Raw genomic sequence first — 72,089 nt, forward strand, 5'->3', positions numbered from 1 at the left:
TCTTAAACGGTCCAAAGATCCAAATAACAGATAATACAAGTAGAAAGCCGACACACAGGCTTGGGATACAAATAAGCCGAAACTACAACAAAAGAAGACAGTAGAGGGAAAGGCTCCGGGCCACCTATAAATGTGCAATCCTATAGTTCGTCAACAGATTCCAAACAGAGGTCCTTATGCAGAACATAAGGAAGTGGTGGAGGACCTTAAAAAGTCGGATCGTTTAAATTTGTTTGAGTCAATTCCAACAAAAACTACCTATAGTCTATTTTTATGTATGAGAGAGTAATAAAACAATAAATTATGTATGCAAATCCCTAAACTGTTGATACGGGTGACTCAATGAAAAACAGATATTTGTCAACAAGTTTACAGAAGTATATAGGAAAACAATTTTAAATTGAGTATGACCACCAGGTATAAAGGTTGGAGCAGAATAGAATACAATAGTTGTGAGGGTTACTAATCCCTAAATAAGGTTGCCAGTGTCGGAGTGATGGAGGTTAACAGGTACTAATGAATTTGCAAGAAATGTAAGATGTTTATTTTATTGGTTATATATAACCAATAAAAGTTTAATAAGTACCTACCTATTTGCAAAATAAAGTTTAATTCTTTAGATAAAATAAAACGTTTTATTTTATCTGAAATGAGTGCATTCCACGAAGTAAGGGTTTCAACAATCAAACATTTAATTCTTTAATTCCAGGAATCTACGACAGTAATTGACTAGATAATTACCTTCTAAACTTATTCCACAGAAAATGTGATAGTGGGTTTTTCCATTTTGTAGGAAGGTCCAAGTGGCGTATTCAAAATTCTTAACAGTTCACTAAAAGTAGGTACTTCAGTTGCAAGGTGCAGTTTATTGTGTATACTAGTGTTATGGACAATTTGGAAGTGCCGTGTAAACGCCGAAAAATTGGTCCTCTAACAGTTAATGAAAAAACATTAATATTTAATTGTTTTAAATCATTTACAGACAAACGTTTATGTGAAAGTGTTGATGAGACCGTTGAGTTAGTTAGCAGTACACTTGGTGTTGGGAAATCTACGATTTACAGAGTTATTAAAGAAGAGAAATGTGGTAGTTTTCAAATGCCACGTAATGCTCCAGGGAAACCAAAATTTCAAATAGAATATCATTTTAAAGAAGGACTTCGACGGAAAGTGCATGAATTCTTCTTTAGACAAGAATTTCCAACATTGGATAAAGTTCTTGTCTCAGTTCGAGATGATAAGGATTGCCCAGAAATGAGTCGAAGTACGTTATGGAAACTTTTAAAAGAAATAGGCTTCCGCTGGAAAAAGAATCCCAGAAAGTCTATTTTATTAGAAAGAAGCGATATTGTCATATGGAGAAGACATTTTCTAAGAACCATAAAGGAAATGAGAAACAAAAAAAGAAAAATATTTTATCTTGATGAAACATGGATCAACGAGGGTCATACACCAAATAAATTTTGGCAGGATGAAACTGTTACAAGTTAAAGGCACGCTTTTGTAAATAACTTATCTACTGGTTTAAACCCACCATCAGGAAAGGGACGCATGCTTATAATAGTACACATTGGCAGTTCAGACGGTTTTGTTAAAGGTGGTTTATTAACTTTTGAATCAACTCGTACCGGTGACTACCATGAAGACATGAACGCTGATGTCTTTCAAGAATGGTTCGAACAAATGATAGATCTTCTTCCTAAGAACTGTGTAATAGTAATGGATAATGCAAGTTATCACTCCAGACTTATAGAAGGACTGCCCACAACCAAGTGGTTAAAAAAAGACTTGCAGAATTGGCTGAGTTCAAAAAATATTACGTACCATCCCGGATCTATAAGAAAGGAACTTTATTCGTTGTGTGCCCTTCATAAAGAAAAATTTAAAAAATACGAAATTGATGAAATTGCCAAAAATCGTGGAATGACAGTACTTAGATCCCCACCATATCATTGTGAATTAAACCCGATTGAACTGGTATGGGCACAGATAAAGAGTGAAGTTTCAAGAAAAAATACCACTTTTAAAATTCATGATGTTAAAACAGTTGTTTTTGGAGGCCGTAAATAATGTAAAACCTGAAAACTGGGAAAAGGCAGTAAATCACACTATTAAAGAAGAGGAAAAAATGTGGAAGCTGGACAATATTACTGATAAAATGATTGAGCCAGTTATTATAAATCTTGGTTCTGAAAGTTCATCTTCTGAATCTGATTTGGATTTGTAACAAGTAGCTGTAAGTTTTATATTATTTTTATTCATCTATTTAACATACCTTAGACGGTTTTAAAAACTCTTTTTCTCTTTTGTAATTTTTAAAAATTAAAAAAAATGTGAATTTTTTAAAACCCTTTTTAATGTAGGCCAGTCAGTTCTAATATAGTGTGTGATAAAAGAGGTCACTTTTGTTTACATACACATAACACTTTATAACACTGAAATAATTCATTTATTTTTTACAATTATTCAAAGTAATTTTTCAATTAATCTTGAGCACGCCCATGGAGTGGTCGGAGCTACCAGTTAAAATTATGCTAATTACTCTCTCGTTCATAAAAATAAACTATAGTTGAGTATAACATAACCTGTGCTAAAAGCCATTTCGTAATTAATAAATCAAACATAAACATCATCATGAATGATGTCCCGAAATGTTCACTTAGGGTAATTTTTGAACTTGTTTTCTATAAATTCTCTTACTTTCTTGATAATTTAAATTAATCTTTGATTTTATTGATAATTACATGACGATTGCAATTATATCCAGCAACATAATATTGTATACTAAAGCGAAATAATCGATGCCACAAAGTTGATAACAAAATGTTAGTGTCTGACGTCGGAACTGTTAGATATGTCTATATCTGTATCAAAGCGGTATACTTTAATGTATGTTTACATCTTTATATAATATAAGCAACTTCTTAGCAATAAAAATATGCTCTTATCATAAACAGATAGAAGGCACCGTTTCCAAAAAAAAACTTTCCCGCCGTTTCTTTTATGTCTGTAGCTACACTACATCAATGCCGTATATGTAACAGAAATAAATTCTGAATAAATTATAAAATGTTATGTACTTACGTGGCTATCACTAGAATGAAATCAACAAAGATGAAAAACAACACTATGAATTGTTCTGAAGCTATTTTTTTGTGGCATTGTAATACAATTTACTATTTTTGTTGGGAATTAGCCACAATTTTATTTTAAAATAAGTTTATTTTGACTTCGATTTCCACTTTTTTTTTACTTTACTATTTTTGTTACTTGGTAAAACAATTCTTCTAATAATTTAATTTTGTCTGACTCATATTGATAATTCAAAACTATGAATGTCTATCTTACTAAACTTGTTGCATATACATACATTGCATAATTTACTCATAAAAAAGCGTTTTTTTTTTAATACAAATTTATTCTGAATTATCTTAGAATAGTTGTCTATTTATATGTAATAGGCCAAGTTGATTTTTAATAAAATTTATTATTAAAATTAAAATATAATTAAAACAATAAAAATATATCAATTCTTTGTTACGTGAATTACTAAAATAAAAAAAATCGTCAAATAAATTAAAATCTACAACACTATATAGGATTAGATAGATAGATTCAATAGGTGGCTTGACCTATTCCACTGCGACCTTTTCAGATCTATTGTGATCCTCTAACCCTAGATTACATTCTCTACCTGACTCTTTTTAAAAGGTCTATATATTTTATATCTATTTTAAAAGGTTATAATAACTTCGACACTGAACCTTCCATGTAGCTCCTTTCCGGTGACTTTTCTTGGAAAAATGCAAAGAACTCCACATTTGCCAGGCTGTCACACTGATACTAAATGTGTTCTTCTGTTTCTTCCTCTAGGTAACAGAATCTGCATAGATTGCAGACATTAGGTCTGCCGTAAATTTTGGCGAATATTCTACTAGGTCTGGCTATTAAATAACGAGACTGCGCGCGCAGAAGGTGTCCTAGAAGGGAAGAGTGGAAAACGAAGTTTCAGTACGAAAACACGTTTTTGTCGCTGTAGTAGTATTTTTTCTGTAGAGGTTAGAAAAGAACGTATTTTTTCTCGTGCCGATAACAATGTGTGACGAAAAACATAAGCAACGGATCAATGTGAAATTTCTCGTTAAATTAAAAAAAACTACGACTGGGTGCTATAATTTGTTGAAAGAGGCCTATGGTGAGAATTTTCTATCTCGTGCGCGTGTTTTCGAATGGTATAAACGGTTTTCTGAAGGCCGAGAGAGCTCCGAAGATGACCAACGTCCAGGTCGACCTGTCTCTGTTTCAAGTTTCAAGTCCGCAAACAGTGACCAAAATAAATGAAATTGTGTGCGGAGATCGTCGTATGAGCATTCGGATGATTGCTGAGACTGTAACAGATCCGTCAACAGATCTGCTCAGATTTTCTTGAGAGGTTACATGCAGAGCCTGAATTAATGGAAAACATCATCACTTGCGATGAAACCTGGATATTTAAATACGATGTTGAAACTAAGTGACAATCCATGCACTGGAGAACTCCTGCATCGCCAAGAATAAAAAAGCAAGATGTCGAAATCAAAATATAAAGCCATGCTAATCGTTTTTTTTTTGACATTAACGGCATCGTGATGACTGAATGGGTTCCAGAGGGTCAAACTTTAAACCAAACTTACTATTTGACAGTTTTCGCAACGCTGCGAGAGCGAATTCGTTAGAAACGGCCGGAGTTGTGGAAAAACAAGCCGTGGATCTTGCACCAGGTCAACGCACCTGCCCATAACGCGCTGTCTGTGAAGCGTTATTTAGCCGCTAGAGGCATTCCAGTGCTCGAACAACCGCCGTACTCTCCTGATTTAGGACCCTGTGGCTTTTTCCTGTTTCCGAAGATCAAGTCTACCTTAAAAGGAATCCGGTTCGATAGAAGAGGTGAAGCGAAAAATGGCGGAGCTCCTAAAAGCTCTAACAAAAGAAGACTTCCAGCATTGCTTTGAATAATGGAAAAAACGAATGGAACGGTGTGTGGCGAGGGAAGGGGAATATATTGAAGGAGAACATTCGATTGTAGAATAATTTTTAAATTAAAACTCTTTTTCATAAGCAGTCTCGTTATTTAATAGCCAGACCTCGTATAATGAACTGTTTCGCCTGTCTTTGTACTGGTGAATTCCTCCACCGTTCCAGAGATTTATGAGCTCCCATTTTCTTGTAGCCTTTCTTGTTACTATCTTTGCAACTCCTCAAAAGGGTTTCATCTACTAACTGACCTCTACAAAATTGAGTGCTTTAGGCACTGCCTGGCTATCTGTGAGTCAGATATATAATGTTTTGTATTTTTAGAACGATTTCCGAAGTGGAAATTGAAACGTCAAAAATAAACTTATATTGTGGCTTATTCCCAACGAAAATACTAATTACTATTCGAATTGTAGGTATAAATCTCGCTTTTTAAATAACCCCATTCGAAGAAGTCCAGGAGAGTCAAATCAGTGATCCTGTTCTCCACTGAATAAGCCACCGATTTAACTCTCCTGGACTTCTTCATATGGGGTTATTTAAAAAGCAAGATTTATACCGACCATTCCAGCTTCATTGGTAGAACTAAGATAACGAATAATGCTTGAATGTACTGTAGTGACTCCTAAAATGCTCTTATATATTTTTCATAATTTCGAACACCGACTTTATAATAATTGTATGGACTTTGGTAGATATCATTTTAACCATTTAAGCAAATAGTTATAGGTGATAAGTAAACTGTTTGGAATTATGAATTTATTATTAAATTCAAATTCAGTTCATTTTATTTACGTTACATTTAGTAAAGTTTCCTATTAACGTTCCACATTTCATTTTAATGTAGTTTTTGACATTACGGGAATTTGACACTAACAAAACATGTTATGTTTAATTTTTAAAAGGTGGAACACTTTCAATAAACTGATATTTTTTCACAAGAATAGAGTTAATATCAAAAAAATATCGTTATAACATAACCCCTTTAGAATAAAAATCGACCTGTTTTAGTATTTCCGCAAAAACCAATGAGTATTGCCTAATATCAGGGTGGACTCTTTTTTGAGTGGCAAACTCCGATGTTGAATAAGTATTTCAAATTGCTCTAGAAAACATGCAGCATGGAATTAAAGTAAATGAGGTTATAATTAAAAGTGAAACTGGAACAAACCATGAAGTGGAAATATCCAAGAGTGGCTAGTATACCTGTTGAATACAAAGCACGTGGTGTTCGTGTGTATTAAGGTATAATTAATACACACGAACACCGCGTGCTTTGTAAATGAGGTTATAATTTCTAAATACTGTAAACACCAAAAAATGTCTTATCTAAGACGTATAGTGAGCGAAAATCGTTATAGAATATTACAACTGATCCTTAAAGACAAAATAGAAGACCGTATGTGTAGGAAGAAAGCAAGTTTCTTGGTTAAAAAACATTCGTGAATGGACTGAGATATCAAATGCAGGACAATTATTCCATGTGACAGAAGATCGAGAAGCCTTCGCAATGGTGACCGCCAGCGTTGGATAAATCTGATATGCCAGGTGAAGAAGAAGGAGGTGTCATATTTAACAATCTTCACCGCTATTCTATCAGATAAGATAGAAGATCTGCAAGCGCTGATTACAACTATTAATCATACACCAAAGAATGCGACTTGAAAATGAACATCCTGAGCAAACACACCTCATAAAAGACGATCAAAAAATTGAAAGAGTTTAGAAATTTAAGTATCATGGCACTCTATCAAGCAAGAGAAATTGTGGTTAAGTGTTACATGTGGTAAATATTAATGTATAGTGCAGATACATATTAAGATTAGCTCCGATTCCACCTATCTACAGAGAAAATACCTTAGTGAACTTCGTACTAATTTGGCAGATAGGGTTTCAAAAGGTGAAGAAAATCTTACCATTAGGTACATTCGTGGCATACCAAAAATAGTAATCCAGAAAAAAAACTGAATTCCAGGGGTACCTCCCACATTGTGTCTAATGAACTAACAGTATATTATCAGAATGTTAGAGGAATTAGAACTAAGCTTGGTGCTCTTGAAGAAAGTGCTGCTACAACTGACTATGATGTGCTTATATTTACTGAGTCGTGGTTTTGTGATGGTATCAGTAGTGACGAATTGGGACTTTTAGATTTTAATAATATCGAAAGGACCGCTCTCCATTAACTAGTGTTAAAGAAATTGGAGGGGGTGTCCTTATTGCAGTTAAAAAATGTTACTCATCGAGGTCTATTCTATTACCACATGTTCACTTGGAGGAACTGTTTGTCGAAGTTTGCACTCTGAATCAATGCTATATACTTGGTACAGTTTATCTTCCGCCTAATTCAGCCTTAATCTGCTATGAGAATCATTGTATTAGTATAGAATCTGTCTGTAACAATTTTCCTGAACACAAGTTCATTCTAACAGGAGACTACAATCTGCCAAACAGCGAATGGTACCATGATGAAAGAGGTGTCTTTAGTAATAATAGTAACACTGCTACTGATACTTTAGTTGATACTTTTTTACTTTTGCATTTCATAACCTATTTCAGCTCAATCAAATCACAAATTGCAACGGAGTTTTACTTGACCTAGTTTTTGCAAATGATAAAGAAAATGTAACAGTTGAAATTGCTAACGATTACTTATTGCCTTGTGATCGTTATCATCCTGCGTTATCAATTTCTTTAGCTATAAAAGATAATATGCCCGAGCTTCAATATAATAGTTTTGCCTTCAATTTTAGGAGAGGAGACTATGTTGCTCTTAATATGTATCTTGCTAGTATCTCCTGGGAGAACGTTTTAGGTATTTGCAGAGATATTAACGAAGCCACGGAACTGTTCTACTCCATATTGCAGTTTGGTGTCAATTGTTCAATACCACGTACAAGATTAAAAAATCCCAAATTTCCTCGTTGGATGACTAATGACCTAAAATCATTAATATTTAGGAAAAAAATTGCTCACAAGATATATAAACAAACAAATTCTTGGGACGATTATCTACTTTTCTCTTCCTTGAGAACCAAATGCAAAGAACTAAGCAGGTCATGTCATGAAATTTATATAAGTCAAACTGAATCTAGAATTAGTTCAAACGTAAAGCACTTTTGGAATTTTGTTAACAGCAAACGCAAAAATAATGGTCTACCAAACACAATGTTTTTTGGAAACACAATGCTTAATAATGGCGCGGATATCGTTAATAGCTTTGCGCAATGCTTTCAAAATATTTACAGAGCAAATGATGATGATTTAATACAGTCCATCTTAGAGTATGAGAAAACAGTGAGTCTAAATTCTTATAATGTATCTATTGAAATCATATTTGAAAAATTAGCCAATTTAGATATATATAAGGGCTCTGGGCCAGATTGAATTCCACCCATACTATTAAAAAAATGTAGATGTACTTTAACCCATCCCTTATATTTTCTGTTTTCTCATTCACTTGATTCAGGTATTTGTCCAAGTTTGTGGAAATCTAGTTTTATTGTTCCTATTCATAAATCAGGTGACAGGAGTAACATAGCTAACTACAGACCAATAAGCATTCTTTCTTCTATTCCTAAAATACTAGAGAGTATAATATGTGACTCTAGTAAAACACCTTTATGCAATGTACTAATTGAAGAGCAACATGGTTTTCTTTCAGGTAGATCAACTTCGACAAATCTTTTACTTTTCACGCAATACATATCTGATGCTTTGGAAAGGAGACTACAGGTGGATGCTATTTATACAGATTTCTCCAAAGCATTTGACACTGTGAATCATAAATTGTTGTGTAACAAGCTTAAAACTATTGGATTTACAGGCAATCTGTATAACTGGTTATGTAGTTACCTAACTAGCAGAATACAACTTGTTAAAATTAAACACTTTCAATCTAGTGAGATCTCCGTAACATCTGGTGTTCCACAAGGAAGCCACTTAGGGCCTTTCCTTTTTAATATATTTGTTAATGACATTAAATCTCAAATTAACTCTAAATTTTTGCTATTTGCTGATGATTTAAAAATCTATAGAATTATCGAAGACGTCTCAGATTGTGAAAAACTCCAAATTGATATTAACAAAATTATGGCATGGTGCAATTGGAACCAAATGAGCATTAATGTTGGAAAATGTCACTTTATTAGTTTCTGTAGAAGAATTAACAACCTCTCTTATAATTACAAATTAGCTGAAGAACCACTGAAGGCTGTCTCAACTGTAAGAGATCTAGGTGTTCAATTAGATTCCAAACTAAAAATTTTTGCGCTCATTTTGATTATGTGAATAACCAGGCATTTAAAATGTTAGGCTTCATTATTAGAACCTCTAGATGTTTGCATAACATTAATTCCATCAGGCTGATTTACATTTCCCTAGTTAGATCTATTCTTGAGTATTGCTCAGTCGTTTGGTCACCCACTTATGAAGTCCATATAGCCAAGCTTGAAAAAGTCCAAAATAAATTCATTAGGTACTTAAGTTTTAAATTACACAAACCTTTAAGAGCGTAGGCGCAAAATTTCGGGCCAATGCTTTTTAAATGCATTCATTTTTTTCAAATCCTGAGAAAACTAACAAATATTTTTTAAAAACTTAAACACAGAATGAAAGATTACATTATTACCGAGGGCCGAAAGTCTCTAAGAATAAACAAAAAGTTTTTTTTAATCAGATATTTAAAATTAAAAATCACACTAAATTTTCTCTTTTTTTTCACCCCTGTAACTTATTAAAATAAACATTATAGAAGTTTTCAGGGACTTTCGGCCCTCGGTAATGATGTATTCTTTCATTCTGCGTTTAAATTTTTCAAAAATATTTATTAGTTTTCTCAGGATTCGAAAAAAATGATTGCATTTAAAATGCATTGGCCCGAAATTTTGCGCCTACGCTCTTAAGCGACCATTCCTACTCAGAAATTAGAAATACATTAAACCTTCCAAGGCTATCTTCCAGACGGATGTATGCTGATGTTTTGTTTCTTCATAAACTACTGAATTCAAAAATTAATTGCAATGATCTACTGTCTCTAATTGACTTTAATGTTCCCTCTAGAGTTACTAGAACATCTCATAATTTTGCAATTAAATTTCATCGCTCTAACTTTGGTAGGCATTCTCCACTGAGTAGAATCATTCTAAATGGAAATAGAATAGACTTTGATTTGTTGCTGTGCGCTTCGGAAAATGTCTATAGAATGTGTTTAAAAAAAAAATTTGTAATTTTATGTGATTTATATTTGCTATGTGCTTTATATAATTTTAATATTGGTTTTTTTTTTTTTCTATATAGCTGCATCGCCAATTCTTTTCATACATATTTACTATATCTTTATAATTATTGTATCACTAGATAATACTTGTAATACTTTGTGTATATATTAAATTGGGTGGTATCCCGTTAATAAATAAATAAATAAATACATGGTCATATGTCATTATTGGTCTTACACTGACGTTATAAATTCTTGATTTCATCTTAGTGTTAATGTGTCTGTTTCACCATATAGTGTTATTAAGCTTCTTGAACTTGATCTCTCACTTCTTTGCCCATGTCTCAATAGTTGGACAGTGTAATTCCAAGGTATTTTATTTCCATTACTTGTTCAATACTGGTACAATAAGTTTCTATTTTACATATGGTTGGTTTTTTGCTGATTACTATTGTTTTAGTTTTCTGAGATGAGATTGCCATATTAAATTCTTTTGCTCTTATGTTAAATTTATGGACCAGTTTTTGCAGACTATCTTCATCTTGGGCTATCAATATTACGTCGTCTGCTTAACTATTTTTTGTTCTTGTATTTTTACTTCTTGTTTCCCATTATGCCAGCCTTCCTTTGTTAACACTTTTGATGATTTCATCCATGATTAAATTGAAGAGCATAGGGCTCAATGGGTCACCCTGTCTTATTCCGCTGCCTATTTCTATAGGTAGGTAAGTTGTCCACTCCTATTTTGTTGTTTTGGTAGATGTTTTCAATAGTTTTTATATCATCATCATCATCTTGGTGCTACAGCCCTTAGAGGGCCTCGACCTTCTCAAGCTTTCTACGCCATTCTATTCTGTCCCTCGCTTGCATTTTCCAGTTGCCGACTCCGATCTTCTCGGCATCTTGTGTTACCCCGTCCATCCACCTTAGCTTTGGTCTACCCCGTCTTCTCATTCCTACGGGTTGCGCTGTTAGAATCTTTTTTATCATGTTTGACTCAGGGGCCCGGGCTACATGTCCTGCCCACTGCAGGCGGTTTCGCTTAATTATAGTGGTAATATCTTTACCACCAAACGTATGCTTGTAGATATTCTGCAGTTCAAAGTTATATCTACGCCTCCATACTCCGTTCTCACAGACCGCTCCGAATATCTTGCGTAGCACCTTTCTTTCAAAAATGGATAGAGCTGATTCATCTGTTTTCGTTAGCGTCCATGCCTCTGATCCATATGTGAGAACGGGGACTATCAGTGTTCTATACAGCCTTATACGAGTTTTTTGAGACAGACGTTTGTTAGCTAAGTACTTTGATAGACCATGATAACACCTGTTTGCAATTATTATTCGCCTTTTTATTTCCTCAGATGTGTTATTATTGGGCTTAACCGATATAGATATATGAACTCTTTGACTGCTTCGAAGTTTTGGTCATTGATGATTAAATTTGTGTCAACATTTCCAGCTCTTGTGTTTGTGTTAGTCGCCATGAATTTGGTTTTATTTTGATTTATCTGTAACCCCATTCGTTCTGCTGCTGCTACTAGCTCGGTTAGGATTTCCGCAGTTCTCGCCCTAGTTCTTGTTATAAAGTCCACGTCGTCTGCATATGCTAGAATTTGGACTGATCTATTAAATATTGTTCCCCTGCTATCTAAATTAGCGTCTCGTACAACTTTTTCTAAGGCGACATTAAAAAGCTGACACGCCAGCGCATCTCCCTGCCTTAACCCCCTATGTATTTGAAATGGGGTTGACGAGTCATATGAGTCCAAAAAAACATATGAGTTTTTTTGGAATTCCCAACTCATTCATAGCGTTGTAAAGACTTGGTCTTAAGACACTGTCATATGCCGCTTTAAAGTCGACAAAAATATTATACATATCTATGTTAAACGGAATATATAGTTTTTATAACATTTAGGAAAACTTCTCTATTATACAGAAGATTGATTACATCTTTAAGTCTACTCTGTCAAATGCTTTCTTTAAGTCAATCAGACACAGAAATGCTGGTCTATTATACTCTAATGATTTCTCAGTAATTTGCTTTATGACGAATATTGCATCTGTACACGATCTTCCACTACGAAAACCCTGTTGTTCATCTGCTAAACTTATCTTCTGATTCATTAGTTCTTGTAAAATTTTAGTTGTAAGTTTTAAGGTTAGTATTTAATAAGTTTCTCCTTTTTTGAATAGTAGAATTAGTTCGCTCGTTCTCCTTTCTTCCGGTATTTTATTGTGTTTTATAATTTTATTATTAATGTTGCTAATTGTACTGTCATTGATGCTCCACAATATTTCAGTAATTCGTTTGGTATCCCGTCCTTACCTGCTGCTTTTCTGTTCTTCAGCTTTTCAAGTATTTTACGAACTCCCTGTATATTTATACTAAGTTTTTTAATTTTTTTAATTTCTGGTGTTTCTGATTCTAGCGTCGTTTTTTCTTGCTTTATATAGAGCTTTTTAAGGTAGTCAATCCATTTATCCTTTTCTATGTGTTTTGGTTCTATTAGTCCTTTATCTCCGTTCTTTATCCTCTTATAAAGCGCCATATTTCCTTTTGCAGACCATAACAATGATGTTCCATAACAATGATGTTCCGTTTCTTTCGAAAACCATTCCCAGTGATCATTTTTTATTTTTTTTACAATTGCATGTGTTTCTTGAGGTCTTGTAATTATGATATGCCTCTTGTGTTTTGGTTGACATGTATTTCATGCAAAACCATGGAGTTCTTCGCCTTGAGGATTTATTTTTATTTATATTTCTTTCGGCAAGACTCTAAGATATTAGACTTAATTTTTACCCAGCTTTCTTTGACTCCATCACTTTCTGTGATATATGTGTTTCTGCTTTTTTCGGTTATTCTTTTTTGGAATAGGTGTCTTGTGGAGTCATCCTGTAAGCTTTCGACTTTTATCTTTGTGGTGTATTCTGCTGTTTTGTTATCATATATATATATATATATATATATATATATATATATATATATATATATATATATATATATATGTGTGTGTGTTTTCATTCGGATTTTGCAGAATACTAATTTATGATCGCTTCCTATTTCTGCTGATATTAGTGCTCTTACATCCAAGACTTGAGAGGGGTGTAACCCTCTATTCGACAGAATGTAGTCTATTATAGATCTTTGTCTTCTAGTGTTTTCAAAAGTATATTTGTATTGTTCTTTGTAAAGGAAAAATGTAATATTAATACGTGTTTCATTTATGCTGCAGAGATAAGTCAGAAGGTCCCCCTTTTTATTTCTGTAATTTTCATTATATCGCTGTTTTATTCCCTAATAACTATGTTATTTCCAACACGGGCGTTAAAATCACCCATAATGATTATAATATATTCATCATTTGGAGTCTCGTTTATTACAGTCTGAAGGTGTTATTAGAAGTTTTTCCTTGTGGTGGTATCTCTGTCCTCTGTTGTTTTCTGGTGCATAGATTCAGAGGTTTGACATCCAGTTTAACTTTTACACTTACTATTCTTTCAGAGATATATCGACATTCTTGTACTTAGTGTAAAAATTTACTGTGTACTAACAGGGCGACTCCTTCTTTCACTCTGGTTTTTGACCCTTTCCTTTTTTCTTAATCTCTTGTAGTTCACATATGTCTATATATGTTTCTACAAACTCTTTTGTAATTTCCTGCTCTTTTGTGTTTAGAGACTTTACGTTCCAGATGCGAAGTATATTTCGATAGAAGAGGTCCGGGAAGAAAATTACATTCCTGGCTTAACAACCTACGAAACTAGTGTGATGTGGAAGATGCTGGATCCATTTATCACCTGACTGAGGATGTTAAACCTTGAATAGTTGATTAAGACAGCAATTAATAAAGAAACGTCTACACGCGGCTAAGCGTATGGCACTACACGAGAAATGGAATTAAAACAAAATAATACTCATGTAACTGAATGATAGCATATGTAAAAAAAATTACAAGCAAGTTTAAGACGTCCAATATTAATATACCAAAAAGTTTTACACTTTTTTGTATATTAATGTATTTTTTTTAAACTATGGTTTTTAGCCAACCACTGGGAATGTTTCCTTTATAAGTTGGTATCCTATGTATTTTCCCTAAAAAATACTAATGGGTATTAAAATGATTTATAGACATGTGTTTTCTCTAATATCTGTATTGATTAAATTTATATCTTCCTTCAATATAAACATTTAAATAAATTAAGTCTTTCCAAACCATTTGAATGTAAAATGCCGAAGTCTGGTCATTAAAATTATACATAATTCATTTTGTAATATATGTAATATCAGGAGGTGTTACATTCCAGTAACTATATTTAAATATTTATATTTATATGTAGCACATATGATGCAGTAGGAAGTTCCTTGTAGGTTATTTCCTCTTCTACGAAAATAATTCTTGTGTCATCCTTGGAATTTTTCTAGCAAATTAAAGAGTAGGTAGCGCTAAAAATGACGGTGGTTTTACTAAACACCACGGATGACGTTATATCGTAAAAGCTCCTTGTTTATGGTTCGCACATTTTTGAATGGATAATTTATGATATTAAATTACACTAAAAAATTAAAAATCTTGTAAAAGATAATACCCAACATCAGAGTAAACTAAAAAGATGAAAGAAATATATTTAAGGATTGTTCGAAGACGAGAAGAAACAGCAAGAATATATATTTGTATTGTGTATATTTAACTGTTTTTTCTATATTTTTCTATATGTTTCTACATTCATTGTAATTTTGTAATTTTGTTTTTCATAATAGTTTTATCAACACTGACGAACTCAAAATTATTTTTTAAGCTGTCATTTGTTCATTTGCTAATTTTTCGTTTAGTTATTTACTGGCTAAAATACTAACTTTATCAAACTTTCCATACAAACTTTTTTCCCTTATTAAGAGCCATGTTACTTACATCGTTTAGAAATAGGTTATTAACTCATCTATAAATAAATAAATAACTCATATTTTCATAAATACATCTCTAGAATAAATATAAATAATTTCTTCAAACAAATAGACATTTGCGCTCTACAGGAAGCAAAAAAGAAAGGAAAAAGACACTCAAACTTAGGTGAATACATACTAATCTACAGTGGAGTTGAAAAAGAAAACAAGGCCAAAGAAGGTTCTTCTTCTTAGGGTGCCTGTCCGTTCCGAACGTTGACGATCATTCTGGCTATGATGACTTTGTTGGTTGCTATACGTAATATCTGTGTTGAGGTCTTTCTATACCATGTCTCAGAATCCAAGATGGGGACTCGGGACCTTTTTCCTTCAATTTTACCTAGCAAAATGCATTGGAGTAGCTCATATCTGCCTTGATTTCTCATTAGATGTCCCAAGTACTGCAGCTTACGTCCCTTCACGATGTTAACCAGATCGGCGGTTGTGTTCATCCTTCGCAGTACTTCTTCATTGCTCACTTTGTCTGTCCACTGTACCTTCAGGATTCTTCTGTATAACCATAGCTTAAAAGCCTGAAGTTTTGTTAGAGTTTACGCCTTCAATGTCCACGTTTCTACTCCGTACAGAAGCACTGAGTACACGTAACACTTAAGGAGCCTTATTTTTGTTTCTAGGGTGAGGCTCATGGCTCTTGAACACAGAGCTCATAGTCAAGAATGCACTTTTTGCCTTTCCGATGCGACATTTAATCTCTTGGGTATTGTCCCACGACTCATTGATTATAGTTCTTAAGTAGTTGTACTGTGAGACACGTTCAATTCTCATTTGGTTCACATACAAATTTGCTCCAGTTATGTTTTCCTTGCTGATGATCATAAGCTTGGTTTTGCTGGTGTTTATATCCAGTCCATATGTTCTACTTGTTTTTGTTATTTTGTTCATTAATTTTTGCAACCCTTCTATGGTATTGGAAAACACTTTCTATCATTTGCATACCGCAGGTTATTGAGGCCTCTTCAAAAATGTGCTCCGAGCACAGATTGAATATCAGTGGTGAAATTATGCACCCCTGTCTCACTCCCCTTAAGATTTTGACCTGATCTGTATATTCTACATCTATTCGGAGCACCGCTGATTGATTCCAATACAGGTTAGCTATTATTTTTAGGTCTCTTTGGTCAACCCCTGTCCTCTTTCATTATTTGTTCATGCCTGACTTTATCGAAGACATCTCTACATTTCTGAAACAATACCTGCACGCTAAAGAAAGCTTTCCTTGTACCAACAGCGTTAACAAATCCAAACTGATTGGACGCAATTTGTTCCTCGCATTTCCGGTAAATTCTTTTGTGGATGACTTTTAAAAACAGCTTCAGCAGATGGCTCATTAAGCTTATGGTCTTATAGTCTTCACAAACTTTTGCTCCTGTTTTTTTTTCTGTCTAAATATTTCAGTTATTATTTTTATTTGTTCTGCATCTAATAGCTTCAGCAGTTCTGCAGTAATTTCATCAAGTCTCGGTGCCTTTCCATTTTTCATTTGTCTGACATCTGCCGTGATTTCTTCTGGTAGGATTTCGGGACCTGAATTTTCTTCAACGGTGGGTTCTTATGTGGTTCTAAATTGCCTTTATTATCTGTTATTTTCCGCTGTCGCGTTTTCGGAACTTTCCAGCTATATCCTTCATCTTTCGATGGACATTGAAGTTATCATATCTACTCTAATACTCCTCTATTTCTTGACATTGTTCCGTTTTTTATTTCTCTTTGGCTTCTTTAGCCAAAGAAGGTGTCGCCTTACTAATACTAAAGAGTGTCAATATATGTCAGAAAGGATTATAACAGCTAAAATAAGAATGGAAAATGAAATCCTTAACATCATCGGGGTATACGGCCCAGAAAATAACAAGCCTCAAATAAAAATTGCAACACGTAGTAGATCAAGTCAGAGGGAAAATAGTAATATTGGGGGATTATAACGCTCGAATAGGCAATCAAGCAATACTCGGAATTAAGCAAAAATATAACGAGAATGTTAAAAACGAAAATGGAGAACTGATGATAAACTTCTGCACGAATAACGAACTTAGAAGTAACAACACATTATTTTTTGACCAGAAAGACCAACACAAATATACATTCAATGTATTCAACACCCGTGAACAAAGATCTGTGATAGATTACGTTATAACCAACAAAGATGCCTCAACTAAGCAGATGTAGGTAGCGACCATAGCCTAGTATTATGTAAAATCACTGAAATCATGAAATACTTCACACCACCAAGAGAGAGGCTCCAACACAAACAAAAATCAGAGTCTACGAAAGTTCGCGGAATACTTATACAGAAAAATAATAACAGAGAATATTGCTAGGAATGAAATATTAGAAAACTATAACATTGAGGACAGCTGTTAAAAACTCTAAAATATCATAATTAACGCAACAACAGAATCACTTGACGAGAGGAAAATGAGAAACACTAACATATCATAAAAGAAAACCCCATGGTTTTTGCCACGCCTAAGGATTGGCCAGTGATTTATTATTTTTTTCCCAATACTAAAATAAAGTTTAGGAACCATTCAATTTTAATAGGCAGAACGGTGATATCTGCCTTTACTTTCACACAATACTGCAACTGTAAGTTTCGTTAAGAAGACTGTTCTTGATGAGAGAGATTAATCAATTTAGATTTATTTTTACATTAAAATTGCAGTCTCTTGTGTGATATAATCTATTTTTATTTTTCAGAAAAGAAATATACAATACATTTTTATCTTTTGATCTCTTCCCTGGTTTGTGTTTAGCTGATAACGACACCTGCTGTCATTGTATTCTAGTAAAAAATAAAACAATTATAATTTCGCTATTGTCACAAAATATATACCTTTTATAAGAAGATTAATATAATATGCAAATAAGCCATAAATTTCCAGTGATAACAGCCACCCGGTTAAGAGGGACGATAATTCTATTGTGGAAAAATATGTAAATGCGAGAGAGCTAGTGTTACCAGTTATATCAATTTCTTAATGCCTGACAGCATAATATATTACCTGATCTATATATTTAAAAAAAGATATGTCTTACAACGTGATCCTAATAATTGTTTCCTTAATATGGAATTGTGAATGGCTATTTCAAAGTCTGCTACAATAATTTCTGGGTTCAGATTTAATCCCATTCTTAGGCATTTAATTTGCAAAAGTTTAAAAAGATTGTCGTAACCACATTACTTCTTATTTAGTAGTAAACAAAAAGCAAGTGGAATATATGCAGTGTGAACAGATGCAAGAAATGATCTGGACAGTAGCTGAATGTACCATCGATATATATAATTTGCTACTTTTGCAAAGAAGGGTAATATTATTTGTTAAACACGAAAATACGATAATTTCTTCAATTTCGTCGGTAATGAAAACAAAATGTCTCATCTTTTATTGTCTTTATAGACACAATAGCGTCTGTTCTACTTTTTGGTAAAACCGGTAGTTTTTCTTCTGTTCTTATAAATAGTGTTACGAATATAGTGAATGTCTTTGACTTTTAAAATAGTTAACTGGTCAGGATTTTCTCTTAAAACGGAATGTATTATCTTGGACGACTTCTCACAAATGTCATCGGTTGCTTTACGTTTAACACCAATACTCACTATTTTTCCTTTTTGTCTTTTCGGTTTTTTTTTTAATTTTTTTCATGAGTATGTTCTAGTACACTGCGTATAATCAATTTTTCGGCACCCACAGTATAAATTTTAGCTTTACAGGAGCGAATCTCATATCTCCAACACACTTCATCACTTTTTAATTCTTTCATCATCACCATCAACCTGTATGCGTCCAGTGCTGGTCATAGGTCTTCCTCAGCTCTTTTCATCTGTCTCTGTCTTGTGCGGCTTACATCCAGTTATTGCTAACACGCTTCAGGTCGTCAGTCCATCTAGTTGGTGGGCATCCTCTGCTCCGTATTGCTTCTTGTCTTGGTCTCCACTCGACAATACGTTTTGTCCATCGGGTGTCTGATAATCTGACGACGTGTCCTGTTAAATTCCATGTTAGCGACGCGATTTTTTCGATTGAGTCTGTTGTTTTGTTCTACGACATATTTTTTCATTTGGGATTCGGTCCCTCAGAGAGACACCCCACATCTAGCGCTCCATAGCCCTCTGAGTCACGCGAATCTTATTCACTACCTTTTTTGTGAGTGTTAATGTTTCCGCCCCATAAGTAAGTACAGGTAACACACATTGGTCAAAGATTTTCCTTTTGAGGCATATGGGTAGATCCGATTTAAATACATAGTTTAATTTACCAAACGCTGCCCAGGCTAATCCTATGCGACGTCACATGTCTGGTTATTTCTGCCCAACCGAATGTTATGTCCTAAGTACTTATACGATATATCGGTACAATATCCCTTTCATCAACTGCAATATTTCGATTTAGCACCAGATTACATCTTTAGTCCGACCTCCAAGGAAGCAAGTCCATTTAAGCAAACTGGTCGTGTAGAGATTTTATTATCGCTAAAAATTACACCTCCTTATATGTTTATATTATTGAAAATTCGATCTATCACATAATTCTCTCTGCTGAAATTAGACGAAACGTCGTAAAAGTATCGGTAAATCACTAAATTTAAATAATATATTAAATTTCACCTCTTTATTTTATCACATGATTCACAGCATCTGGTTTTTCTGAACTTTTCTGTAGTTATCATTATCAACGAGTGCTTCATAAGTTTACAAACATCTTTCATTTTGATTTAATGGTTTATTATATTTATAGAGCAAGAGATACTTTCATTCGTGTCCATATTATCTCGATATGGCGATAGCGGTATAACTTAAGTCACAGTGTTATGGGGATATCGCGACAAAGAGCACTTTTATCCAACAACTTATGATAGCGATTTTTTTAGTAACAATATTTTTAAATAAATGATATCCTGTGAAAGGGAAATAAAAATTTCTTTTTCGGCGTGTCACCTCCAAACGATAATCTTTATCGGTTAACCAGTTTCTAATATCTCCAAGAAGCAATGAATTTTTTTAGTGTTCTGGGGTTCGGGAATAAGCTACAATTTTACTTAAAAATTAGTTTATTTAAAAATGTGGAACGGTTTAACATTTTTCGTGCTCGCTTCAGTGGTACATATACTAGAATTTTATTGGAACGTTACAGAAAAGATTAGCATTGCCTCTGCGTAAGGATGACACGCAAAATAGTAAAACGTTTCACATTTTTAAATAAACTTATTTTAAAGTAAAATTGTGACTTGTGTCGCTTTTGATACGAGGAATTCAATTATTGTATATAATACTAAAGTAATAAAGTACACTAGTCGAAAAGAAACAATTTGTTTTCGATACTCCTGTTAAAGTCTATTTATTTGCAACTGGCAGCTTATTAAAAATGCAAATGTAGTTGAAACCAATAAGGTTTTTTTAATAAATTACGAGTTATGCATTAATTTGTTTAGTTGCATATACTTTAAAAAAAGATCCCGTGAAAGTAAAAACTCTAATAATAATAATAAAATAGAAAGCACAAATTTTGTGAAATTTGTATGTTGTATCTGTATTTTCTTTTCGCCCTTTAATTTTTTCACAAAGCAACTTCTCTCTTTGAATTTAAAAGCCATATCTATACTATTACATCATAGAATATTTTGTCTCATTAGAGGATAATATTTTATTAATAACTTTGACAAATCATCTTTGAGTTACCTGCTTACCTGCTGACCAAGTAAGGGAAAATTGTGACGATTTTGGTACCATCCGAATTATCAGTTAGCAATTCAGTCCATGCGTTAAAACGGCATCACCGTTTCAATTTGTTGCTGCTAAACTTAACAACTAGATTTAGGAAAGATTCTTTTCACGTTCATAGAGTTTGTAAATAGCCGCTCCGTCGATTCCTTTTAGGATGAAATACGTATAAGCGGATATACAGACGCACTGTACGTGAAATCAAATCTTAACTGTCTTTCTTTTTATCTCGGTATATTCTTTACGAGTACTAGAGACCAATTCGCTAAGGATTTTTGCTTAGTTAAGGAGATATGTTGTGGAATGCAATTTTAGATTCCCCATGTCTCTAATTACATCTTTATCAACGTCTGTTTTGCCTTGCAATTCTTAGAAGGCACAGATTATAGCAGAAATCGGAATTTGGTTTTGACAATTAGTTTCCGAATTCATTCGTTATATTTAAATAAGAAGATTCAGTCACTGGATACAATATTAAAGGCAATAAGAGATAATACTCTTTCTTACGGGCCGAGATAAGTTATAGAAATTACTTAAAGAAATCGGTTTTTGCTATGAAAATCAAAGAAAAAATCCTATATTGAACGATACAAAAGAGATTGTTTGTCGGCGAAGGCAATATTTGAGAACGATAAAAAAGATTTAGATTAGAAGTAAGATGCATTTTCTATTTAAATGAAACCTAGCTAAACTAAAATTATAACAACAATAGAAATCATAAGATTTCCTACTCGGCGAAACTAAATTCAAATTTTTACCACTGTGCTTTCTAAAATTTGCAAAGCAGACAGATTGATAAATTAATCGACAAGGAAAGCAGTAATTTGCATTCCACATGCCGGAACATCAGTTTCTAGTACTCAAAACCAAGTTAAGAACTAAAACAGAAAGACGGTATGTATTAGATTTAATCAGAGCAACTGCATATGTCGCTCTGATGATACCCTGCATCTAAATTAAATCGAATACCATCTTTCTATTTTAAAATTACAAGTTCTCGACAAGCCTTTTTAAAAGCAAATTCTACTGGTTTAAATACTCCTGCAGGAAAGGGTTGAAGATTAATAATCACGCACATTGGTAGCGAACATGGTTTTGTGGAGAATCGTTTACTTGAGTTCCTTTCGAAATCCACTAAAAATTACCACGAAAAAAAGAATTCCGATGTTTTTGAGGATTACTTTTCTCAGGTATTGAATTTAATACCAAATAATGCTGTCGTTATTTTCGATAACTCCAGCTATCACTCAAAATTAGTGAAAAAGTTAACGACGGTCTCATGGAAACAAGTAGATATAATTGACTGGCTTCAACGTAAAACAATACCGTATGACCAGGCAATGCTTAAATCGGAATTCTTACGAATTGTAAGGCAACATAAATCGTACTATAAAAAATATTTCATTGACGAAATGGCAAAACAAAAACAAAAGGAATAACGGTATTACGTTTACCACCTTATCATTGTCAACTACATCCAATAGTCAAACAACTTAATTAAATTCCATAAAAACGTAACAAAAGATAACTGGACTAATGCCGTAATCCACTTAAAAAAGGGGAAGAAAGATTGTGGACTGTTGATAATAGCATGAAAGGCTTTGACAATCTAGAATCATTCCAATCGGGCCGGACAATGAATCTGACGCAGAAAAAAATGAAGAGATGTCAGTTTGACCACTTTACTGCTGTTTGCAGATTAGTGAAGATATGCATTATTTGAAACGAGCTGTCCGTTGCAAACAAATAAAGTATAGTAATTACCACGGAAAATTTAAACATAATTCCATTACAAATTAATATTTCCGACAGAGGTTCACTAACATCTTTTTTTTTGCTACATAGCTTTATTATATTTGCTCAACGCAATTATTTTAACCACGACCTTCAGCTTCTATGGTTGAAAAAACTCTGGTAGGTTATTTACAGTAATCCATTTTGTTGTAGTTTTTTATTATTTTAATTATTTTAGATAAAACATTGAATTGAATTCAATTTAACTTTTTAATTTAATATTTTAGTTTATTAAAAATAATTTTATATAATTATGTATTATTCATAGTTTAAACTTTAACTGTCTTACTAATAAAACACTCGTATTCTAAGGTTATTCCGTATTTATATCTAGAATAGTTATCCTAAGTATAAGGTAAATATAATACTAAAATATTTTGTTACAAATAAACTCGGTATATGTTATTTATAATTATAAGTATTCCCACTTTATTCCGAAATAATAGTTTGGCAATGTCGCAATCTTTTGTACAAATACATAGAACAACGACATATTGAGTGAAATATGTCAATTTTGATTTTTCTTTGAAACTGACAACTGACACCAAATATATCTTTTTCTTTATTTGTTATCTTATATGTTGAGTTTGAGTATTTTAAAATTGTAAAAAAGTTGCAGAAAATTGCAAAAATGGCCAGTGTATTTTGAAAATGAATTTATTCTCTCTTTGAAAGTTTTTCTTTTTCGTGTATTTTCCATCATGTTAATTAAATTATCAACTTCCTCGAAAGCCGCAACACCTCCTAAACACATTTTTTTATTATATAGCTACTCCAAAACAATACAAAAAATAATATATTCTTGTCACTGAGACATTCATAAAATAGGTTATACCAGGGTTATACTAAGACTTAAACAAGGGTGTGGGTCGGTATAATCTTGGAATAAACTCTTATACCAAGTATAACTTATATCTAAGTTATTCCATGTTTATTGTTAGTGATTTTGCCTATACCTGATTTATTCTGAGTATAAGTTTTATACTTGGTTTATTAGTTATGCTGTAAGGGTATTTTTTTTGGATATACATAATAACTATATCAAGATCTCAGTTCTCAGCTCCCTAAAACAATATGTTTTACGTAATGGCTCTCCTTAGTATAGTAATCGTATACATCAAATCTTTAGAAATGTAATAGTTTTTAATTATTCTTCTTCTTCTTTTGGCATCGTAACCTTGGATGGGTTTATGCCTGTCTGGCTGTCATGCAGACCTCTCTCGTGCCCTTCACCACCACCTCCACCATTATCTTGCAGCGTTTCATTTTTCTAGCCCTTAAAATGTTTGTTAGTGCTGTACCTGTTTTTATTACGTCTAAGTACGGCATACTTAAGTTCCCATGTCATAAATTTCGTCTGGGTGAAATTATGTCAAAAGTATGCAATTTTTCTTACGACAATAACTGCGTATAACAGATACAGCTGCAATTTATTTCTTCAAAGTACCTAATAAAAAACGTCTATATTACCCTAAATTATTCTGGCAATAGAGTATAAAACACACAAACGCCCAGATTTTAATTCATTTATTAGTTCTGTTGTTGCGATGGTTGGTGACGTTAAAATTAGTGTATAAGGTTATGTGATCAAGAATAACTCCGACTTTCGACAGGATTTTCTATGGAGCTTCGGAGCGCACTATAAAATCTAAAAAAAGAAAGGGTTGACTATTGACTACCAATCACGATGATTTTTCTATAATTTTTTGAACTCTTAGATTCTTGGAGCAGTTGAAAAATTAATCACATTTTTTAATTTATTGTAGTATCCAGGGAGTAGGAAAAAGAATAACGCAGTATAACAGACAGTGAGAAACTCCTCGCCTGGTATAATATTAAAGTATATGGATTTAGTATTAAATAAATTTATTAAATTTAAAAAATATTAATTTACATGCATTATGATTTCAAAAAGTTTGCTTTAAAAAGCTTAGGATGTGGCCCTGGCGCCTTCTGCTTAGACTTAATTTTGGCGCCTTTTTTGAGTCAGTCCGGCCCTGGGGTGTTCTGGGGAGGTCAATCTGTAAAACACTTAATATAAGGTATAGCATAAGCATTAACCATAATTATATTGAAAGAATTCTCGAGAGCTGTTTTATGGAAATGCGTAATAATATACAGGGCATTATATTTCAAATAAGGAATTTTTAGTCAACTTGTGGCAAAACCGGAAGTGATAAGCGACTAAATATTTATCTATATCTAAAAATCTCCCATATTAAATTATTAGACATAGTTAATATAGTTTCTCTAAAACGTCTATTAGAATTCCCAAAGAATCATCACCTTGTATAATAATTTGATGATCCCCTGATATATAATATTGATGTTATAATTTTATGACATTTCAAGTATCTGTTGGTGTTGGTGTATGTTATGTTGGTTATCTGTATAACGAAGTTTCATATTCCATTTACAATAACAACTTTTAAGGACGTTATTTCAAGAAGTACGGTTATAAAGAGTTTCTGGAACTGTTTTCTTATAGCATGTCTAAGTTAAATATTATACATAATTTAAGCCACAATTAATTGAAATAAAAATTACATTTTATATTTATTTTTGATATTACAATACTTATTTACATGCCTCCAACATCGACGCAAACGAAGTCTTGATTGTCAAGAACTCATTTACAGCCAGTTGACAGGAAAACATATCATAACAAAACGTAATATAACAGAATCTACCGCTTTAACGTTTTATTTGAGGAGTTCCGCACTAGAAGTCCAAACAAATTTTAATTACAATTATTTTGGTATATTTAAATACAAATATGTATTGCTGCATAATATTAGAAACTAGACAGAACTAGGCTTTTAAGAACTTATGTGTACAGCTGAAGATACAGAAATGTTGTCAACATGTAAGGTGCTAACAACGTGGGTTGTACCGTTTTGAAATAGTCTTAGAAGATACTTAGAATCGTGACGAGGTCAACCTTAGCTAAAATATCTCCTCTTTACCCACACAAAGACAATCATAGAGATCCCTACCCTGGCTAGCTCTTCTCAGAGGTAGTTCGGTGATTCTAATTTTAAGACAAAGAATGGTAGCAAGAACGATCGCAAAGAAAATCAAAGCATAACAAAAAAATTTAAACAAACATTTTATTCAATAAATAGGTAGACTTATCTCTGTATGTTACAGCAAGTCCTGTATAAGGTGACTGAAGACCAAAAAAAAATTACTGAAGATCCTAACAAAATTAAATGGCTGAATGCCCAAAGGTGGTTGAAGCCTCAATAAAGAAATCCTTATCCACGACCTAGCTCTCCAACCAAAACACGAGTAGCCGTTCGCAAACGTTTCAGTTTATTTGCTTGCCGTATCTCCAGCCCAGTAATTGTTCAATTCCCCCTTTCAAACCCCTATAAGCAATTATATATTGTTACAAATGGCACCCAACATGGTAGGCAAATTAAAGTTTCGTCACCAAGATTATTTGTATACAGGTATTAGTTGATCAGTTTATTAAATAAGCGTTCTATTATTCATTATGTATGACAAAGTTTTGTGGGGAAAGGGATCAAGATTTTTTTATTAAATTTACTATACAAAAATACATCAGATCAAATCATCAAAAAAGTAGCAAACAAGAAATCAGTTAAAATACTTCAAAATAAAATAAAAATAGCCAAAGGGAAGCAAAAGGCAGCCAAAGAAAATAAGAAGCGGGCAGAGAAGACAACAAACAAATAAAATTATCAAATTAGTGTTACAATCTATGTATTCTTAATGTTCTAAAATGTTTAATACAACTTATAAACGCCTTTAATTTTAGAAAAGTTGAAAAAATAACGTCTAAGACACTCCTTCTTTCCACTGAATCTGTGGAGCTTCATCGTTTTCCACCGAACGTTTCATTGAATTTTTTTTTAATAAAATGCTTTTAATATCAAAATTAATAGAGGTGTTCATTTTGTATACAGCTCTTGTCCCTATTTAATTTTTATACTTTTTAAACGTTTTCTAACTACTCAGTAGGTGCAGTTTAAAATATAATAAATGCTCTAATATACATTGCTTTATATTCCATTGAAGTGGAATGGAGCCTGGCGATGGATTAAAACGAGTCCATAGATTTGTAGAGGAGCCTGGTGGTGGACTAATTACCAGCCAATTTCTCTTAAGGGACGAGAACTAGTTTCGGTAAAACATGTAGATCTAAAAGAATGTGTTCCTGGGGTGATGTTTAGCAACGGGAAAAAGGGTCTGTTATTTTCAGAACGAAGTATTTAAACATTAGTAGTTCCCAAGTAGTATGGATATTAATAAGATAAATAATACAGATCGGATATATTGATATTGAGATATCGAGATACCAAGGGTATCGAAAAGTTAGCAGACAAATCAGAAATTAAAAGTTAGAAGTTGAACGCCAATTATTTTGATTTTTAGGATAAAAACAAAACAATAAACAAAAATAAAGCATCATTATATTAACATAAATTATTTAAAAACGGGAAACGAGAATAATTGACAGAAAATTAAGGAAATGTAAAATAAAGAAGCCGTTATGCCCTTTAACAACCATAACCGCTAACCTCTAATGATGGAGACAATTATTATGGATGGAGCAATGTAAAATATGCCACAATAAAATAGTTTTGCAGCAATATTGTTTAATGCTTTTGTCATTAACCACTATTTTATATAGCAAAGGATGGTTGGCGAAGATCATGCTCTTGATTTTTTCCATCGATGTGATAATAGGTAAGATTGCATATATAATTTATAGGAAAATGGTTGAAATAAAACAAATGTTAGTTCTATAAAAACAGTAACACATTTTATTTATATTTTATAAGCGTATTTTGACTATGACTAGCTGTACAATATATATAGCAATATTTTTTACATATTCACATCAATTGGAGTGATATAATACCCCAACTAATATTTTAATTTTATTATACAATAGTAGATATTTCTTTGGTGTAGGAAAAGGTAGCCACATAATGCACAGTGCTCAGAACGAAATAGTTTTGCAGATTATTAAGAATCTGAACAAGTTGCCGAATGATCCAGAATAAATTATTTCACTTAAGATTTATAACTATTTCCAATATATACGTGAAGAATAAATAAATAAATATGTAGCGCAAATAATGCAAAACTATAACGTCCTGATCGTGTACAGCATTATTCAAAAAAATCCTGCTACTATACGTGCATTAAAAACTTAAAGGCTCAAAACGTGTTGAAATCCGGGAGAGGTTGATACGAGTCCGATTATATAAAAATAAATTATAGAACTTTCTTTATAAAAGTACTACGATTCTTCAGTTCTTTTCGATATATAATACCCTGAAGTTCCATCCTATTGAGCCGTTAAGTTTTTCTCAGATTTAAACAGTTACATTGGTTATTTCTTTTTCATTGAGACTATATTCCTAAGTTTGACACTTGTTCCTATTACAGAGAAGAGTGCTGCATTGTTTATACAAAAAGTAATTCCCACGACTGTAAACATTCTAATAATATTTAGATATTTAGATGCAACAATTCCATTTGGAATCTTTTTGTCCCTATGAGGATTTCGTGAAATGTCGCATTGAGTAGGTTTATTTGTTGATGTAAGAAAAAATATTATATTTAGTTAAAACAACATTTAAATCGCAACTCACTATATATTATGTCATTAGAAACTTTTATACCATCAATGCAGCGCTCTATATTGTAAAATAAATATAATTACAGTGAACACTACTTGTTTACTGAAATAAAATGTTCAAATACTGGAATGCTTTAAATAAAAAAGTGGGTAACAAAAGACACCTACCATATTTAAAATTAAAAAGATGATCTATATAGTGGGGCATAATTTTAAAACGAGAACTTAATTATATTTGTTCTGCAACAACTTTTAGATCAATTCATCTCTAACAGGCTTATAACATTTTTCGAGACTAAAAATATCAACATATATACATAGTATAAACTTTTAATCACGTTAGGGTGCTAGATCTTCAAAGATTTCTAAAGTCCAATAGAAATTTGTAAAAAAGAATTTAAGAATAATAATGTTTTATGTTTATTGACTAAGGGTACGTTCATAACGGATACCATCGCATCGTATCCGCGCCTAGATCATAGCACCGACAGTGAACGCTCGCATTTAAAATAATGCATTTATTTTACCTGGCAATCGATAATATGGTACGATCCTACGGTCTGAGCGAGGATATGCACCTAGTTATGAGCGCCCTTTTACAGAAGGCTTATGATACAGCGCTTATAAACAAGCTCTGGCAGGTATTACTAGAAACCAATATTACCTTCACTCTAGTCAAAGCATTACGAAATTTATATAAAGAAACGATATTACAAATTAAAAATGGAAATAGATTATCAAGGATGCTGTATTTCGCTAACCTTGTTTAAGATATATGTTACAAAACCATTGAAACAATGGAAACGTAAATGCTGGGTGTTTATATACCTTGCCGTTTGCTAATGACCAGATTATCATAGCCAATGATAAAGATGATCTGAAACATAATGCAAGAACACTTCAAGAGGAATATAAAAAGTGGGGGTTGGAAATTAATGCAGCAAAAACTAAGTGTCTGCTAAGAGGAACCGAGATAACGAACATTTCATTAGAAGATAATGACATAATTATGACCTGTGACCAATACAGGTACCTTACAGTGGTTTTTGAGTCGACAGGAAGAGATGATCAAGAAATAAAAAGATATATATAAAATATGGAACTCTTATTAAAATAGTATGTTATATAGAGCAGAAACTTAAAAAAGAATAACGGAGAATAGCAAAAGAAAGCTGAAGGCAGTCGAAATAGAATTCTATAAGGGAATTCGCAGCAATAAGAAAGACGACGAAAATGAGTTGAAACTCAGTAATGACAGATGTCAAGAAAAAGACTTCAAAAATCATAGAGAAGGAATAACTTAGGCAATGAGGCCAAGAGACCTTAGAGTGAGTCATTAGATTGAATGAGACAGAAATTAGACATCGGACAACGTCGCAACGTTTAAAAATGATGCAATATGTTTTTTTTAGTACTAATAGTTGATCATTTTATGTAATATTGAACTATGGAACTTTAATAAAATCAAAATTTGAATTCCATTTGAAGTTTAACATTAAATAAAGTAAAATGTTTTCTGCATATCACAAACTTAAAATAATTCTAAATCAAGATAGAACATGTTCTAACTAAGAAAACAGAGTTTTATGTGTAATTTTTAAGTTATATTGAAGTTATTTTATATATTGTTGCAGAACAAATTCAACTAAAACGTCTAATTTAAATTTAAAAAAAAATATCAGTCGTAATATATACTGAGCTCTATCAAAAAAATAGTGTTTCCTACAAGATCCTTTTTAATGCACAGAAATACAACGCCAACATGTATTGTCTAATGAACTATATTTAATAAACCCGTAAATATTCTGCCGAAAGGTGGTGTTTTTTGGTGTATTTTTATTTATTTTATACCTAGCCTAATTTATGATGAAAGACATAGGATATATTCGTAAGCTTTTTCACTAATTGTCGACACAAACAGCTGACTGATAGGGACAAGGAAAGATAATCACTTAGACCTAGGGTTTCTTGAACACTCAGTATTTGATAGTATGTAGAGAGAATTGCAATCAAAATAACATTCCAGAAGAATAGCTCATATATACACCAAAAATTTTTGTCGTTAATTTTATTGATGCTTTTTGCAATTACGTTGTTGCAACCATGAAGTGATTCATTGTATGACAATGCTGTAATGTTTAATTTTTTTGAATTTTAACATCAAGGACGAATTCATATCCTAGACAGATAACAACATTTTAACAATGTAACAAAGAGGTACACAGAAAAATTTGTTCAAAAGTCATTTAGGTACCCAAAGACTGAAACAAAAGTGATCTACCGATTAAAAACAAATGAACTACTATGTCACTTGGTATTTTAAAGTAAATTTGACAACAATTAATGGATTTAGATATTTATAAATGGAAATATGTATAAGGGAAAAATAATCGCCAACAGTAATTTCAAGAATGAGTTTGCAAAAAGAGGTTCTATAGTGCTATAGTAAAGTAGTTAACTATTTTAGTATTTTAGGCAGTTTTTTAAAGCGGTTTGTTGTTATGGTCGTATTACAGCCATTATTGTATTGTGTTAACGACTAAGTACGTAATCGAGATCGACGGCTTTACGTGCCCTCCGGAACATAGTTGAAAAATAATTCAGAAAATTGATAAAAATAACGGAATAAAGTATAACTATCTTGAATTTGACAGCAAAATAGAAAACATAATTTCAAGAAATCATCCAACAAATTAAATTGTACACTGTATTGTTATTAGACAATACCAAAACGGGATTGGGGTGTGGGTAATACATAGCAAACAAAAAGGACATCAATAATTGTGAAACCTAGTGGTGGAATGAAGACGTACAAAAATAATATCCTAAGAAAACGTGAAAGAACCACGAAATAACCGGACATTATCTTAATTAATAAAAGAAGGTCATTGTGCAAGGTGCTAAAGAAACAGATCAGCAGATATTTGAGAAATGAAAGGAAAAAAAGTATTATACAGAATAAAGAAGAAAATCCCCTTCAAATGTATCAACCAGAAATAAATAATATCGTTTAATATATTTAGTTAATCAATTACAACCTTGAAGATTTGAATTTATTAATAAAATATTAAAAAAAACTATTGACTGTATCTATTTTCTGGGGGCACTGAAGGAATGAATTGCTAAAACCATTAAATATTTAATACTTAAATAAATATTTAATCATTTCTATTAGAAGATTATTTTTCAGATTCAGCTGTCATACTAATGAACACTTTTTAAATTGGTTATTGTGATTAATGGTCAAAGTTTCATAACAAAACATTAATTTTAAGTAAATTTGAATAACAAATAATCTAATACGTGTAATTCAAAAAATTAATGAAAAATCTACCAAAACGATCAAAAACTTGCAAATTTTTAACTGAGCTAATCTTCTTGGATTTTTGTTTACAAAAACCAAATATTCACATTTACAAATGTTTTTGTCCATATATAACATACAGAGAGTAAATCTGTCTTGCAATGGTTGCCAAATAATTCATGTCTATGTAGACATGTGTGAGTTCTAACAAAAACATATTGCAAATGTGTTTTGCAACTAAACGACTCATTTAGAATATCCTTATATGCCTTTAAGTTATTCAAACTAAACAAAAACTTAGTCTTCAAATGTCCCACTATATTTTGCAATAACAGTTGTTCATGTGGTTTCTACTATTTGTAATTTATAACTATTCAAATACATTCGAAACGCATTCTTCAAAAAGGTACCTCGAAATTAAGAGAAACTTTCTACTGGGTACTTTACAAAGTATCAACCACCATTGTGTCAGATAAACATAAAAGGCCTTTATGTACATACCATGGCAGACCACCCATAGACTTACTAACCACTAGCAGTAAACTATTGTTTGTTTTTCTCTTAACTATTTTATTTTATGGTTGAGACCACAAAAAATGTGTTTGGAATACCTTTCAATATACAACATGGAGTAACTTTTCAAATTCATGAAACATGCAAAGTATTATGATATAAGTACAACTATTGAAAAATAATTAAAAGAGTATCTTGTATTTTCTTTAACTCTTTTTGTGTCTTTGTCCTAAAAATGTTGAATTCTCTTATTATTCCTGTTGATACATATTTCCACCATTTAACAATAATTGGAACAGAAAACTGTTGTGAAAATAGTTCTGGATTCATTGTCAGTCTCGCAATAATCTTTATCTTACCAATATTTTTCACTTTTAATTTAAGATCTAGTTACAAAGTTGCCTACTTTTTTAACAGAACTCTAAAATCAGTAAAAGCAATCGTGTTTTGCATCTCCACGCTTCTTTAAAGAAAGTTTTAACTCGGGCCATATAAATTGCCAATTTTGTCAAGGCTCGTCCACACTAATTAATGCGTGTGAAGACATAGAAAGTCATTACAATCACACCTTCTGCACACTGAAGTGAATTGGCTTTACAGAGCAAAAGTTTCAGCAGGGTTACTTGAACCACTTGACGAGCTTAAGGTTTCTGGCAGTAAAACCACTTCTATGTATATCCGTGAACCATATTGAACTTTTGCACAATGAGAAATGGCGAATGAAATTGGTTTATCTGGCCGATCACCAGATTCTTACAATGTTAAATACAAAATGTCCTCATTGGCAAACAATACGAAATAATTACAAATTATTTCCTCTCTTAAAATGGAGTTTTAAGAGCAAATGTGTTGCAGTTTCCGAGAACAGCTCGTGTAAAAATAATTTAAGTGAACAGTTAACGAAGGTTAAAAAAGCTTTGAAAGCATATTTGCCTGACAAATTTTGGATCTGATTCAGTGATGAGTATACTGTACTAGTTCCGTAAAACCGTTAGTTCGCTAATTATAAAATCTGGGTATGTTATTATAAGACTACTTATAAAACTTCTACAAAAAGAAACTTGATCAGTCTAAATTGTCTAAAACATTGGGAAACTCTAGTCTTAACAATCAGTTATAATTAGATCTAAAGAATTCAAACTTGTCAATAGTTAAGATCTATTGACCATCACATGTGAGCTGTTTCTTTACTTATTATCAATTTAATTTCATTTCAATTGAGCTTCAAAAAATAATTAAGTAGGTACATATACAAATTATTTTCCGACACATTTTTAAAATAGTTAAGTAATACTTTCTTTAAAATGGAATGTTTAAATTAAACAACTTTAAAAAAGAAAGACGATAATTAAGCTACTGACTGAGAGGAATTTTGACATTAGGTAGTTGTCTACACGCCTACATGGAGTAGCTATTTTTGCCCCACAGAGTTAACCATAATTTATCACTATTTGAAATGTTGCTACTAGTTATTCCACTGATGTTTCAAGAGACATTTATTATTTTATTATACGTCGGTGGTGATCACGAGGTATATGTATATGGATGCATGTATATATATATATATATATATATATATATATATATATATATATATATATACTTGTAAAAATAGTATAAACCACATTATATAAGAAAAATTGCAAAATACAGTTGGCCATGAAATTTTCAAAATTCTACCGATCTATATATGCTCATTTTAACGGGTGAGATTCCTTATTTGCTTTGTAAACATGCTTTCGTCTTAGTTGTTTAAGTCTGTCTTTTCGAAGTTGCAATACAATTATCAAATTTCTAAAAATCTAAAATATGTAGTAGACAAATAAAAAAATTTCGACAGTCTTTTCAATTTTTTTAAAGTCGTGTGAAGTTTTTTAAGGACGTTAACCGAAAAGAAGAAAAAATACATTAGTAGGTCATTGCTCATTCCTAGAAAACTGGTCCAAAAATTATACTAATTAGTTTTAAAATTACCATCAATTTTATATGTTTACTTAAGAATATACTGCTCAGATACTTAAAAGATATCTTTCAGTGAATATCATAAACTTTATACTTTTGACAGTAGTTCTGATTATTTCTGCTTGCAATTGGCATAGATCTTACATCTAATACAAAATATATGTTATATATGTGACATGTTATTGTAGGAAACTGCTTGAACGTTCCAGTGAGAACACTAGAATGGAGAGAAAATAATTCATATACAGAATTATAAGACACTAATTAAACCACTTTATCTGATAATGTAGAAATATCGTCCGTATGCGAATACCAAGAAGAAATTCGACAATCAGAGGACTGAAATTAATAATCAATTGTAATAAAACTCATTCAAAGACAAAGCAGTAGTTGAGAAACATAGTAAGCCAATTACTATTTAAATGGGAATAAGCCACAATTAAAGGTTAAAATACGTTTATTGACGTTTCAATTTCCACTTCGGAAATCGAAAGAACGATTTACGAAGTGGAAATTGAAACGTTAATAAACGTATTTTAACCTTTAATTGTGGCTTATTCCCATTTAAATAGTAATTAATTTAAAATGCCACACGAAAATAGCTTCAGAACAATAATAGTAAGTCAAATCGTCAAATAAAAACAGGCAGTCAGCAGAATATAAAAAAATATTAGATATAGGTATCTTCAACAAAACGAGTGTACTAGGTAGGAAACAAAAAAAAGTCTCCCCAATGTTTTATGATAAGATGTTAATTCGATGTTTTTGCCAATGATTACACACTGTGTACGAACAAAATCATCGACAAAAAGTACACACGCTTTCATAAACGCAGTAGGATGTATGATTATCACACAAAACGCCTAGCATCGATTCCTGGCACCAGCGTAAACATCTAGATATTTTTAAAATACGTAAAGGCTCCAGGTCGACTCAGTATGAATAAAATGAGTTCCTTGGGTATAACCGTGTATATACCGTGGCATTGCGTCCGTTACCTTTTATACCGTAGGCCCAAGAAATAGTACCAAGCTATAGTCTCAAACTGCACTAGAGGTATAAAGAATTATTTGTTATACAGTAAGAAAAACGACTAGGTTCAAAGTGTTATTATAGTGTTATATTAAGTGTTATATTAATTTAAGAATGAAACGATGGCGATTGAATAACAAACTATATGAAATAAATAAATCAATCAGTCTCGACTTTAGCATTATGCTGATCTAGTGGATATCATGACAAGAACCGACCAAGAACCACGTAAGTTTGAACAGACCACTGACAGTAGAAATGGGACTTATAAGGCACAATAAAACAACGTGTATGCCATCTACACACTAAGTAAACCTGATGAAACAAATACGTCTACAAGTAGCCCGGTACTGGAATGAAAGATAATAAAAATAATAACAAATACGCAACCAGTGCTTACGAGAAAACGGTATTGAGCAAAGCTCTGTCGGATAGACGGGATGAGGCAAAATGCTGGAAAGATAAGAACACCACTGGAAGACCCTAACACACAACAGTATAGAACAGCAAATATTAGATCTGAGGTAATACCACTGATAATGATGTAACAAAACAATGGAGAAAAGATATGGATTAATAAAATGCATAACCAAATAAATGAAAATACCATTAGCATATTTTCTTCAATTTGATAGTGAAATAGAAACTAGGATCAGTAAAAAGAGCTTTAAATTAGAAACGTAAGTCGTCGGCAGCCGCATTCCATAATTTTTCTTCTTATTCTGACAACTAAGCTAACTGAAAAAATTAAACGTCTATTTTAGCTACGACAATATGAAATAAATTACCGTAATCTTTCAAACTGAGAAATCGCAATGTCGAAAAATTAGTTCACAAAAAAATTCTCCATTATAAAACAAATAGCAATAAATAATGGTTACAGGAAGCCATATATAATAGATAAAATATTACACAAAAAGCTTTAAATCTCGCCTTTGCAGAACAAATAGAACATAAAACCGCTCCTTTGGTTATGTCATGCTATTAACAAGAAATATATTAGATTTTCAAACAATTTCAGCATAAGTGCTAAACATTTAAAATAAAAAATTCTCTTCACGGCTTCATTAAGGAAGAAAGGAAACAACGAATTATCATGTCAAATAAAGTAAGGAAAATGCCATTTAACACTGAAAATATGTTAAATTATTACAAAATAGTAAATGTGAATACTTTCTAGAATTCTTTTCAGAGAAAAAAATTACTTTTTGAGGACAATACAATAACTAAACAATGACAATGACTTTAGTCCAACAATAAACGCACAATAAACTGATTGCTTAAAGATAGTGTATTAGAAGGTATTTTTAGAAATCATAAAACCTTTTTGTGATTGGAAATCTATTCATGTATGCAACAGCAAAACCCCAAATTTCATAGAATTAATCATTTGAAGAACGGTTGAATGGGCTCAAAAATTAAATACATTTATTGTTCATAATGAGGTATATCCAAGAATAGGATCTAACTTTCTCTTACACAACAATGTGTATTTAACTACTTGAAGAAATATTTAAGTATAATACTTAGTATCTTATATCTGGTATTTATATCATTAGAATTAAAAATACCTGTGTTTTCTTGCATATTAAATAGCTTGGAAAATATTTTGGTACAATTCTAATATTTCTAGATGGAGCATATATAATAGAGATTCTCATTCCAGCGAAGAAAAATGGTGTAAAGAAACTGACATACCTATAAAGAACTTGGTAAAAAAGAAGTGCAAAATTTCGATTCCTTTTTAGTTCTAGTTTAGAGAATTAAATATGATTATATCTGTGCAGTAAATGCTGCCTATGACAATATCAAGAGAGCTTAGGCTTAGAAGATGTAAATCAGCAATTTATAATATAGGTGTGGAGCAATTTATGTACTGCAATTATTTAACCACTAATATTATGATATGCGATAACAGCTGCTAGGGTATTAACATTTTTCCGGGATGTAGACACAAATTTAAGAGCATCGAAAGCAAAACATAATTTACAAAACCTGTGGAAGACATATTATGACCTACGCAACAGAAACAGGAGCAGAATCAACCAATACTAAGCTAACTACTAAGAACGACAGAAATGAAGATCCTAAGATCAATTACCGACAAATTACTTAAAAATAGAGTGAGGAGCAGCGATATCAGGACACTATGTAAAATCCAAAACGTTGATATAGAGTCAGGAAAAGAGCATGGAGAGACCACGTTGATAGAATGGGGGATTATAGACTTATAAAGATCCCTGGTATTAAAGTTGGGCATGGGAATCCAAACTTAAGCTACAACTTAAGAAAAAACAAAGTCAATGTTTTAAAATAAAAAGAAGACGAAAATATCGATGATATGTCAAGTTTGAATAGAGAAACAACAAAATAAGTAAAAAGTTTTAAAAACAGGCAGCAACGCTGTTGATAAAATGCAGATAAAGCGATGGCAAGCATTAAGACTTTGTAATTATAAATCGTTTTCGTAAAGTTAAAAATGTTTAAGTTGATTTGTAAGATTCCACTTAGATTTCTTCAGAATGCGTTAAATATTATTAAATAGGAGCAACATTGTATTTCTTTAATCATTTATGTTCGTAGAATATAAACGGTAACCAATTTAAAATAAGATGTTTACCACGGAAAGTTTCATGCAAATGAATGAATTATTAGAAACATGATTTACAGGTGTTTTGATAAGCTGAAGTATCGTGCTATATTGAATTCAGATACTTAAGTGCTAGATAACTACCGTGAAAAATAATATGCCTTACGTAACATATAGGAATATTTTAAGAGAAGTAGTCTCATAAGCAGTGAAACCACTCAAAAGCGGAACTAATAAAGTTATAGAAGTATAATCATTTCTGAATCCACGGAGAAACGGCAGCTGCAAAAGCAAAACAATCTTCCGTAACTAATAAACGTTATTTCATACTGCGTATCATACAAATTTTTTGCCTTGAGATATTTTTTAATACATATACGATTTAAGTAACGGAAAAAATATTTTAATTAAGCGCATGAAAAATTCCCCTTGCGTAATTCGAATATAAACGTCAGAGCTATTTAACCGAAATGTGGAAAATGTTAAGTTTTATGTGCATTTAAAATACAGAGAAACCATTAATTATTCAAATGAACTGTGAATAACGAATGCAGAAAACAAAATAATAAAAAAAATACCTTATCAATTAGTGTTTGTAATGGTAGATATAAAAAGGATTTATAACGCCGAAGTATCGAATTATTTCTTCCCGATATTTCGTCTGCTACTATGGCGATTTCGCTAATATCGCCTTTAATAATGTCTGCTACTGTCGCAGACGAAACATTGGGAAGAAATAGTTCCCCATACCACAGTCTATAGACCCCGAAAACAATATATACCATTATAAAATAGCTTACGTTTAGATCGCAGGTGATTGAAAGTACACATTTAAAAGAAACATTGCTTTTTAAGCGACGGAAACAATAGTACCAAACCAAAGTAAAATAATCTTCTGACATTTCAATTCTTAATAATCACACTCAATCAAGAAAATGGGTAAAATGGAAAAATTCGTATAGAATACAACAAAAAAGTTAGTCGACTCGAATTAATTCTTCCTGAAGCATCGTCTCCAACTAACGAAACGATATAAATTGCGATCGTAAACGCCAGAAAGAAATATTTCAAATAACCTCCTATATACATCGATTACTATGTACGATTGCATTTAAATACATTTGCCAAAACGCAACCTTCTAAATCCACGTTTCCCTAAGAATAATTAGATTTTTAACTAAAGAAAACGATTAGGTAATTGGGAATAAAGAAAAGGAGGAAGATAAATAGAAACCTGCGAGAGAAACAACATCTTGGTTGACTACTTAAAAGAGACTTGGTCCAACAGAAAAATTATATTGCAAAAAAATGCATAAAAAAGTTAACAAAATACGAGAGAACAAAATTGTGTAGTAAAATCCCTCTATTACAAATAATTATCCAAAGCATGTATTTAAATTGTACATACTTAATTATTATTTAATTACGCATAAATGATCAAAAATTCTTTAATTGTACGTTAACGATTACTGTAAAAAATGTTTTTGATAAAGAATTGTTTATTTCAATATCTGGAATTTCAAATAATAATTATTAATACTTAAGTATAATGAAATTATCTTTCACTTTCTTCGAGAACACATATTATTTTCATAATAGATGTTTTTAAGAAATTTCTGACGTATTTGGAGATGATTCAAGTCAATTCCCCGCATAAGAGCATACTTTCCAAATCCTTGAAACATAAATAGATTTGTTTTTTATCTAAAATTACTCAAATCGATAATATATTCCGTCCAAGTTGCATGACTATAATAAATGAAGGTAAATATACCTCAAAAACTATAAATGAAAGTTAAATTACAAGACTACGATACCAAAATTAGAAAAGGTAAACTTCGCAACAGTTTTTAAATGCACACATGCATGGACGTATTGGTAATTAATGTCATGACTCAGAGAAAAACCGGAGTAACCAGGACTCTAGCTAACACGAAATCCTATGTGTTAAGTACGAAATCTAATTTGGCTAAAGTGAAATTCTGTCGTGTCCAAAAATTCGTTCATAAGAGTTTGAGACAGGTTTCTCTGTAAATTTGGATTCATCAATGGCTAAACTCTCAATTGCAATTATTTTGCAAACAAATTGAAATAGCATGTGATTACATTTAAGAGACATGGACACTGAATAGAAAAGGAGAATGTAAAAAAAAACAGAATGGGCTGTCGAAATTTGTTATTGGACCTTTCTCCACATCCTATATTTATGTATTTACCGTGTATGATTAAAGAAAATGGAACGAAAGAAAACGTTTACAAAATACCACAAGGGCTTGTTTGTCTCGATTCGTCATTAGTTAACATATTGAACGACAAGAAAATAGAACAATCATAAGCTACTATTAAATAAAATTTACAAAATTAGGATACAAGAACGCCAAAAACATCCTTCCCTTACGTTTATTACTTATAGATAAGAGTTTTGTGCGTAATAATTAGTATCTATGACCTCATATACTCGAACAAACATTAGTCTTATCGACATGATACCATTCACAAACATCACGCAAAAGGAAAATCTATAAAAACTATTGTATCATGAATGTTTAAATAATATCGCAAACGTGCTGAACTGTAATGAAAAACACCAACAATTTTCGATAGGGATTTTGTGAAACGTGAAATTTTAGAGGAAATTACCAATCGAAGATTCAATTACTAGAAATATCTCTTTCTTATCGCTAACATTTCTACATTTTAGATATTTGCAAGTTAAGTTTAAAAAATAATAAGTGTTCAAAATGTGTATAATCGATACTTTTGGAGCATCTGTTATAAGCAAAAACATTAATCTCAGTCGAAAAAAACGAATAGTCGGGACAGACTAAAAGGAAAAAAGACGGGATAAAACAATTTAAAAGACACGGCTATTGTTCGAAAATTTTAAATATTGTAAAACGGTGGTTTTTTTAAGGAAGACACGTTAAATTTTAGTAACAGAAAAATAAAATGACTACAAAGTACAAAATACCAGTATGAATGCTAGATTTTCCTAACACAGTTATTGCAGCCAATGTAACTGTAGTTTAGAAAACATGCTATGCTTTTACCGAGAAAGCTTTTCGGAGGCCGTTTGTTGATATAATTGATCGTTCGTACTGAAGCCAATTGGCTTTTTATACATCTTTTCTTTAAAAATTTTCGGCTTGGCGGTACCCATAACAACTGAGATATGACTAGATACCACTGCTGAGAAAGATCAATATATTGAAATTTATTCTGAATCTTGGAATTTTCTAGAAATTAACTAGTTCTCGTTTTTTAATTATAAAAAAATAATAAACATATATTCATTTCTATGAAAACGACATACTTAAATTGATATGGTGGGTGAAACGGAAAGTATTTAACACAAACAATTTAAATGGGAAAACGTGAATCATGATTAACAATAATCTCCATAACACAAAAGAAAAACATATGACGAACATTAAATTAAAATAAATTAATATTTATAAACTTACAAATATTTACTAAAATGACGATCACGCCATCAAGAATTCAAAACTAAAGACTGGATATTATAACAATGAAAACAAACAACACAATGTGAAAATCTCAACAAGGACAAAAACTACATTTATATTAGTTCCGATTAAAAATATCAAATTACTTCTCTGTTGATTAGACAAGTGAAATAAACTGTGATAATGAACAAGAAAAATAACCTAATTCCTATTGCACACGAGACAATTCCTGTCGCATACCCCAATGGTGGACAGAGAATCATAAATACAAAATAAGCTTAACCAAAATGGATATAATTCCTCAGGATGGTGAGCAATGTGAGCATTGCAAAGACAAAAAGGTAGATTTATCTGACTACTGCACGAACAACTACTTGGATATGATTCTGAATTCTAATTGTGATTATTTCTTATTAGAAATAATAACTATTTGGATAAAAATTAAAGTTGGATATAGAAAATATGTAATAAGCACTTTCTAATTTGAATTCACGATGTATAAGAAAAATTTAAGTGTAACTAGCGCGTACCACAAGTTATTAAGGCCAAAAATAATGTGATTAAACTTAAATCGTCCAAGACGAGGTAATAAAAATCATCAAAAATAATTGAGACGTTAGATGGTACATAAAATAAAATATACTGCAAGAAACGGAACTATTACGGAAGTTAAATGACTGATTAGTATTTGTTCGAATTTATTGGTTATAGACCCTTAGGAAAACAATTCAAAAAATTAAACTTGAGAAATTAGAAAAGAATAAGCACAAATCGTAAATCTCACAAACAAGAACTTAAAACAAACATATGGGTATTTGGTCGATGCGCGATGATAAAAGAACAGATGTTTGAGAATTGTTAAAGTTTATAATCTTCTTGACCCGATAAACCACATCTCGGCTTAGCTTTTACAGAGCATACGATCGCAAAAACTTGATAAGTATAGAAATATAACAGAAAAGTATGATTGTGAACATGACCTACTACATCATTAATACAAAACCGTATTAAAACCAACAATATCCAAAAGTTACAATCAATATAATAATATTAATATTAAAAAGTAATAACGAATTGGAAATACATATATATACCGGAAGAGATAAGCAAACGTTATAAAATAGAAGATCGATAAATATCAAATGAACTATATATATACCCATTGCAAGACTTTACTTATAACAACACATAAACAAAATACTCATTTTTCAATAAATAACTAGAAAAATAGAGTAATGGAAAAAGTAATAGACGATAAAAAATTCAAAAGTGTGCATATTCACTATACTGTAATTAAGTTCTTCCAAGTAATGCAACATAATGAGGTACCAACATAATTGGTCATGCTGGTACCCCACATGTCGTTTTTATCGAATATATATCTTCATTTATTGGGTAATTTTCTAATTTCGAAACTGTTTCCCGTCGCCGACCGACGGCAACAAAGTAGCAATTTATGGCCAGTTTTCTAGGTCAACAAAATAAACTGTTTCATATTTCCTTTTCAGCTATAATTACATCGTAAATAACACGATTAATGTTTTATGTTAGTAATAACTCTGGAGAAAAAAACCTGCCACGACTTAAAACACGTTTAGTCAACCCCCCGTAAATTTGGAAGTGATTATTCACAATTTATACTTGAAGTTACAAATTTAAAATCTACAGTTCTCTTTTTCATCGTTTATAGTAAATTTTAAAGTATCGGTAATTTCAGAGCTAAATATGATTGGTTTATAGGTGTAAAATTACCAGTACCTTGCAAAAGTTGACAAATTCAGTGTGGAAATAGTAATCAATACCATGTCATTAAGCAATTTTCAACAATGATCATATAATTTCTTCCAAAATGATTGGTCACATTATTTGTCAAGTTCTATTAATGTTTTGTCTAGTAAATTGAGTTAGATATGGTTTAGATTCTAGTTTTGTAACTGATAAAAAATATGAATAAATTTTGAAATAGATAAAACCGTAGTGACCTATAGAATCTGTATGGTCTAGATTGATAGAAACTAAACAAAATCTATTAAGTAATATACTGAAACAAAAAAGAAATGTTTGGTAGATTATTAGTTAAATTATGAAACTGATACTTAAATGTGATATGATTGTCAACTATTGCAAGATCGGTTAAGTGTAATTTAAAGTTATTTTATTGTGGCAGCAATATTTAATGTTTTGGTGAGGATTTAAAACTTTATTGAAAATGATTTACTTGAACATCCTTGATATAGTACATACAATATAATGTTCCAGCATATTTTTTGCTTTGAATATTCAAAATATTTTCACTGTATAGAGAAATTTTAGAAAATATTGCTAGCACAAAAAAATAGATTTGTCTTTTAGATTAGATTGGTATGTAGTGTTCACGAAAGTATTTATAGCAAAAACATTATACCATAAAATAAACAAACCAACTCCAAGTCACATGTGGATGATATCCCAAAGAAAAACTAAAAATCCTGAAGGAGACGGAGGCTAAAATGCACAGACACAGCTGATTTATCAGGATCACTACCACGCCCGGACAAAAGCGCACGCGCCATTAGTGCCCTTCGTCGTCACATAATTACACACTATTATCACAAGAAAGATTATGGAAACCACAGATGAGGCAAATGGTTCCGCATTCGACCAGTCCGAATCGGAATTAACATATCACAGTGATCAGACATTATAGCAAACTTGCTGAATTTGGGGAAACGTCGTTCCCAAGGGAATCGCCGAACTAACGTATGGATGAAGTCTATGGGCCCTCAAATACTGCCTATATTTTCCCGATAGAATGTGTTTTTCTTCGGGGCGATCTGGAGAATGTTCAGGATCTGGCCAATGACCGGAATCACTAGCCGTTGTGTACGTTTGTCCACAGGCTGACATAAGTCGTTCTCGTTTGCAGTAAGGCTGAGCGGCCGAAGTAATTGGCACTAAAGGTGGCATTAATTCCCATATTTGTCTGTCTGATGTCGTGGAATACTGAACAGGATACTGAGCAGCTTGTTGTGGCACTTGCTGAGGAAGTTGTTGGCCCCTGGACATTCTCCTCTTGACGGCAGTAGTAGTGGTCGTGGTAGGTGGTCTCGAAGGAGGCAGATTATTGATAAAGGGACTCCTTCTTTGGCTCTCGATCTTCCTGAAGTAACAAGGATGGATCATCAAAAGGGGCTCATTTCGAACTCCCTGCGGCGGTTTCGCAGTATTCGGTAATTCGTATTCTACACTGCAGTCCACATGAAGGGGTTTCGTGTAGTCTTTCTGTATAGGCACTTGCACTGTCCTCTGAGGAGAGGACAATTCATACGCTGGATAACATGTGGCCATCGCACTTCACTGACCGAACGTCGGTCCTCAACTAACTGACTTTCCCGTTCTCTACACTCTAGCGTAGCGCCCAGGACTATGGAGGGGGTAGGAAATCGATGTCCGCGACACTCCTTAGAGGTGGAACTATAAGTTATTTTGTCACGTACGTTTCCCATTGCAATTTATCACTTACGATGAAGGCGATTGGAAACCAAATGGCATTTAAATTGATCGATCTTTGGAAATTTCTTATAAATACTTTCTAAACTTTCCAAGATATAATTATTTTAAAAATAAATAAATAATGTCATAAAGCTTCTTTAGTTACGGATATTTAATTTATCACAACATTACCATGTATTTTGTTTTTGTTAAATTAAACTTCAACTCAAAAAATTAGTTTCATTCAAAATATAATAAAGCCATATTATATAACCACATTTAACATAATGTATGTATTGAAAAATAGTACAAATTGAAATAGATTAAAACCAAACGTCGAAATATATATAAATTTGACAAATATCGCCAGCGTTCCATTAAAATTGGCTAGTTTATAGTTCGTATTAGAAAAAAACACGTTTTATGATGAAATTATTATTGAAAGCCACATTTTAAACGATAAACCATTGAAGCACATATATTAATTGGATGAATATTAAGTTATCTGAAGTTATAAAGCAAATTAATGGCAAAATATTGGAATACTGAAACAATGTTCATATGGCCATTTATTTGTCTTGAGAAAACATATGATATAGTTCCTCGAGAAGTTCTGTGCTGGGTATTGAATACGAACGGAGTTTTGAGATTGTATGTGAAGATTGTGAATAAGAGAGATACACTTTTTGCGAAAATAAGGTTACATCAGATTATAGAACACACCAGAATATTTAGAATCTTTAGTTACAGATGAAGTTACTACTACAGAGAATATGATAACTTTGAATGGTGAAATCATTATGAAAAATATTAGTTTTAGGTATCTACGATCATACCTAAGCATCTCTGAGAAAGAACTTCTTATGTATTCTATTGTGAATTACTTTTAAAAACAGTTTCAAGACATGACTCATATGGTGCGATGTTCATTGCACTCCTTTGTATTGGCTTTTTGGAAAGGTATAAATGTCAATTGGAACCATTCTGTAGATATTATACCTGTTCTATATATGGTATTAAATAGATAAAAAAAGGTCAATAAATTCAAGGTACTAATACATGGTCGTAAAACGACTCAAGGGGCGGTCAAAAATACGATATATGGACCAACTACAGGCGAGTTTGACTGATCTCGACTAGAAACTCGCGAACAAAAGCTAGAAATGGGAATAAGTGGAGAGGATGAATTAAACAGACTAAGGCCCATTTATTGCCTGTACATTGTTTCTTTGAGCAGTATTCGTTTTTAAGATTGCTAGGTTGCTAACTTTAAAAATCACCCTCCACAATTTATCCGGGCTTGGGACCGGCTGAGAACCGCAGAGCTACTCAATCCACCCCGCAATTACACCAGGCAGTGATAAGATAGGGATTCCTTTATTGTTCAACCTGATCATGGATGAAATAATAAAAAAAGTAGGAAATAAAAAGGATACCAAATGTGAGAAAAACAACAAGGATGATTTACAACGTATGCTGCACCAATTAACATAACCGCCAAAAAAAGATGTAAATTGGAGCTGGAAGGTCAGATAATAGAACAAGCGATGGATTTTTAATTATCTAGATCAGATAGACGACGTAAGTGCAAGGTGGAGAACATCAAGGACTGGGTAAGAAGAGCAGAATGGAATGATCATATAAGGCGAATGATAGCAAATAGCAGTAAAGACGGCGAGAGATGGTTCCCTAATAGGAAGACCACTAAAACGATGGAACGACAACTTACTGGAGATAGATTGAAAAACATACAGTCATGTTTATATAAAAAGAAGAAGAAGAAGACGCAGAAGAAGAAGAATGTCCAACCTGGACTATGGAGTCAATGGTGCTAATGATTATTGTTGGTATGATCAGTATAAAGCGATCCATCAAAAAACCTGGAGACATTTTGGTGAAAGGTGATTAAAATTTCAACGTTTCAACTAGAGTGTTTCGAAGCTTAACCAAGATTAAAGATGAATCTCGTATGAATCCTACCATACTTGAAGGCAACAATATACAAAATCTAAATCGGAAGAATTTAAAGGACGTCAAGAATTTGCTTAAAAATCATTTTGGAGACACTTGGCTCCAAAATCCAAGGTTGTAATATTACAAAGCGTACCGTTACAGAACATGTATCTACCAATCATACCTAACCACGAAGACTCATTCTGTGGTCCACAAAGTAAAGAAAACATAGCACTATCTGTGTAATATCACTAAAATTTCATTATAAGTAAAATGAACTTTAAAAAGAATGACTTTTGATTTAACTAGACCCATTTCAAATAACTTGGAGGCAGCTACATTTGTATCAAGCCAAAGTTACAGTACTAGTATCACAATCACCAATTTTCATTTTAGTTTTTGAATTTTCTCAGTAAATACTTGACAGAGTATAAAAATGTGTGTGAAACAAAATACTCATTACATATTTACAACAAATTATAACAATTAGGTAAATCTTAACCGAAATAAAGCTCCACAGAATTTTGTAAAATTGGTGTAAAAAAGGCGGAGATTGGCTACTTTTATAATAGGCGACTCATATTTTCTTTGTCGATATGTATGCCTTTCATCTTATCTATTCTATATATAACGATATTTAAGCTTTATAACGTTATTTATCTAAACCTAGAAGATACTACAAGTAAACTTGCATTTGTTATTATTATTACAATGCGCACCTATTTCTCAATAGAAAAAAATATCCCTGGTGTTCTATAAATCACTCTAAGTACATCTAAAGAAACATCTTGCACCCGCACCAAAAATGATTTGCTATTTGTCGTATTCAGCTGCTCAAGGCCTACGTCCTAAAAGCGATACGCATCGGTTGGGGTCTTCTACATGGCCGACGAATAATAGATCCCTAATATAAGACGATCTCAAAGGACCGGGATTAGTTAGAGTTGATTATATGAATTATAAATAAATCATTCACGTTTTGTAAGAGTTCTGGTGAATACCTTATTTAGAATCGCCATTGGAAGTCTTGTTTTGTTATTTAACCTTGTTCATTAATTATTATAGCCCATAAAAGGAACCTAAAGCAATTTTATTTTTAAATTGGCTAAAGAAAAATATTTACGTTTTTTGTACACATTTGGAAATTGATTTGTTTCGCTAATTAGATTGAAAATTTGTTTACTTACGGAATATTTAGAATAACCTTACAATTTAAAGTCAATATTTTTATTTCTGAATAAAGAAAATAAAGAATCTTGAAAACCATGTGGTATATCGCCACTGACTACTGTAAGACCACATTTTCGTGATACAACAATAACTTTTTAAAAAAATTCTCTTGATTGCAAAAATGTTTTGTTGTAGCATATTAATACGTTACATATAAACATGTTTATAATTTTTATAAACAGTAATTAAAATTAAAAATTACCATCAGTGAATGCCATATAAAACATTTGGCAGTAAATAAGATCTTTTGTGTATAATCCTAATTTACTTGAACTCTATAGTGCCAATTTTTCTGAAACAATTGTTCAGTTTTCTACATTTGCAAACAAATACTATGCAGTAGCAGTCAACATTTCAAAGAATTGCCAATATAACTTACCCGTGAAATAAACAGCGATTAGGGATCATCTTTAGAAATTCTAGGACGCATTGTACAAGCAAGAACATCATCATTCTCTTCGCCCTTATCCCCACGCAGGGTCGGCTTCCCTAATTACATTTCTCCATAAGTGTCTATCTTGGGTCATACCAATATATTAATATTTTGACATGCCTTGCCTTTACTGACATGTCTTGCCTAACCCCCAGGTCTTTTTTGGTCTTCCTCTCCTTGGCAACAATTGGTGCCACCCCCAGACTTCCCCTAATAGACTCATTCCTAATTTTATCCTTTTTGTCACTCTACTTATCCATCTAAGCATTCTCTTGTTCCTCTTTCTTTTTAACCGCCCAAAATTCAGTTCCATACATCATAGCTGGTCTTATGGCTGTTTCATAGAATTTTCCTTTCAGCTTCATTGGAATTTTTCTGTCACAGAACACACCACTCGCTTCCTTCCACTTCATCCTTCCAACCCTAATTATACTGCATGCATCTCCATTTATTCCCCCATTACTCTGTAACACCGATCCCAGGTACTTAAAACTATTACTTTTCACAATTATTTCACCATCCAAATATATCATTCTGTTTGTACTAGCTCAGAAGATCAGAATACTGAGGGGTGTGTATTTTCCGTGCTGCTACATGGCGCAGAAGTATGGACTATAACAGATGCCATACTTGAAAACCTGGAAGTGTTCGAAATATGGTGTTAGAGAAGAATATTGCGCATTACTTGGATAGATAGAATACAAAATGAAATCATGATAATTAGTATTCGAAAATCGTTCTCAAAATACAAACTTTTCGTTTATTTTATATCTTATAATACAAATTTAGGTTCAGAACAATATGTAAATTAGAATAAAGAAAGATAAAAAACTCGTCTTCTTCTTAAAGCTCCGTCTTCTATCCAAGGTTGGATATCAACATGGCAATTTTCAATTTATTTATGACAGCTTTAAAAAAGTTGGATGGAGCCCAAGTTAAACCATTCTCTCAGATTTCGCAATCAAAAGGTTGGTCCAAAAAGAGGAGACACGGGTCTCCTCCATTCTGCTTATGTGGTTATTCTTAACAACATTCACCTTAATAATTCATCAAAGAAATATCATTCTTCTAAGGTTTATTTTATTGTTATTTTTATTTTTACATTTGAAGTAATTTTAATTTTTTATCGTATTGCTGTAACGAACGTGCTTAAGACAATTTAATCTTGACATTCCATATTTCAAATACTTTAATGTCAGTTTTTATTTGCGAAATCTTTTAATTTCTGCGAGTGTTTTTAAATGTATTTGTACGCCATTTGTTGTAATGTTCAAATTGTTTCAGTTTACTCCTGAGGAAGCTATCAAATAAATAGGGAAATATTGAGTATCTTAGAAAAAAGAAAGATTTTCATTAGAGACGACTATACCCGATAATTCTAACGTATTTATATATATATATATATATATATATATATATATATATATATATATATATATATATATATATATATATATATATATATATATATATATATATATATATATATATAATATTCTAATATAATTCCTTTTCCGAATATTGGATTTACTCTTCTAACTTATAAATAATTCAATAACTACAATAGACATTTTCTATATATCCCCTCTATTCCTTATAACAGGCATAACCATTTCATTCTATTGTTAGAGCAAAAAAATTCCATCGCTATCGACGGTTAATTCTAGAGTCAGTTACATCATATCAGAGTAAACTTAATGTCATCCGCTCGATAAACCATATGTCGGAGAATTCCTACTTTATTGTGTTGACTTCAAGAACCAAACAATATATTTTCTTGAGGAGGGATAAATGGATTTTGTAATAACTCAATTTAGCGGAGTTTCAAGTTTCTTAGTAGGCTTCAGTTATTTTCCAGTGTTTGCTCTAGAAACATTTTGTAGAAATATGGAATTCGTAAAAATTTCTATTTAAGTGTTCTTTTATGTAATGTCGTCAACAACCCATAATCATTTTCGTAAATAACAAAACTATAATAGTAATTAATGAATATGCACTAACAAATCAATAGGATAATGAAACCAAAGATGTCTAAGCAGATATTCAGTGTTAATAAAAATTAAAAGAACTTACAGTGGTAAACTTTTTTATAACGTAACAAATTTTATACAAAACGCAGAAATGTTAAAGTGGAAACGAACATGTAGCATAGTATTCATGGCGTATGAAACAAGAATGGCAATGTGACAAAGATAATTGAAATGTGCTCGACAAATAATGGTATGATTCTTCTTCTTCTTTAAGTTCCATCTTCTATCGAAGGTTGGAAATCATCATTGCTATGCGGACTCTGTTGACTTCCGCTCTAAAAAGTACTGCACTACTGCATTCAAACCATTCCCTTAAGTTTTTAAGCCAGGATATTTTTCATCTTCCCACATTTCGCTTTCTTCGGATTTTGCCTTACATAATAAGTTGTAATAATGCGTATTTTTGCCCTCTCATCACACGTCCAATGGTATGATTAGTGAAACGTTATTTCCAAACCAAAATATCGATAAAATATCATGGACATTTTCAGAAGCAGGCATCAAGAATCTAACTAATTGTGTTTTAATTAAGAAAAATCAAGAAATTTATTGAAATATATAAGAACAACGTGAGAAAACAGCCGACTTTGCTTTAGACCAAAATTTAGTAAGAACAAAAATTAGGATTGGTATTAGAGTCGACCATAATCATCTTCATCAAACATCCTTAGTCTCTCCACTTGCCTCCTCTTGAGATTTCCATCTGTCCCTGTTTTGCGCCTCTGCTATCTAGTTGATCACAATTCTTTTATGATCGTCGGTCCATCGTATTTAGGGTCTTCCGCGGCTTCGCTTATCTGCACGTGATCTACACTCAAGCAATTTTTTTATCGATCTACTGCCCTTCATTCTTGCAAAATTTCCCCCCCCCCCTCCATTTCTGCCCTCTAATACGTTCGATAATGTCTTCTACTCGTGTTTGTCTACAAATTTCCCAATTTTTTACTCTATTTCTTAAGCTTATTGCAAGTCATCTCTCCATTTTACACTGTGTTCGTCTTAATTTGTCCGTTGATATTTATGTGAGAGTTATGATTTCTGCACCGTATGCGACGAATGGTAGAACACACGGGTTAAATTTCTTTTTTAAAGAGATTGGAACATTTGTTGGGTTTTCCATAGTTTATCAACAAACATACTCCCTGTGTTACTCGCCGTAGTTGTAGCAGTTGTGGCAGTAATGTCAGATTTAGTTTATGGCAACCAAATAGCTCACACCTCTAAATAGCTAGCACCTCTCTACCAATTTGTATCTTATCAATAATGCAATGAAGGTTTAAAATTGTTGTTTAATATTATACTTTCAATAATATTCAATTACAACAACAATTAACTAAATCATTACAATCAACAATTACAATAAATTTACGGAAATTACATAAATGGTCAATACCACAAAATAAAAGATAATATAAAGGGAAATGGTTGTATAGTTTTTTTGCAGAATATAATATAGATTTCTTGACTAACTCAGTGGACGGGATCGGAAATTAACATCAAAGGTTGAATTTCTGGTAGAGTAGTCAAGAATAGAATAAAATTTATTTAGTAAATGTACAGAAATAGTTTTGTTTTTTACAAGTCAAAGGAATAGTAACACTTATTACATACATAAAAATTTTTGCGAATTTAAATATTACAAACAGATGTTTATTACTAACAATCTAAGAAATGGCAAACACACTAAATAAAAATATATAACATGAAATATCATCACAATACACAAATTCCTTGACCAACTGGTACTATTGTGTAAAAATGTTTTTTCCTATTCCCCAAATAAAATTGGAACCAATTTAAAGAAATACCTCGACATCCGTAGAAATTTACTTTTTTTTATCACAATGTCGTGATTTACACAATCAAAAAATATTTACAAAAAACAGTGGCAGTGTAAATATTATTGTTTAGTGCTTGGTAAGCCACATGTAGCATAGAAAATATCACTGATACAACTGATTTTGTACTAAAATGTTGTTTTCAACTAGAAAGGACCTAAGTCAGGCTTTCACAAGTCTCTCAATAATTTTGAATAGTACCGGTAGTAAGGCAATAGGTCTATAGTCGCAGGCATTAGGTTTTTCACCACCCTTGAGAGTTTACCACAAGAGTTGGTAGAACAAATATCACACTTTTTGGGATCTGACATAAGTTATGAAAAAGAAAAATACGTGGACGTGGCACTGATAATTAAAAATCACGGATAATCTAAACATTTATTTCTTATATATGTACATAGTTCAGTAGAATATTGGCAGCTTCCTCATTCTCCTGGATAGTTACTCTCTTGATTAATACCGTCCCATTATTTTCTTCATCTTGACTCTCATTTTCAGATCAATCAGATTGTCACATACCGGGCTGATTGAAAACTAGTTCGACAATATCGTCGTTGCTGAGGAGCTAATAACCTAGCTTATCTTTGCCACACTATGTCCACATATGGACCTCGGTTTCATCAATTTTTTAAACTCATCGGCGTTGCACACTATTACAATTAGTTCAGGTAATTTCTTTATCTTTATCATCATATTCTATGATGTTTTCATATTTTTTAAAGTCTCATCACTCCACTCCATGAATTTGCTACTGCAAAAATGGAATTTTTGATGTTGAATGATTTCCAAAACTTTATCCAACAAGTTCGTTATATATTCCCATCGATAGAGGCATTTCATTGTCTCAATACGACCCTGAATCATTCTTTCTTTGATAGAAGCGTTTAGTTGTCTTAATAACACCCTGATATGTTTGTTGAGCAATTGGAATTGATGCAACATTGGCTGGAAAACAGGAATAAAGACATTGCGATCGTCAAATCTTAGGGCTACCTCATTGGAATAAGCACCAGCATTATCCAGAAGAAGAAGCGCCTTTTGTGGCAACTTTTTCTTCTTCAAATAATACTTTATCTCAGTAATGAAATTTATAAGTATATATAATAGTGAACTTTAAAAAAAGCACAAGGATTTCTTGATTTTCCAATCACAGTCAGCTTAAGTCTATGACTGTCTATGACAATATATACTTTGTTTATACCCTGATACACTTATCTCATTACCTGCAGCTGGGGTTTTTGTAGGTTTTGCTCGCCAGTAATACCTTGTTTCGTCAGCGCTATAAATTTGAGAAAGTTGCAAATTATTTTCTGTAATTATGGTTTTTAGTTCATAGCAAAATTTCACCGTTGCTTCTTGGATAGCACTGAGCAGTTCATCTTGAATGGTAATGATAGTGAATGACTCATCAATCGCGTGACGATTCATTTTTGAATCGATGTAACAAACCACTGGATATATTGAAATGCTCTTTGGTTTTCTAGCGTTCGTGAAAAATCTCCGTTTGCTTAACACATATTGGCTCATAGATTGATGTCAGCGGCAGATGACAAGCGAATGATATCCAGGGATTCCCCCTGCACTGAAGCTATCGATATTCCAATATGCGTCTCCCTCACGGCGTGTAGAGAGTTTACGCTTAGTGATTTACGGTGACGCTAGTTGGACCTAAATCCTCAAAAATCTAATTTGAGTAATGTGAAATCATAGCACAGATAATCCGCAGTCCGGATAAGCAGCACACAAATAATTGGGGTTCTACTGTACTAGTAAATATCAGATGATGTGTGGCATAGTTCAAAGAACACTCATAAAACAAGAAGAGAACAAAAATTACATTTCTTAAGGTAATGACAAAACCGGTTTTAACCTATGGTAGTGAAACGTGGACAGTGACATTCTTAATGAAAACAAAAGTATGTACATTGAGAAACCAAATCAGCAATAAAGATATAAGGGCAGTATTATACATATATAAACTATACATGTATTATACATGTATAAAAAAGAATAACTGACAATGAAAATAATATCACAATAGACAACTATACTATCGAACGAGTGGATGCCTTTACATATCTCGGCACAAAAATCAATCAGAATAACTCCGTAAGTAGCGAAATTAATGCACGTATTTCCAGCGGGAATCGTACATACTATGCTAATAAAAGATTGATGACATCGAAATTATTAGACAAAAGAACCAAAATGACTATCTACAGAACACTGATTAGACCCGTAGTAACCTATGGATGTGAAACTTGGGTAATGACGAAAAAAGATGAAGCCCAACTCAGGACATTCGAGAGAAAAATACTGAGGAAAGTATATGGCCCGGTACAAGAGGAAGATGGCACATGGAGAATCAGGAGAAACGACGAGGTTAATGAGTTAAATGAAGGTTATGACATTGTAAGATTTGTGAAAAGTCAAAGACTGTCATGGCTGGGACATGTGCAGAGACAAAACGATGCAAAAACAACAAAGAAAATGTTACAATGGAAGCCCATAGGAAGGCGAAAAAAAGGAAGGCCCAGAACGAGATGGTTGGATGACGTGGAAGACGACCTGAAAACAATGAACATAAGACAATGGAGAAGAAGGGCACAAGAGAGATCTGAATGGAAGGACATAGCCAGACAGGCAAAGACCCATCCAGGGTTATGATGCCAAAAGAAGAAGAAGATTATACATATATATCCTCGATTAACAACAGAATACAACAAAAAACGTTAAAATGGAGGGAACGTATTATAAAATATTGAATAGACTTCTTTGACAAATAATCTGAAATAGTTAAAATATTATTATAAAATCTCAAATTACCAAGTACGCTTTTTATCAATACGGAATAAATATCCAAAAAATTTATATATATAAACATATTCCTTATATGGCAATAATATTATATACCCTACCTAACGTTCCTTCAAATTAAGTAATCTGAAAACATATGGCGTGTGCGTGCAGAAAAATGGGTCTAACCTTTGATTGCCAGCTGATTATGTTATTATTTACCGACATTATTTTTTGTAATTTTGTAATTAAATATACACTAACTCTAGATAAAATAAATTAACTTGTGGCTTTAACAAATTATTCCAAATAATAACTAAGGTATCGTAAGTATATACCTTTTCTCAAATAATTACAGAACAACACATAGGATTTTACTATACTTTTTATGTATAATACCACATAATTCTGAAAAATTTAACGAAATATCTATACCCTGGGGTCAAAAGTGGTCAAATCCAAAAATTAAAGAAATGTACTTGTATCGTTGGTAAAAAACGTTGAAGACCAGTCTTCTTCTTCTTCTTCTTCGCGCGACTAGGATTACTCCTGTTTGTCTGCTTCTTATTCTGTTGTTTCAGTCGTTGTTGACTGTACATTATCTTTCCACCTTTTTGGCGGCCTTCCAACGGGTCTTCTGCTATAAGGCTTGTTGTTTTCACAGATGTTCGCTAAACTATCTGGTCCCATTCGGTTTACATGTTCGTTCCAGTTTTTTTTTCTTGTTTTTATTCACCTGTTAATATTTTGAATTTTGCATTGTTCGCGTATACTTCTGCTGGTTTGTCTGTCTCTTAATGATATGCCCGCTATTGATCTTAATACTTTCATTTCGTTATTGTTGATTTGTTGTTTCGTCTTTCTTGTATCGGTCCTTGTCTCCGCTGCATATGTTAGGATTGGTCTTACTGTTGTCTTGTATACTTTCATTTTGCTTTCCATGGTCAGATATTTGTTTCTCCATATGGTTTTTCGGAGGCAACCACTTACTCTTGCCGCTTTTGATGCTTGCCTTGTGGTCTCTGTTCTTATATCCCTGTCACTATTGTTGTTCATCTGCCATGTTCGCTTTTTCGTCGATTCCTCCTCGACTTCTTCTACCAGTCTTCTGAATAGTAATTTCAATCGCGGGCCAAATCCATATTAAAGCTTCACAAATTGGCAATCAAAATCAGTGTGATGTTCAAATTTGGTCAAATCCTGACAATTTCAGTTTCAACATGGGGCAAGTCCATTTCCGACCAATAGTAACTTGGAACTTGCTCACGTGACGATACCATTCAGAATGGACTGCCTAAGCTCTGACGTCACAATGGGCGGGGATTTTAAAAACATTTCCAAACATTTCTAATTCGTGTGTATTTGTCACATCAGAAGTTGGAAATATTGTTTTTTTTTTAATTGTTTGAAGAACACATAAGAACTTTTGGTTATGAACATTCATTCTGTGCGATTGGTATTATTTGTTGTTCGTGAATTTGTGATGTAAGAATATCAAAGTATTAAGATATTTACTATCACTGTTCATCTTTTAAGGTTATGTTATTGTTTAATTAAAACAAACGGAAAACAGAAAAATATTTTCCAAATTTTTGCCCCCAAACATGATTGCGTTAGTTCAACCTATGGCCAGGGCGTCATTGCGTTTATGACGAGAAACTACAGAAAAAAGTTATTTCGCTCAAAAATTGAAGAAAGATATGACTTAAAAGAGTTTTGGAAGTCATTTAATATTCTCGACTCTATTTACGAAATCGCATCTGCGTGGGAGTCTGTAAAGTCTTCAACAATTGTGAAGTCATGGAGAAAATTGTTACCAAACATCGAAAATTGTGTCGAACTAACAGTTGGAAAAGATATAAATGAACTGACTGCCCTTACAAGTTTAACAAACTCAGTTCCTGGGGGAGAGAATGTGGACGCAGCAAACCTGCAAGAGTGGTTAGATTAAGACGCTACCGACCTGGGATTTTAGCATTTCACGGATGAAGACATCCTACGAAAACGCTTGTACCTAGTGAGGAGCTTGTACCTAGTGCACGAGTGACTCACGAAGTGGCCTTGTGTCACGTGAATGAGTTTCTAGAATACCTAGAGGACCAGGACGACGCGCTAATCGCTGAAAAACTGATGCTGCGTAAAGTGCAATGTAGAATAATGAAAGACTCACTAATGTTTTCCACTCAAAAAAGCAGAAGTAAATGACAGAGTTCCTTCAAAAAGTGAAAAAATGTAAGTACTCATTCAAAATTGTAAATTAAAGGTTTAGGTGAAACTGCATTTTTATTTTTCGCATTTATGTATTTGACAACGGTGCCACTCAACCCCACGGATAAACGGGAGTTGACTACATTTGTAAAATTTTATTCTCACTTCACCTGCCTACTATAGGTCATATTTCGTAAACTTTTCTTGAGAATTATTCAGAGGCCCCCTTGGGAATTATTCACGTATTACCCCATATATAGATAACCACGGGAACATAAAAAACTTTTTATATCTGTTACTTTCTGGACAATACGTACACCATTCGCTCCCTATTTTAAAGAGAGCAACCTCTCGTAAATTTCTCATTGTTTTTTAGCCACCCTACACGTATTTTTTATCGCATGAGGGGTCTAGAGTGTTATCCTGCAGCAGATGCTCAAACGGCCTTACCCACTCTGTCAGAGGATTAAATCCATGAAATTAGAAACAATCAACCGTGTTTTTGTTGCATTTTGTATTATGTGTGACATGTGACATACAACCAAATATGAACGGGGATTAAAGCATAGATCATTTTAATTACAATTATTTCTATTGAACATTATTGTAGAAAAAGTGTGCAGTTTATATATATGCAGTGTATATATATATATATATATATATATATATATATATATATATATATATATATATATATATATATGTATATATATATATATATATATATATATATATATATATATTGATACGATTAGGGTTTATAGAAAATAATTTATAAGTTATATACTAGGGAATTTAATAAAAATATATTTATGTGAGGGCAATTTTAAGAAATTAGCATATAATAATTGTAAAAAGTTGTATTTTAGTAGTTATGATTTTGTAGATATATTTAAGTGAGCCATGTGACTAGGCAACACACTATACATACTCTCCAAGTGACATTTTAGGAATTAAAGTGGGGTTATAATAATAATGTTAGTTTAAAATGTTTAATTTATATATATTTAATGATTTAAATGTTTATTCTGATCTGAAAAGCCTAAATGTTAACAAAATTATCAATAGAACATTAACGAATTCTCCAGAATGCAGAATTTGATCTTTGTTTATGTTGGAACATTCTGGAATAATAATTATGTCGGTAGATCGAACAGACACTTTTTTCGAGAACATCCATATAGAAGAAATAGAACTAAATCGAACATGATTTCTTACCAGATGGTTCTGGAAGATTGAAAAGATATAAATACCCGTGATTTGGATTCAAGATGGCCAGTTTATTATGAAAGTTAGTAGAAGATAGACTCATTTAGTTAGTGAAGTCAATTGTTCAGAATTTTCAAGACAGTCAATCAGTTACAAATAGTCCAATTGTTTAATATAGTGAGTTAAATGAAGATTAAAAATTATGCACATTTATAATTATACACAAATAATTATTGAAGATTAAAAAAGTATATTAGAAGGATATTGGAAGGAATTAAGATTATATTATGATTGGAGATTAATATAAATCAACTTATAATAATTGGATATTGGTATATTGAAAAGAAGAATAAATATAAATGCTGTTTGCTGGTTTGCTTGGTGGTTTATAAATGCTGGTGAAGAAAAATATATCTTAAATTGGTAGAAGCTGATAATTGGAAAAAGTAATTTCACAAAAACAAGGATAACCGAAGTACGAAGACATTCAGTGGTGATTAGAATCTATATAGTGAAAAACAGTTCATTTAGGCATTCAGTGAAAGAAAGGTACAAAATTTTGTTAATATAATTTAGTTAATGTCATAACAATTTCAATTTTGAAGATAGTTTGTTTAAATTTTACATTGTCTACAGAATTTAATTAGTTTTATAAGAGTATCAATTTAAAGATAGTTTATTTTAAATTTACATTGGCTAGGTTAGATATATATGTGTGTTTCATAATAGTTATAATAAAGATAATTTAAAAAAGTACTTACAAACTAATTCTTTGAGAACCGCGATAAAAACCCTATATTATTAAAATACTCATTGCTCATCATTCAAACAAACAATACATCATAACAATATATATATATATATATATATATATATATATATATATATATATATATATATATATATATATATATATATATATATATATATATATATACTGAAGTGAGTGAGATAAAAATTGTAATTGGGAATATTAGTAAAGGGGAAAGTTTCAGTTTCAGTTATCAGTTTTTCCTTCTTGACTGATAAACTCAATAATTGCAGTGAGATTTTTATAGCACTCCTTTGTATATATATACCGGGTGGACCAAAAGTCAGTTAACGCTAACAAAAAAAAAAAAAAAAAAAAAAACCGTACGTCGCACATCTCGTGAATTAGAAATATCACGCACCAGTTTTCATCGTGTGTTAAAGAAAATGAAGATGCGAATGTGTTGTTACTTACCGCGTTTGTTGCAGGTGTTATCTGAAGACGATCCAGATCGCAGGCTACAATTTTGCGACTGGTACACTGGGTGCGCAGTGAAGACGACGCCAAGTTTTACCGATCCATTCTTTGTTCTGACGAAGCTTAGTTTGAATTGAACGGACGAATTAATCGTCACAATTGTATGTATTAGGCATCTGATAACCCTCATGTAACCATCACAGAAGATATAAAAAAATGGGCACCAAACATAATTACAATAAAAAATGTACGTACCGGAGTCATTTATCTTAATGTTCAATTAAATTCAAGATACAAACTTAAAATTATAGCAGGCTTACGCGCAATCTACAAGCCACTCAGATAAAGAAGTTGATCAATTTTATGAAGATATCAAAACAGCTATACAAACTTCAAAAGCCCATTATACGATGATAATTAGAGATTTCAACATCAAATTGGGATTCAAACAAGATGAGGTAAAAATCTGCTATTGGAAACTTTGGATTTGCTGAGAGAAATCAGAGGGTTCTGAAGAACTCATTCTTCAAAAAGAAACCCCAACGGAAGTGGCCATGAAAGAGTCCGAACCAAAGAAAACAAAATGAGATTGATTTCATAATATCAAATCGGAAAGATTCAGGATCTAAGAGTTTTGAATAAATTTTCAACAGGGAGTGACCATAGATTAATTAGAGCAAAAACTACTTTTAACATTGAAGTCAAAAGAACAAAAATAATCCTCAAAAAGAAGAATGAAAGATGAATTTTCCCAGAAGATGTAACACTTTATGAAGAGAACGTTAGGACTACTTTGGCTACATATGGCTTAGAGAATATCAGCATCAATGAAATGAACAATAATATTTTTCAAAAATTGAAAAATGCTGAAATATCTTCGTGTAGAAAACAAAAACAAAAAATTAAGACACAGCTCAAAACATCTTCTAGATGAAAGAAGAAGACTGAGAAAATCCGGATCATAACAAAAATGACCTAAGAGTTTTGAATATGAAAATTAAAAATGAGGTTAGAAAGGATCTGAGACGATACAATACGATGGAAATAACTAGAGTAATAGAAGAAAACAAAAGCTTGAAAATACTTAGACAGAACATGTTCATGGGAAGAAAAAGAAACTGGAGCAAATCATTGACGATCGAGATCAAATTATGAATACTATAGTGAGTTTTTATAGCCAATTATACAAAGAACAGCAATGTATCCGGAGTGACTCCTTACCACAAATAATTAATCAGAGATACACCTAATATAGATCGAAGGTCAGTGCAAGAAATGAAAAACAATAAGTCCATCGGAGGCGATGAAATAGTAGCAGATGCCTTGAAAGTGTCTGGAAAAAGATTGACAGATTCTTGCCAAAATATTCACTAGGTGTTTACAGGAAGCAGTTACACCAACTCAGTGACATAACGTAGAAATTATCCTACTTCATAAAAAAGGCGATGCTACCGACTTAGAGACTACAGGCCCACAGATCTACTTTCCCATATTTATAAACTATTTACAAAAATAATTACGAAACTATTAGAAAATAAATTGGAATGTTATCAGCCCATAGAATAGGCGGGTTTTAGGAAAGGCTACGGAATAAGCTATTACCTATTGATAATAAACAAATCTTATATAAACCACTAGCTTTAATATTTGTGGATTATAAGAGATTATTGACTATCGCTATATAAATATGATTAAACACATGTACCAAAACTCAACAGCTAGTGCTAGAGTGGGTGATCGTCAAACTCAGAAATTACCGATACAACATGGAGTACGTCAAGGGGCACCATATCACCGAAACTGTTCACTACGGTTTTAAAATATATATATATATATATATATATATATATATATATATATATATATATATATATATATATATATATATATATATATATGTAAAAAGACAAAACTGACCGACAAGAGCATAAAAATAAATGAGAAAAGCTTAGCCACCTGAAGTTTGCAGATGATATTGTGCTAATATCTGAGAGGATAGATGAGGCCAAAGAACTTTTGAATCAGCTCTACCTTTCATCGCTAGAAGGCGGATTGAAAATAAATATCTCTAAAACCCAGATGATGACAAATCTTGTAGTCAGCGAAGATATATGCGTAGGAACAAGATCCATAGACCAGGTAATGGCCTATAAATACCTAGGTCACAAGATTCGCATAGAAAAAGATAACCAAACTGTTGAACTTCTCCGTCGTATAAGACCGACTTAAGTAGTCTTCTGGGAAATGTTGACTATGACAAGGAGAACAGTGAAAAAAATCCGTGTGGCTCAAAGGGCGATGGAGCATGCTATGTTGGGCATTTCACTGCGAGACAAGATATCTGTCAGCTGCTGGCATTTGTCTTCCTAACTTTTTTAGAGAAGAATCTTTTAAAATCGACGAAAATTATGCTGACAATGAACAGACTCGTAAATAGAGTATGCAGACAAAGAACCTTAAGACAAATTTAAATGCCTGGATGAGAAAAACTTTCATTCAGTACTCAGTGAAAATTATTGTTTGGGCTGGGATAATTGATAGTCAAGTAATATAGCCTATATTCGCCGAAGCATCTTAAAATGTAGCAAATATTAAATAAAAAGCTACATGTCTCAGGAATTTTACGAGAAAGATTTTTGTTGACTTTGTCAGTTAAAGTCACTACCCTGTAGACGTATATGTATATGCAGAAGTACAGATGCGTAGTAACAAGCACCCCGAGTTAATTTACTTGAGATTTTTATAGTTATTTTTAAATTAACGTTGATAGATGACATTTTATGTCTCATAATTAGCACCCACATTGTTAGTTCTACACAATTGACGTCATTGCAGCGTTTCACAGTTGACATTGATTTAACGCTACCAATTTTCAACCTAAATTGTAAAGTGACGCAAATTTTTAATATTGCACACTTTCCTTTACTTAACGCAAAGGTTATTATAATCTGTTAACGTTAGCATAGTCTGTTAACGTCATTGACAACTTGAAAAGTCCAGCAAAATTTCTGCCTATTGTATCGATTTAAACAGAAACAATGAGAGTTAGGAAATAAATACATATTAAAAACAAGATCAGATAAAATGTCATAAAGAACGTGCCGTAAAGAACGTAAAGAAATAATGATTTTCGTATAAAGTGGAAAGATCTACGGATACAAATAAAAAAAGTAGCAAACTCCGAAAAAGGAAAGTAAAAAAATCTCAGTATAAAAGAATATAAAAATATTAGTTGGGTGAGAATGGAGGTGGGATGAAGAGAACGGTTAACTATGGAAAAAAAATTGAACCGTTTTAAAGATGATATACCTAAAACAGCCTAAAACTATATGTTTTAGGCCTAAAACTATTATGTGGAGAAAATGATAATGACAAGGACAACGAGTTTGATTAAGAAAACTCAAGAAAATATAAAACAACTTGAAAACGTGTTAACAAAACTTCTTTTTTTTTCAAGTGTCATTCACCTTCCAACGTGTAGACGTTGATCTGTCATTTATTCGTAATAAATAATGTACTAAATTTCAAAACTCACCTTATTGAACTTGCTGAGACCTGGATAAATGGCATCTTGAATCACTTGAAGCACTTCTGAAATCATTCTTGAAATTGCTGGTTTAGATACTTTGAACAAAATCTGCAGAGTGCCGAAGCTGTTGCCAAAAGCTAGGAAATTTAATGCGACTTCTAATTTTATTTGCGGTGTAAGGCTTCTCGTAAGATTGTGTCATATTTCTTAATTTTTGAAGTGACCATATCTAACAATGTCAAACATTTCAGGCGTCAGTCGTAGACATAATTTGTATTCTTCTACATCCTGTCAAGCAAGTTCTCCCAACAGAACTACAGAAGCTCCATGACTATTCCTTTTGTGTAACCAATCTCTACACCATTTTTTCTTGATTCTGTTGTCCTCCTCATCATTAGCTACAGCTACTTTTACAAGCAAATTATCAGCAGCATGTAGCACAGCGTTTCGAAAAGCCTTTTTAAGGCAAACCTATAGTGACCACGGTTCATTTTCGATACTCTCGTTATTAAATGCTTTATTATCTTATTTACGTAAAAACGACTACACTACCAAACTAAGTATAGCCGAGTTAACTCGGCTAGAAAGTATGCTAGTGACTCTACCACTTACTCTACTAATGAAAACCCGCCTTAATGCCTCATATTTACCGCCCTTTCATTAAATGTCTCAAATAATAAACTTCTCGTTATTTTATAATTTGTAACACTTCGCAATCCGTTCCAGCTCTTTACATGATCACCCCATGAGATGTAATGAAAATCATATTTTTACAAACACTAGTAAATTAAAAATGTGATTTTCCAACATGGGATAAAATACATAAGGAACTGGGTACGCCAGAACGTCTAATCAATTTATTACCAGAACTGTATGTAAATAGCATCGATAATATAAAAGTTAGTATCGTGGTTTCGAAAAAATTCAAATTGTAATTTGGAGTTCGGCAGGGATGTATAATATCCCCCATTCTATTCAATATATACAGCGAACACATTATGCATCAAGTTTTTGAGGAATGGCAAGGTGGAGTAACAATAGGAGAAATAAAAATCAACAACCTACTATGCTCATGATACGGTTATATTGGCGCCTTAATCAGAAGAGCTCTAACAAATTATGAGTATGTTAGTGACGGTGAGTATGGAATATGGTTTGACAATAAGAATACAAAAATTCAAAGTAATGATCATCGATAGAAACAGAAACAATAAACAGAGATAAGAAACATGGCTGGGTACGAAGTGGCCAGACAATTTAATTACTTAGGCTCAGTCATCACTAATAGTTAAGGGTGCGAAGACGAGATCAGTCAATACGTCACAATGGCCAGATCCACAACAGTCAAACAAAAATATGAAAGAACACTGACATTACAAAAAACACAAAGTTACGACTGATCCTGCATTAATATTTCTTATCGCTTTATTTATATGCCTTAATTGTTAACTATAAATGACAAAATAGATAGGCGATGATTAAATACATAAATGACAACATAGATGACGATGGAAAGATCAGCAATGATTAAATTCCAAAAATACTTATGCCGGTTGGAGACTCCTCTAACTATAAAGACGCCCTATAGTGGCATCATGCAATTCGCTTGACTATTTCTGTCCAATTATCTCTCTGTCCTAAGCGTGTTGTTTTGCTTCGGAGAATATGTAACGAGTCATCTCCTTTATTTGGTCCAACCATCGTACTGGAGATCTTCCTCTGGATCTTTTACCTGCTACGTTACCTTCAACTATCATTCGCTCCATGCCTCATCTTCTTCTAGTTATATGTCCAAAATATCTTATATTTTGGTTGATAGTTGTGGTGAGTCTAATTTTTATGTTAAGTTCTTCTAGTATAGAAATATTGACTCGATGGGTAGTCCATGGTATACCCAATATTCTACTGCAGACTTACATTTCAAATGCCATTATACGCTTCGAATTGACTTTTTTATTTCGTCAGTTCTTTCTCTTCAAAATCTCAATACCCAGAGTATAATAGAGGTTTCAATAAGAGCGATTGCAATAAGTAAATAAAAGTTATAAATTGTGTTTTAGTATTAGTATTTGAATAAAAGCTGTAAATAAATTAAAATAAACATTGCATTTTATTAGATGTGGAAGAGCCAGTCTTTACTAAAGGAAAATTTCCTTGTTTTAAGCTTTTTCATCCTCTTCAAGAAATATGAACGCAGGCTTATCTTTTTCCAGATATTTGTAAAACTTTGAGGCATTTATATCGTTGTTGCCATAAGATTAGAAAACCATGACAGAATAGTTAAATGAAGAAATAAATAAGGGACTATAAAGAACAATTACCGGCGATCGAGAAGAAGAATATTCAATGTAGGTATAAGGAACTAAAAAAATGGACCAGTAGGCGGTAATATAGACTAGCGCGGAGCTTCATACTCTATTTTCTGTATTTTTAAAATTTAAATAATATATTTACAATGAAATAAGGTAGTTTCATTATTTATTTTTTTATATATTAACTAACTCATGCTATTTTATGACGAACCCGTGACGACGCCATCTTGTGGCGCTAGATTCGTGACGCTCGCCTCGTCATTATACTGTAGAGAAAAAAGTAATACAACGCCAGTATAGAAGCTTTGCTCCAAAAATAAAAAAAAGTGGTAAAAAATCTATGCGAAAATTATAGAGGGATGGCCTTACTAGAAATATTATACAAAGAACTAGCAATAATTATTAGAAAAAATTAAAAACGTATGTAGCGCAAGTAATAGAGAAATACCAGGGGAATTTAGTCAGGGAACAACAATAAATGATAAAATGTTTACAATCAAGTTATTACCAAAGCTATTTATTGATTTTAAAAAGCTTATGACACCATAGGGAAATAGGAACAAAACTGGATCCAGTAGAAACTGCTCTTGGAAATTTTGCAAGTCAGGGACGGAACGACCGTGGCGACACTCTTTTAAAATTCCTACTAGAGAAAAACCTATTCCTAATGAACAGTTACTACTACAAGAAAACTCACCGCAGGTGGACGTGGAAAAGCCCAGATGGGAAGACGACAAACGAGATCGATTACTTTATCACTGATAAAAGATACATATTTACAGATGTGACAGTGCTAAATAAATTTGGGAAATCAAGCGACCATCGTATGGTGAGAGCAACCATTGTGTTAAATACCAACTATGAACGACACAATATGATAAAAAAGAAGCAAATAAACATATGGACACATCCAAACAACGAACAAAATTTTGAAGATCATATCGGTAAATTCCTTCAAGAAAAATCATCAACAAATGATATTAAGATCCTAAATGACATAGTAGAAGCAATAACAGAAGCTCAAAAGAAATGCTGCCCAAAAAGCGTGAAGGAAGAAAAAATTAGTCTGGAAACACAGAAAAAAATGGAACAAAGAAGAATACTGAGAAGCGACGAAAACTCTAGTAACGACGATTTAAATAAAATGAACAAGGAAGTATCAAAGAGAAATTAGAAAAGACTAATGAAATAAAGATAAAAAGGAGAGTCAGGCAAGGTGATACCATGTCACCAAAGCTGTTCATTACCGTTCTTGAGTATGCATTTAAAAGACTAACATGGCAACAGAAAGGAATATCCATCGATGGAGAAAGATTAAACCATCTACGTTTTGCGGACGATATCGTGCTTCTGTCAGATAATCTGGGACAGATTAAAGACATGCTCCAAGAACTGAATGACATACTACAAGAAACTGGGCTGGAGATAAGATTTCGAGAAAACCAAAATGATGACCAATATGGTTCTCAGTGAAGAGATTCAGATCAATAACAACAAGGTAGAATTAATCAATAAATACACATACTTGGGTCATGAAATTAGAATAACCAGAGACAACCAAACCTGCGATTACGTTGGGATGGGCGGCATATGGAAGGATGAGAGACATTTTTAAAACAAATACCCCAATTCACCTGAAAAGGAAGGCATTTAACCAATGCATCTTACCAGTCTTGACCTACGGAGCAGAGACCCTAACTTTAACGAAAGCTACTGCCTAAAAACTGAGGGTAACACAAAGGCGAATGGAGAGATCAATGCTGGGCCTGACCTTGAAAGATCGCGTGAGAAATGAGGAGATACGCCGACGAACTGGCGTAGACGATATTATACTGCGAATCAATAAACAAAAGTGGAGGTGGGCTGGACATGTTGCTAGAATGGAAGACGGAAGATGGACGAAGAGATTATTGGAGTGGAGACCAAGAGCCGACAAGCGAAGTCGAGGCAGACCACCCACCCGATGGACCGACGACCTAAGGAGAATAGAAACAAACTGGATTGCAGCAGCTAGAGATAGAGAGAACTGGAGAAGTTTGGAGGAGGCCTATATCCATCAATGGATGTGAAAATGGGGCTGGATGATGATGACACCATAGCACTAAACATGTTATACGATGCAATGAGATCACTAAGAATTTCAGAAATATTGACGTGACTGTTTAGAATATACAAAAAATGTAGTGCAGCCCAAGTCCGAACGGGAAACTTCGGAGATGAACCAACCGATAGATAATGAAGATATAAGGGCGATCCAAAATAACATATAAAATTGGGGCGCAGAAAGAGAGATGATTGGAATACGTGTTCGAATACCAAAAAAATACTTCATGCAAAATAAGAAAAAAAAAGAAGAGGACAGACAAAAAAGAGATGTGTCCAGAACAGCATTAAAGAAAAAGGAATCGCAGACTGGAAACATCCAGTGAATAGCTGAAAAAACTCGAAAAACTAACCAAAGAAGTTAATTTAAAATGAGCAAAACTGTTTCTATATACTGTCTGAACTCCACAGAGTGTGTCTCCAAAAGTAAGGCCTATCTAACCACAATGAAATAGTACACTGAAGCTATATATATATATATATATATATATATATATATATATATATATATATATATATATATATATATACATATATATATATATATATATATATATATATATATACATATATATATATATATATATATATATATATATATATATATATATATATAACGAGTTTATTACAGCTACCGCCGTTTCTCGCAACCTAGCTTCCAACTCTTGCGATCGTTCCAGTCATCTACTTGTAGACCCCTATCTTCCATTGCACCTTTTACTTCTTGTCTCCACGATCTTCTTGGTCTTCCCTTTTTCCTGCGGTTGGTGGGGATCCACTGTAACATTCTCTTTGGCCATCGTTGATCATACATCCTTTTTACATGGCCATACCATTTCAGCCTTTTGCATTCTATAGTTTCCAGGACGTCAATGTCTATGCCCATACGCTCTCTGATTTCAGTATTCCTTACTCTATCTCTTCTAGTGAGTTGGCAACATTTTCTCTAATAATTCATTTCCATTGCTTTTATTTTGGATGCGTCATTTTTATTTATTACCCAAAGCTCTGAACCATGTGTAGCAATGCTTTCTATGATACTTTTGTATATCCTAATTTTTGTGTTTCGGGTGATGTGGTTATTCCAAAGTATACTATTCAGTTGACGTATTGCTGAATATCCTTGACCAATTCTAGTAGCTATTTCTTTTGTATTCCGACCATTGTTTGTAATGTTTACACCGAGATATTTATAGCTATCAGTATTTTGAATTTGTTTGCTTCCTAGTTCTAAGTGCTTTCCTTCACCTCTCACTACTACGTACTCTGTTTTTGATGGATTAATTGATAAGCCCCACTTAGTATATTCTTCATCTATTTTTCGTAACATGTAGTGGATATCATCTTGATCTTCTGCAAGTATTATTTGGTCATCAGCAAAATGCAAGCTCCATTTTTCCAATTTTAACACCCATAGGTTCACATTTTCTTTTCCAAATATCCAAAACCCCCTCCAAATAAATCTTAAAGAGTGTAGGTGCAATGCAGCAGCCTTGGCGAAGCCCTTTGATCACTTTTATCTTTTTTGTCACTTTTTGTCCAATCTTTATTACACTCGTCATATCATCGTACAACTCCCTTACAGCACTAATGTAAATCGGTGGAATATTCTTGTCTTCTAGCACCTGCCATGGCTTGGCTAATGGGACACTGTCATACGCTTTTTGAAGATCAATAAATACCATGTGTGTCTCCATATTATGTTCCAAACGCTTTTCTATTGTTTGTTTTATTCAGAACACATTGTCTATACAAGAACGACCAGTACGAAAGCCACTCTGATCTTCAGCGTCTTCTCAGCTCAATTCGGCTTTTAATTATCTTCTCGTACACTCTACAGATTGAGTTAGTTACACTAAGCTCTCGGCAGTTCTTACAATCTTTTCTGTCGCCTTTATTTTTGTATAGATTGCTGATATATGCAGTTTTCTATTCTGGGGGTAGCTCTTCTCCTCTCAAGAATAAATTAAAAGTATAAGCCAATAGCTGAAATAGTTTGTAAGGGGGATATTTAATCAGTTCAATGGGTACTCCCCCCGGTCCTGGAGCCTTTCCATTTTTCATAGCGTTGGCGTATTTTTTAATTTCTTCTGGTGTTATTTCAGTTTCTTCGCGGTAGGAAATATTTTTGGTAGCCAATATCTTGGAATTCTGTTCTATCTTCTGTCAGCATTTGTTTATAATATTCGACCCATAATTCGACACACTGAAGCTAAAAGGCATTAAAAGAGATGAAAAAAGCACAAAATAAATGTTTCTAAAAACTACTGTGGCATATTATTTTAAAGCCATTATTTATTTTACCGCTCTGTAAAGTTAAACGCTTCATAATGATTTCAGTCGAAACATCTAAAAATAGATTTGTCACTGTATCAGTAAAAACCATCAATTTCCTTTACGTATTACGTACGCAAAACATAACTTTGGTCATTAATAATTTACAATTAAAAACATCCTTTGATAATATAATTTTGTTCATTAATGTTAATCTACGTCAAACGTAAATTACAAAGAGCTGAAATTATTCCCAAAATTTTAATATAAATTATTAATAGGGTATTATCGGTTACAAGGCTTTTAAAATAAACTATAACGAAGAGCAAAGTCTATCCTGTTTAAAAAATTGAAATATAAATAGTACACGTACGATATTGAAACATATAATTACCTTATAATACTCTCCGTGAAGATGGTTGTTTCCCAGAGAGTGACGTGACCGTTTTTCCTAGAAATACACTTTACAGGAAGAGAACCAGTTCATGGAACAAACGAAGTAGACTACCTTAAAACAAAACCAGAGGGGCTGCTCCAATGGTCAAACACATATCCAGCAGTGGACAGCTGATGGATTGGGCATTAGATATCTTATAATCATATAAATTCATATAAATCCTCAGGGGTAGATGGAACTTTCCAGCCCTATTACTTTTCAGTCCAGTGTCAAGAAGAGATTTTACCGCATATCATATCAAAGAATCTGACAACTGGTATATATACCAGAAATGTGGAAAAGATCTAGAGTTGTCTTCATTCACAAAGGAAGGAAAAAGCATACAACACATCCAAAGTTGCAGATCGAAAACAAATTATCTATTGAGGATCATTCTTCATCTACAAAATTTACAGATAGCATAGCAAATAAAGCAGTTGATCGCATTAACCTTGCTAAAAATATTTTTGTTAGCGGTGTACCAGAAATTACAGGAGACATTGAAACAAAGAAAAGTCACGATGGTGGAATATTAAAAAATATTTTAGATACTGTAATGTGTTACTCCACTCCAGTCACATTTTTAAGGATTTAAAAACCAAACAATCGCTTCCCTAGAATGATAAAGGTTATTATGCAAAATGGACATGAAGCCAAATATATGTTGAAAAACAAAAAGAAACTTTTACAAAATCGTTTCAGAATCAATAAGTTACCATCTATTTTGGACTTGGTATTCTCTAATGATCTCTATTTATTAACACATCCCATAATAAGCTCTCCAGTAGATAACTCAGATCATGCAGTCATAACGTTTCATATTCAGTTTAACTTACAGTACTGTACTCCTAATCCTAATGTTAATAAAACGGTATATGAAATAATTGATTTTGAAAATGCAAATCGCCAACTGGCTGATATTGATTGGAATGATGTTTTCGGCGACATAAGGAATCCAGTTGTATTCTGGGATAAGTTCTAACACGTTGTTAATTTCTGCAAAAACCAAAATACCTTCAAAAAAGCCATATACAAAAATAACATAAAACTTTGGATTAATGGGGAATTAATATATCTGATCAAGTATAAAAGAAATTTATGGAACAATCGTAGACGTACAAATCGCATAGAGTATTTACTAATTCATCGAGGCTTTGCCAAAGATTTAAAGAAATCTCTACATGAAGCTCGTGTTGCCTACGAAGAGAGTATAGTCACTAGTAATAACTGTAAAAAATTGTACAAGTATATTAGATCTTCGTTGACAACAAAAGTTTCTATACCTTTACTGGAAAATGATAATGGGGATATATCCCAAGGTAACTATGAGAATGCCAAAGTCCTCACCAGTACTTTCTTTAAGGGTTTCTCTGCCGAACCCACTAATCATCAGTTGCATTACTTCGTCAAGAGTTTCTTCTTCCCTTGAAAATATAATCATTACTCCTGAAAAAGTTAAACATCATCTTCAAAGCCTAAAAAATAATTCGTCTCCTGGTCTCGACTTAATATCTTCTTTATTTTTAAAGAAATGTTCTGATGCTTTAGCTTACCCACTATATGTGATTATGTCCTTATCATTCACCACACATATTTTGCCTCCTATATGGCAAACCGCATCTGTAACACCGATATTTAAAAAAGGGAACAAATTGAATCCTAATAATTATCGTCCTATCAGCTTAACACCTATAATATCTAAGATAATGGAATCTATTTATTGCCGAGATAATTTCTGATTTTATGCAAAATGAACTGGTTATACCAGAACAGCAGCATGGTTTTGTCAAAGGACGTTCTACAATGACAAATCTTCTCTGGTGTGTCAGTCAATGAATGGT

At 32.4% G+C, this 72,089-nt stretch overlaps 1 protein-coding gene and 1 non-coding gene across 2 annotated transcripts; one reads left to right on the forward strand and one right to left on the reverse strand.

The window, feature by feature from the left end:
* Positions 1 to 20,283: 20,283 nt before the first annotated feature.
* LOC140435343 (U6 spliceosomal RNA) lies at positions 20,284 to 20,395 on the forward strand. Its single transcript, XR_011950149.1, has one exon. It is a non-coding gene; the product is annotated as a U6 spliceosomal RNA (small nuclear RNA).
* A 14,261-nt stretch (positions 20,396 to 34,656) lies between these two features.
* LOC140434963 (uncharacterized) lies at positions 34,657 to 44,605 on the reverse strand. The gene has a single exon (XM_072523608.1). The coding sequence runs from the start codon at positions 44,523 to 44,525 to the stop codon at positions 43,872 to 43,874; it is 654 nt and encodes a 217-aa protein (XP_072379709.1). The 5' UTR covers positions 44,526 to 44,605; the 3' UTR covers positions 34,657 to 43,871.
* Positions 44,606 to 72,089: the final 27,484 nt, after the last annotated feature.

The sequence above is a fragment of the Diabrotica undecimpunctata genome, chromosome 2 (assembly GCF_040954645.1).
Source record: "Diabrotica undecimpunctata isolate CICGRU chromosome 2, icDiaUnde3, whole genome shotgun sequence".
NCBI classification, from domain to species: domain Eukaryota; kingdom Metazoa; phylum Arthropoda; class Insecta; order Coleoptera; family Chrysomelidae; genus Diabrotica; species Diabrotica undecimpunctata.

Bases quoted from the DNA above. Each gene is read 5' to 3' on its own strand.
- LOC140434963 (XM_072523608.1), bottom strand. From the start codon at position 44,525: ATGGCCACATGTTATCCAGCGTATGAATTGTCCTCTCCTCAGAGGACA.